The sequence below is a fragment of the Mustela putorius genome, unplaced genomic scaffold, assembly GCF_011764305.1.
Source record: "Mustela putorius furo isolate JIRA1106 unplaced genomic scaffold, ASM1176430v1.1 tig00003909_pilon_pilon_pilon, whole genome shotgun sequence".
Classification (NCBI taxonomy): Eukaryota; Metazoa; Chordata; class Mammalia; order Carnivora; family Mustelidae; genus Mustela; species Mustela putorius.
Window position 1 is genome coordinate 12,777,223 of NW_025422057.1, and position 72,089 is coordinate 12,849,311.

The window sequence follows — 72,089 nt, forward strand, 5'->3', positions numbered from 1 at the left end:
GTTTAGTACCTGTGCACCTGTAGTTACATATCAAGTACACTTGATGGTTTTGTCGATCAAGTTCTGCCACATCTTCCAGGATCTACCTACATGTAAAGTTGCCTTTGAAACTGCAAGGTAGTGCAGGCACGCCAACTCTTTATTAGGAAGTATGAAACCTTTCTTTGTACCTTTTAGCTGCAATCAGTTGTAGTTCAATACCGAATACCCCGAGATTGTCGTGGCCAACTTGGTAAAAATTAATTTGAATTAAGAAGTGATTACTTTCTGAATGTCCACCTATAATTGATGGTTCCTGCTTGGGAGGAGCGAGAAGGGAGGACCTTTGTTCTGAAATCTTTTGAGAAATACTCTATCATGTTATTTTCTTCCTGCTTTTGAATTCGCCCTGCATCCAGTTCCTTTCACTGGTGCTGGGTGAAAAGATGTTGAATACAACCAGCATATTCTGAGGGGCCACTCCCCCTGCACCTGTTCTTTTCTTCTGATAAAGACTGGCCACAATGGAGCCAAGTATGAGGAGGAGAATTCTCAGTTCTTTCCTCTCCTTACCATTTCTTCAGTCTCTGGAATTTTCTTACACTATTGGTTATGCCATATGATATCCTAGAACTCCTTCACCCACGAGAATTTTCCCTAGGCTTGGAACTCAGCGTCCACCTGCATGTCGCCTGATGATTCAAAAGCGGGGTTCATCTTTTGGTGAGCTGTTTATAGTTTTGAAAAATTCTGCCTGGGATATAGAAAGAGAGAGCAGTCCCATGAAATTGGCATCTTTTAGTAAATTCCGCATGAGAAGAAAGGGAAGAATTTTCCAAATACAACTGGGCATGCCACAAAGAGAAAAATAAACTGGAAAACAACTTAAGCCCTCCAGTGCAGGTGTGTTGGCAGAAATTTCCATACGACTTTCACATGAGTCCTGGTGCTGAAAGAAAAAGTTGGTGCTGAGGGCTCTTGAAGGGAGAGGAGGAATATTAAGGAATGTCCTCTAACTGTTGAAACCTAGTTTTTATTTCTGATCATAAAAGTAACCTAAAATTTGTTAAAAAGACTTGACAAATAAGGAAAATTTAAAAAAAAGAAAGATAATGCTTCCTCAAGTAATCACATCACTCAGAGATCATGCGTATTAACATCTTGTTACATATTTTCCTAGCACACCTTCTATGCATAAAAGCGTGTATTTTAAAATAAATTTTATTGTTCTGTTTCTGTGTTTAAGGTACTAGATTTACGGCTGTAGATTCAACTTTAATTTATTACTTAAATACTCTATTATTAGTTTTTGATGTGTTTTTTCAGACAAGGACCAAGAGTGGTATATCAAGTACTCACTTGGGCAGCTCCTGTACTAAAACTGGAACTATACAGGAAAGATTTATTTTTTTTTTAGGTTTCTATTCAACTCTTTAAACAGACGAAATACCATCTATGCCTTTTACTTCATCTAGCTTCTTCACCCCAAGTTTTCCTTTATCTGGGAAAAAAAAAGTGGCACATTAAAAATACCTAATTCAAGAATTAGTATGTTGACTTTTTTTATTTTTAATATGTTATGTTCTCTATATTTTAATTATTTAACATTTAAAGGTACACAACTGGTATAGCTTTACTGTGTGTTGTAGCTTTAAACAAATCATTAAGGTATTTTGCAAAATACAAAGACTTTAAATATTATTTTTCTTATTTACCTAAAAAAGGATGCCTATTTTGAGGGGGAAAGAAATGGAATTCAGAAGATGTATGAGGATTGTGACATGGAATAATCCTTGTTTAACTTCTTTTGTTTGAACTGTACTTTGATACTAAAATTTTTTCCCTGCCTTTTTACAGTTTATATTTGCTCACTACATTTTTGCTTCTATTTTTGTTTTTATTTATTTATTTATAAAAGATTTTATTTATTTATTTCACAGAGAGAGAGAGATCACAAGCAGGCAGAGAGAGGGGGAAGCAGGCCCCCCCGCTGAGCAGAGAGCCCGATGCGGGGCTCGATCCCAGGACCCTGAGATCATGTCCTGAGCCTAAGGCAGAGGCTTAACCTACTGAGCCACCCAGGCACCCCTCTATTTTTGTTTTTAAACAAACAGGTTTTCGGGGGGAGGAGAAATGATGGTATATGTGTCGTCAAAAGAGAGAGCTGTATTTTTTTAACCTGATCAGAGACTTTACCTTTCATATACTTTCATTTTTACCGATTTGAGTTGCATGATACAATTCCTACATCATTAAGTTTACCATGGTTTCTTTGTTTCCCCGTGAAGCTTCTTTTTTCTCTTTCCCGATGGGAACTATCTTGGCTGGTCTTTTTTCCTCCAGGACAGCGACTCTTCATCTCAGTCCTTAGACATCCCCGGATACCGAGGATTGGGAGGACTTCCGGAAATAGTGCAAAATTCTGCGTGTGCGCCTGCGTCTGTGCGCGTGTGCGCATGTGCACGCATGCGCAAAGCTACACGTCGGCTGAGCGCTTGAGAAGGTCCACACCTCTCATTACATTCTTCTCTCTTCAAATCTTTCCCACATCCCTCCTTTCTCACTTTCAGCTGCTGAGAACATAGAGGCAATCAGCAGAGAACTTACCCCACCCTCCCCACTCCTTCTACCAACCCACCTGCTCAAGGGCCACAGGTCTGAAGGCTGTGCAAGGAGCCCCTATTTGAGAAGACGTAGGAGGTTTCCGTCCTCGGGCTGAGAGGTGAGTCAGAGCAGGAACGTCACAGGTGTTGGAGACCATCAAGCATGCCGAGGGGTGCTGAGGACGGCCGACTGGGAGTCCCAAGGCATACACAGAAGAGGGGCCTGCTGAGGAGGGGCAGAAGGGATGACGTCACACAGGGCAAGTCCGGGACCCCCAGGATAAGGTTCTGGGAGATGAAGGGAAGCCTGGGAGTCTGGGCTCCTGTAACAAATGAGTAAGCAGGTGAAAAGGGCCCGGGGAGACTAGGCCTGAAGGTTCTAGGGCAAACTATGGTGGTCAGTCTGAGTTGTTGGTGAGGGGGGTGGGGCAGCACCTGCCAATGCAGCTGTGGAGGCTAAAGGAGGAAGGGGTGGTCTTTAAATAAGTGTTGGGGCTGTTGTTGTTTTTAATTAAAAATACAGTTTCCACAGGCCTACTAGCTCAAGAGAGCTAACTTTTCATTTTGGAAAAAAACCTTACGTAGATACACGTTTTGTATGTTATAAGATAGTGTACCGATTGTTCTAGTAAATTTAACATTGCTATCATTAAGGCACATTTTCTATACTTCTACACAGTTCTCAAAATTAAACAGCTGCTTAAGACCCCATGATATTGATGGACCACAGTGGACTGAGACGTTCCCAGACATAGGACACTCATTTCTATTTGTTTGGCATTAGGAGCCAGAGCTCTGAAGGCCCATGAGCATGAAGCTTCTCAGGCATCAGGAACCCACCTGCAGGGGGACCAGCGCCACTATGCCTGTGCCTCTCTAGCTTTGCCCCTGGACTTGATCCAGCACAGCTGCCATGCTCTCACCAGCGACAAGGATGTGTAGGCATCTGGCCTCAGTGCTCAGCTTCGGGCGCTGGGGGAGGCCAGACCCAGGCTCGACTATCTGCAGGAGGAATCAAAGTAAGATGGTGGTGAAGTGTCTGGTGTCTGCTTAGGAAACAGGTCCCTCAAGCTGAGAATTTCCCAAACGCACAAGAATGTACCCAGAGTGCCGAGCAGGCAGGAAGACGGTGGGTATGGGGTAGAGGCTCTGCTGGTATGAGACGCAGCTGATGATGAATGGGCGCGCAGGTCAGGTAGAGCTGGGAGCGTTAGGGTAATGCCATTTGGAAAGTTAAAAAAAAAAAAAAAAAACAACTATCTGAATAGTTAGAAAGTGGTATCTCAAGATAAACTTGCTAGGCTCTAATCACTAGAGAGAAACTACTTTCTTCTTTTCTGGATTTCCTTTGGGCTTCGGGGACCTCATTCCTTATTCATCTTGGAACCCCCATGCCTAGCAGACTGCCTGGCACATACTGGATGCCAGACAAATATTGGCTGAATGGGTGGAATGGAAGTCAAGGAGACCCTGGTGAAGCTGGCAGAGCCTGTTCCTGCTGAGTCCCAGAGCTGTGTGTCCCTGCTTGCTGGGCATGGCGTCCTGAGTCTCCTCAGGCTGGCGAACTTCATCTTGCCCCAGGTTCAAACCCAACATGTCTCCATCTCTACCCCAGTCTTTACCCACGTACTTCCCAAACACCTGGAGGACGGAGTAGGATCCCTCATTCCCAGCCTCTCCCTAATCAACCCTGCCATCATGACCTGAGCCCAAATCAAGAGTCAGATCTTTAACCAACTGAGCCACTTAGACGCCCCTGGAGTCATCTTTCTGTCCTGATCCTATTATATTTCTGTTCTGAAGTCTCTCCTGGTTCTCCCTCTCCATGCAGGAAAGAGCTGGAAATCCATAGATTTTCGTAAAGAGCCCTTCACAACCCATTACTTCCCCTCTCTGGTTCTTTTTTGTTTGTTTGTTTTTAAAGATTTTATTTATTTGACAGATTGAGATCACAATTAGGCAGAGAGGCAGGCAGAGAAAGAGGAGGAAGCAGGCTCCCCGCTGAGCAGAGAGCCCGATGCGAGGCTCCATCCCAGGACCCTGAGATCATGACCTGAGCCAAAGGCAGAGGCTTTAATCCACTGAGCCACCCAGGTACCCCTCCCCTCTCTGGTTCTTTATCAAGTCACCCTCCAGCCCCTCACCCAGTCTTATCCTACTCACCCCACATTCCAGACACGCAGCTCAGTGACACCTGAGAACACCACGCACTCCCATGCCTTTTTGCCTTGCTTGTGCGGTTCCCTCTGTGTGGAATATTTCCACTTTCATGACCCAAGAAACTGACTTCAAAAAACCTGAAGTTTGCCTTGTTTTCTCCCTCAGCTCTCTTCTGGCCTCAACCCCAAAGAATCAATGACTCTTCATGCAAATCCCCTCAGCCCTTAAAAGTACCGCATACTGGGGCACCTGGGTGGCTCAGTGCGTTAAAGACTCTGCCTCCGGCTCAGGTCATGATCCCAGGGTCCTGGGATCGAGCCCCACATCAGGCTCTCTGCTCAGCCAGGAGCCTGCTTCCCTCTCTCTCTGCCTGCCTCTCTGTCTGCTTGTGATCTCCGTCTGTCAAATAAAAAAATAATAATAATTAAAAAAAAATTTAAAAGTACCGCATACTGTGCACACATCCTGTGTGTGTGTGTTTGTCTATGTGTCTGTCTCAGAACTCCCTTTGGGCTAAACGGGTAAACAATTTATCTTTGCATCACTAGAGCCTAGTTCACTGCCTGGAGTATGGTCAGCACTGAGGTTTGTGTGAGTGATATTGTAGAATTAAGTTTAATCTCTGGGACACTTTTCACCTGTTGCAATACTTACCAGTTTTTTGTCATCGTTCACATACCCCACGTTGAGCTAAAAGGAAATGCAAAGTCAAATTTTTCTCACATATCAGGCCCTAAATTTCACTTTCACAAGGAAGAAAATTTCTCATGATTCTGTCTTTGAATGCAGATGACCTCTCAGGAAAAAAATGATGCCATTGTGTGACAAAAGTCAGGAAGGCTGAACGCTATGTGAATGCCAACCAGTCTATCCGTGTTCACAATCAGACCTACCATCCCCACGCACAGGACGATGTTGGTTTGACCTCAGCAGAAATCAGATCTGCTCTACATGGTGATGATGATAGCAAACATATGGAATTGATTAAATGAATAAATAACCCTACTTAGTTTTGCATAAGGATATGTGGTACCCAGGTCAAAGATAATCCCTAATTTTTCTATGCATAATAGATTCCAAAGTGTAAACATCACCAGTAGCCTGAACCAAACTAGATGCTTTAAGTCAACAGTCAAAGGTGTGATTGTAAACTCGGAAATATTGACAATGTTTGTGAATATCACTTCTCTAAATTAGGTGAGAGGTCCAAAGCTGATGTGGGTGCCTAATTTATCTGACATCTCCGTCTCAAGTCTTGGTCAGCCTCAGAAATTTGATCACAGCCCTCTTCCTACTTCTCACCTGTGGATAATTCTCTAGATTCGGCCTGTTCTTTTTTGACCTATAAATGTAATGTGGTGTCAAATAATCCATCAGAAACTAGTCATTCTCTGCTAAAATGTCTTGAGTTATTTCTCTCTGAAGCCACAGCATTTCACTTTGTTTAACAGCTCAAAGTGATTTCTGCCAATGGAAATTTTATTTCACTCACTCATTTGGCAAAGTTTTAAGAGGCATTCTTTCAGTGACTGCTGGTGTTGGGTCACTGGGGTCTCTCCCTTCTGTGTGAACCTGGCTAGATTGGGGCATCATGACCCAGAGCCAGGGTGACTGGTGTGTGTGAGGTGGAGAAAGTCCGAGCATCAGGCCAGGGAAGGAAGGAGGCCAGGAAAGACATCATGTCAGAAAACAGGCATAGGGCCATTGGACAAAGGATCGACATTGGGGGATGTGTGATAACTTTCAGCATGATTCCTTGAAAAGAATTGAATTTTGTCCCTCCAAAAGATATGTCCAAATCTTAACCCAGGTCTCTGCGAATGTGACCTTCTTTGAAAATAGGGTCTTTGCCAATGTAATTCAGTGAACGATCTTACAATGAAACCTTCCTGGATTGGGGGTGGGCCTTTAATCCAATGACCGGTGTCATGAAGGAAGGGGCTGGAGATCAGAGATGCAGAGATTCGGAAGGGAAGCCGTGTGAAGACAGGGGCCAAGATTAGAATGATATGCTGAGCAGCCAAGGACCATCAACGGCTGCTGGTGGCCAGAAGAGACTAGAAGAGATTGGGGGACAGATCCTGCTTCAGAGGTTCTCAAGGGAATAACCCTGCTGATGTCTTGATTTCAGACATCTGGCCTCCAGGATGGTGAAGAGATAAAGTCACAAAGTTTTTGGTCCTTGGTTACCACTGTCCTATGAAACTAACACTGCCCACCGCTATGTACTGACTCTTCTCATGCACAGGTGCTCCAAATTGTAAGCTTCTGACAATGGGGCCTTGGTCATGTTCCCTCTATCTCCAGTCCTAGAGCAGTGGCTGGCATTTACTAAGGACCTACACAAGTTTGGTGCAATGAACAGAATAAAATCTGTTCTTCCTGCCTCCCTCTAAAGTAGATTTTTTTAAAACCCTAGAGATAGAGAATTATAGGCCCTTTCCTACAGACTCCAATAATATAAATGTTTGGGACTGACCATCTTGAATATAAGAATCAGCACTTAGAGAAGGTTAAATAAGCTTTTATTATCTTGATGTCAATAATGAAAGAAAACCAATTCTGTGGACTTCCGCTCAGGTGTGTGTTGCGGCTAAGGATGATAGGTTCATGATTTAGCTAAAATAAGACATTCATTCATTCATTTTTCTTTCAATCAACAAATATTTCCAATATTTCTGAAGCACTGTAACAGAGGTAAGCAATTTGCTCCAAGGAAGCATACAAGACTGCACAAATAGGGACTTATGAACAGCCTAGCAGAAGAAGACATCCCAGTGAATCAAATAAAGTACTCGCGTATCACCGTGAACTTAGGAAGAGTGGGGAAAGGGAAGCACAGCATGCAGGTCACAGGTAACGTGATTGCTGTGTTTTCCTGCAATCCAAGGTCCAAAGGTCAGGGGCCACCTCTCTCTTTGTTCACCTCTATTTCCCTAACACCTATTTCTTTTCCTGGTCCAGATATATTTTATTAAAGAAGAAATAAATGGTATTGTTCTATCATTTAGAATCCCAGGTAAAGTACCTCCTCCACTGCACCCCGGCCCTTCCTAACCGGTTTTCATGACAGAAGGAGAAACACATCCTTCTCCCAAAATCGAGATCATGATCTCTGCCAGCATCACCGGCAATCAAAAGGCAATTGGAAGCTAGACAAAGTCCATTCTCAGAGACACAGAAAGTTCATGTAGTAAAATGAGACTTCATCCGGGGAACAGCCAGCATCCTGCCAGGCCATCTGCTTTGGCACCTGTTAAAACACGACTAAACAGAGCCCATGTCTACAGTCACAACCGCTGTGGGCTGGATGGCCTCTGGCAGCCCAAAGGAAAAGGTCATCAAGGCAAAGGTTTGAACAGCTATGGTTTAAGAAATGTTTATTATTTCTGACTCTGGTGATATTACTCAAAAAAGTGTATGTGAGTAGTTATCAATCACTTGGTGCACTCATGAGGCCCCTCTTAAATGTACCATATGGGGCTCAGCCCTGGGGAAGGCGCAGAGTAGGAGCTGAGATTTCTGTCCTCAAGGTAGCTTCTGACTAGAGAGACAAGCCTTTAGCATACATTTGGGTCTCTGCTAACAGTATCCATTCTCCCTTTTTCCATGAAGTCACTCCTCCCCTGCCCTTCAGTCCTAGTGCTCCTGGGAGTTCTGACTCCACCCCTACTCAAAGTCTGAACAGAAGTCATTCTGCTTCCCACACTGCCCTGTTCGTGGGCTATGAGATTTGACTAGAAGTGGGGTACCAAGGTCTTCCTATCTCCCACTGCACTGGAAGCTGGAAGGACAGAGTCCTGGGAGATGCTGGCAGTAGCCTTATGCCCAGTTGAGGCCACAGAATGAAATTGACACTGAAGATATGGAACAGAAATGGAGAGAAGAAAACTGGATCTTGGGTACGACATTTGAACCCCGGATCAAGACTCGTCTGAAATGCCCTCCTGGAATCTGTTCAGTTACCAGAACAAACAATTATTTATTTACTTATTTATTTATTTTTGGCCTAAGTCAGTTTGGTTTGCATTTCTGGTCACTTGCAAGCCAAAGAATCTTAACATAGAGACACTACCTACAAAATGGTGTGAACAATGAAAAAATATTTATCATCATTAGCCATCAGGGAAATTCAAATCAAAACCACATTGAGATACCACTTTACACCAGTTAGAATGGCAAAAATTGACAAGGCAAGAAACAACAAGTTTTGAAGAGGATGTGGAGAAAGGGGAAACCTCTTACACTGTTGGTGGGAATGCAAGTTGGTGCAACTACTTTGGAAACAGGGTGGAGGTTCCTCAAAAAATTAAAAATAAGGCTACCCTATGACCTGGTAATTGCACTACTAGGTATTTACCCTAAAGATACAGATGTAGTGAAAAGAAGGGCCATATGTACCCCCCCAGAATTCATAGCAGCAATGTCCACAATAGTCAAACTGTGGAAAGAGCGAGATGCCCTTTAACAGATGAATGGATAAGGAAAATGTGGTCCATATATACAATGGAGTATTTTGCCTCCATCAGAAAGGATGAATACCCAACTTCTGCATCCACATGGATGGAACTGGAGGAGGTTATGCTGAGTGAAATAAGCACAGAAAGACAATTACCACATGGTTTCACTTACTAGTGGAACATAAGGAATAACATGGAGGACATTAGGAGAAAGAAAGGAAAAGTGAAGGGGGCGGGGAATCTGAGGGGGAGATGAACCATGAGAGACGGTGGACTCTGAGAAACAAACTGAGGGTTTTAGAGGGGGAGGGGGTCAGGGGATGGGTGAACTTGGTGGTGGGTTATTGAGGAGGGCACGTATTGCAAGAAGCACTGGGTAATATATGTAAACAATGAATCTTGGAAAACTACATCAAAAACTAATGATGTACTACATGGTGACTAACATAACACAAAAAAGGTGTGAACAATAAATGCCAAAGGTAAAGAGAGCCGCCATTAGGGACTTTGCAGGGAGTATCAGCGGAGGCAGGAAGAGGATGTCTGGGCTCCTGCCCAGGACATTGTGTCTGAGGGGCATCCTGAAGGGCACAGGTGGGAACAGTATGAGGTAGGCTCATTGGATAGCTGAACAATGAGTTTGAAATTTAACGTGTGGCCCTTGAATCTTTGTGCCGAATAATGACCAGATGAGGAGGAAATTGGTCCTTAAGGATCATCCATTTGATCCTTAAGGATCAATCAGCTCTTCACACCATTAGCAGAGAGGGCCAGGTCAGCTTCAAAGGCAACTTAATCTTTGTTTAACCATTCTTTGCACAGGCTTTTAGCACATTGCAGGATACTTTCGTTGTACTGTTCTCTTTGGTTGACAGGACAGCAAACACAGCAAGGGGCCCTCACCTTGCCCGTGAGGACAAAGAGCCAGGAGAACGAACCATGAGCTCCCAAGAAAGATGGCAGTAGCCTGTCAATAACCATCTAGGTGGCTTTGGGGGATGTCAGGCCTGACGGTCAACCACTATGCTGACTTTGGATATATCTTGTTCTTGAATGTGCATCTAACACCAGGTGGTCTTTTTTTTTTCTGGGGGACTACTGAGGCCAGAATCTCAAGTCTAATAATTAAAGGATTCTTAAATAAGAGCTTCTCAGTTTCACTCATCCAGAAGAACACAGAGTGTTTTAGACATTTGACAGTGGCTCAAGCACATTCGATTGAAACCAGGCCTGCAACTGGTCTCTAGAATATTCCTAAGTGAGTCTCCTATCATTACAGATTCTTGCTTATAAATTGGGGACAGAAGTGGGAAAATCAAAAGGAATGTTTATATTCTTTCTCAGTAGATGTGCAGACTCTCTGACTCCAGCATTGGGGTAATTATCTTTCAACAGCAATTAATTCCAAAGTTATAAAACATATGAGCCAACAGTTCCTTTTCTATGTAGCTCTCATTTTAATACACCATTATGAAGAGTGAGAAAAAGGCCTCCTTGAAGATAAAATTCCAAAGAAGGAGGAAATTATTTCAGAGAGACCGACAGAAACTGTGTAGGGTTTTAAGGATCACATGAGACTCAAGGTGGTATTATGTGAAAAAATGCCAGAACATCTGTTACATTAAATTTAACAACGGCAAAACCCAAATCAATCTCTAGTGAAGAAAAAACAAAACAAAACAAAACAAAACAAAACCCCAAACTCTTAATAGCTAATCGTGAGGCTTCTGCCCTTTCTGAACAGAAACTGGCAGAGGCCCTGGGGTGGGAACACGATGGGGCACAAGTAATAATATATGAAGGAAGTGATGCCAACTTCCAGGTCATCTAGCTCAGCCCTCTCATGCCTGACATATTTGTGTATCCAGTTCTGAATCAGGACAACCAGCTCCCAAGGCAAGCAGCTGTCAGTCACATGCAACTTTGTTCTCTCTTGTTTTCCTCATTGTTTTCAATATAAGCATTTTCTATTAATAAGAAAAGTGTGATCTGATTAGTGACAAAAAAAAAAAAAGCCACACACACGTTGTCAAGTCAGTCTCCTTCCATTCATTTTAATGTGTAGCCATGCCATTACAGATGAAGAGACTTTAGTCTAATCGGGCTAGCTATTAAGAAATAAACAGATGAAATGCTAAAATCATAGCAAGTGTTCAAAATCCAGATTGGCTCAATCTGACTTACAAAGTTTTTGAATAATTTTCTAAATACAGCTAATACAGGCAGACTCCCATCTCCCCAGGAAATGAAAGGCTCCTGTCCTGATTGAATCCGAGAAATCTTAGCAGCCTGTAATACATATAGAATGTTTGTGGAAATTTACCAGATTGGAGGTTTAAATTGGGCTAAACAGTAACAACTTGATGGATTCTTTATATCTTACAGTTTCTTAAATAGTTCATTAAAGAGCATCAAACATCTCCAAGTCAAATGTAATGATGTGATGTTTTGCCACTTCTCAGGTAAAGAATCTTTCCCTTTTGGAACAGAGTAGTTGGAATCTCAGAAATTTAGTAAATCAAAACAAGAAGAGACTGCTAAAAGATCTCCAAAGAAATTTGTCACACAGTATGTAAAAGTAGAGTCATAATGGGTTCTGTGCCCTTGGCCTAGAATGTTCCAATGATCTAACCCCTGCTGACTTCTCTAAACTCATTTCAAGTCTCTGCTGCCCTGGATCACCACCCTTTAGATACAATGACCTTCTATTAGTTTTTTTCAAGTGTCAATTTTTCCTGCAGCTCCTATTGTCGAATGTTCCCACTCAACTCTTCATGTGGCTAGTTTGTTCTCATTAGGTTTCAGATTGTCATCTCCTGCAGTGGACCTCTGTTGTGTATGTTTTCTGGGCATTTCTCCCCACTTTTTTTGATAGCAAAATCCAAATTTTCCTTTGGAGGGATCAACCTGCCCTACTCCTAATCGTGAGGTTTTGGAGGAAGAGGCTTAACCCTTTTCAAGAAGTTCCAAGACATATAATCTAGCTCTGGCCACAGTGATTGGTTCAGTGACTCACATGTGACTTACCACTAACTAGTGTGGGTCAGCCTCTGTAGTCTTTCTGGAAACAGTGAGAAAGAGGTATTCTCTTTCCACTGGGTCAGCTAAATTGGTAGGATGTGAACTTGGAGTTGCAAGGACTATTTTTGGCATCACAGGAAGGGACTTGGTGGCCTTGGGGTTGGTGGTAGTAGAAAGGAAGGGGAAGCAAGAGACTGAGAATGAAACAGAGAAGCAGATTCCTACCAATGACATTGATTAAGATCTCAAGGTGCAACCATACCTTTTCTCTTCCCTTTGCCTACCCACCTGCCTGCCTTCCTTTTTTCCTTCTTTCCTTCCTTCCATCCTTTAACTGATTCGAGTTAGTTTTTGTCACTTGCAAGCCAAAAAACATGGACTGATGGGCTTCCTCAAAGAGGTCACCTCTGCCCACAGTATCTAGAGCAACTGCTTGCCTCTTCTCATTATTCCCATGGCACACTGGGGTTTTTTAATAGCTCAAATCACAATTTGCAATTGTTTTGTGGTTTATGTGTTTATTGTCTGTGTCATTCCATAAGGTATCCGCTGCATGAGATCTGAGATGCCAGACTAAGGAGGAGACTATTCTCTACGGTAATGATTCTCTAGCAGGGTAATGATCAAATCTGAGCTTTATGCTTAAAATAAAATAAAATAAAATAAAATAAAATAAAATAAAAAACAAGTATTAAAGCAATGAGGAATAAAAGTCAGACATGGTTGAATAATAAGAGAACCACTGGGTGTCTTACAAGTCTGTGCTCACTGCTTCTATAAAGGAAGACCCTTACTTGTGCGTAACTGATATGGTTATCACAGGGGGTCTCTTCATGGATGTGGAGCCTTGAATTCCAAACCTTGCACAGCACTGAGCCTAGGATGGATGGTGAATGGTTTCAGTGGTGGCAGCCAGACCCGGTAGTCCACCATGCGTGCCTTGGGGACTGGTGTGTAATTAGTGGTCCTCAGAACTACAAGCTTTATTTATGCTGGTATTTGGTGAGATCACTGAGTGAGTCAGGAAGCAGGGAGGAGTTCATGGAAAGGGCCACGAGTTTTCCATGTCACCAACTTGGGGATATTTAGGGGAGAGGTGAGATTTCCGAGACTGTGTAAGTGGGTGTGGAGTTCTTACAGGGCGCTGGGTGGGGCTGGGGACTTCAGGCCTACAGCACTATGTCTGAGAGGGTAGGGAATTGGCTCAACACTTCCCTCTCCCCTCCCTAACACCACGACTTGGGATGGATGGAAGAACTGAGCCATCGCCCCTCTGTCTTTCTGGCTGAGACTTTAGTTCAGGATTCTAACACTTCACTGCGCATCAAAATAACCTCTGGGAAGGAAACAGCTTCCTCTTTGAAGGACCTTCTGCTTGGTGTAATGATCTGCAGTTAAGGTCTTCAAATTCTTAATAATGTTTTAACATTATTTAACATTAGCAAGGGGATCCAAATTCTCGTCTTGCCCTGGGCCTCATAAATTATGGGGTTGGTCCTGCTTGGGGGAATTTGTAAACTCAGAGCACCAGGCCTTGGCCCAGGCATCTTGTTCCAAAGGTCTTTATGGGTCTCAGAAAGTCCTTTCTAGTCCCTAGACTGTGTGATTTCTTTACTGTCCATCTTTGGAGTGATATTTGTGTTAATGCTAGGTATAGGTTCACTTAGTACACACAGGCAGTTTAAAGGAGTTTTCCTAAGAATAGCTGAGGCCTGACAGCATAGAAAGGGCAGGCCCTACCATTTCCACTCAACGGAAGAGAGCTTTGTTCCCAGTTGCCCTGAATACAACTTCTTTCTCTTGGTTCTGCCATTTCTCTAATGATCACCGCAGTGCTTAACATCTTCAGATTCCTCACTTGTCAAGAGGTCCCGTCCAGAGAAATTCAAAAAGGACAGGATCATTGTCATCCAAAAAGAAGAAGGGCTCAAGGATGCCAAAATTTGTGGGCTAAAAGAATCTCATGGTCACAAGCAGCGATGGCTAATATAAAGGATCCCTCCTTCCAGCCCTTTCTTTAGTGACTTCACCCATCACGGCCCCAGGCATCACTGAGCAATCACAGCACTGTTTCCTCTGAGCCTCAGGTTGGCCCCAGATTCCCTCTCAATCCCGGCAGCCCCTATTCATGAACCAGACTTGACAATGCAGGTGAGAACTCTTCCCAGTCTGTCAGCTGGAATGGGGAATGGGAAGCTGAGGCTGAGGGGAAAGGAGTTACTTTTTTCCCAGGCGAAATAGAACCATTAAAAGGATCACTCCTTCCGAGGATAAATTTACTTACCAGCTGCTTGTGTTGAAAATAAACAGAAACCCAACACTTTCAGGGGAATGATATTATCACTGAACCTCCTTCCCTTGGGGATTTTGAAACTCTGGGGCCCTCAAAGGAACTTGACCACCTTTGATAGGAAAAGTACTGGGTAATTATTATACTTAGTTTAACCAATGGTGTAGGGTCCTCTTTGAGTTTGGACAGTTGGGGGGTAGGGATCTCCTCCATTTAACTACATTTACTAATGACTATGCTTCCAAAGGAAATGGAGGAATTCACCTCCCTAAGTGGAGTGATAGCTACTGAGTTACTTCTTAAATCAGGATCTCATCAAGACACGACAGCACATCTTGAGAACTGTCTCATCAAACTGACATTCCTCTGAACTTCGCGTTTAGTTAAAAAATGTCACACATACTAAAACTCACTTGAAAGTATATTAAATTCCAAGACCCTGCTGTTGGTTAGAGAGGCCAGCCGATTCTGGGTTTCAGAGCTCTGGTTCCAACCACGGCATTATTGAGCACCTCATCAGGGCACAAGCCATTTCCCTCGAACACGAGCTTATTTGGCCACTTCTCACAATATGTTGTGGGGGAGGCTGTGGCAAGGCCGCAGTCAATCTGGCCTTCACAGAGGTACTCTTGGAGCTTCATGGCTTGGGCCGTGATGGCATCTGCATTGGAGAAACCAACCCTCCAAACAACAAACCTCGCTTTGTCATTTTCTATAATGTTCTATGTATTTCTCCAATGTTCTGAACATCATAAGACCTCTGCCAGGATGTGTGTTGTATTAGCAGCAAAGCCAGAGGGAAGGTCACAGGGGACACAGACACGTGAGCAACAGTTTAGCAAATTTCAGGCAGGAAGTTGCTCAAGCCGTGAAATCCATCACCTCAACAGTGTTTAACTTGAGTAGAAAGAGGAAACACTTTTCCCCATCAGCTGCACCAAAAGTCTGTGTGTTAGATGTACATGTGCAAATGGCTGGAGGAAGGTGGGAAGGAAACTCAGCTCCCAACCGCACCACTCATACAGCTATGCAAGTGGTAACCTTGGCAGGGAGACCTGGATCAGGAATGATGATTAAAGAGACCTTTGGTCTTTCTTTTTATGTTTGCATCTTTCTCAAGGAAAATGGACTCAGATAGAAGTTGTGACATTAAACATTACTTTTATAAAACATTTTCTATGATCTTCAGATGGACATTTCATGTCCAAACCTGCCTCTTACCCAGCATCATGCTGGCTTTTATGGAAAATACAAAAAGCTATAGTTATAACCTACAAATTAGAACACATCATGACAAAGAGATGAGACGGCCAGCTGGATGTGAAGGTAGGTTGAAAACCAGACACTTAAGCTGGGTGGGTTCCTGGTGGAGGTGGTATGTGAAATTAGGGGACCTAAAAGCCACCGCAGGCAACAGCTGGGATCAGAGGACCCCCGCCCCCACTGCCGGGGATTGTTGGCAAGACGATGAGAGTCTGTGTTAGGGCAGCAAGATAGAGGTGAGGGAAAGAAGGAAGGTAGGAGACCTATGTCCAAGGAGCTGTCTGTGTATGACTCCAAGATGATACTCTGGTTTTAACTCTAGAAAACCAGGAAACCTGGTACCACCAGCTACACTACCATGTCGGAAAGAAAAGCATTTGGTAGTTGAAGGGAAAGGTAAGCCAGTGAGAAAACCAGAAGGGGCCCTTAGGAAGCCAGGAGAAGAGTTACGAGTTTCATAGACAGGAGGTATGGAAGGGGTGATTTTTCAAGGGCGTTCATCAATGAGTTCTTCTGAGAGACAGTAGAGAAGAGACAGAAGGATTTTTCGTTTTCAAATACTGGGGTTAAACTCATGGTGCCATAGCTCAGAATTAGGAACGCCGGTGTTGAATTCATTTGTCTATTTGTCAATTTCTCACAGTTTAATGGGGGCAATTCCCTAAAACTAAGATGGCACTAGCCTCCAAAGTTAAAAAAGTTGACTGTGTATATATATGGGACTATATTAATATAGTATATATGTATATACATATGTATACATATATGTATATATGTATACATATATACATATATGTATACTACATACATATACATACATATGCATATATATTTTTTAATACAGTGTAAGTTAATCATATATAGCCATAAAAATTCATCTGTTTTCCTCTCCATGAAGTAATATTATGGTACATATTTAGCTTAAGCTTCAGAACTTCTCAAATTTCTTCATTAGATATCATTTCTAGTTAGGAAGCAGAAGTAAGGGAAATAGGGCAAAAACCAGATACAGGAAATTTCTCCTCATTCCAGGAACAATTGAGATATCTGAGTGTTTATTCAAATATTTTGCTCTCATGAAATCGGTTGAGCCCATTGCTCAAACTGCCATCTCTGCAGGTTATGACTGTGCTTTACAGACTTAAGTATTTACCAGTGTTTTTATCGAGTCATTTGAAAAATAGGTTTCTGCAGTTGTATGCCATGTGGGGGAAAGTCCTGGGTAAAGCTGCCCCACCAATGGAACTGGAAATAACTAGGTGACAATATAGATTAGCACCTATCCCATTTAGCTACCACTGCATTTAATGCAAAGATCATAGTGAAGTGTTTGTAGATCAACATTTTTATGTGAGAGCATATAGGTGCACTTAAAGCTAAAATATTAATAAAGCAATAAGGATAATAGCAAATAATAGCAAAGTAACATGACATGATAAAAAAAAAAAAAAGCTGACATCTCTTCAGTGTCTACTATGTGCCAGGCGCTGGATGAGGTATTTTATACCCATTATCTCATTTTATCTCACAGCTATTTAAAGGTAGATCAACATCTCTCTCTCTCTCTCTCTCTCTCCACAGATGAGTCAATCAAGACTCAGAGCCCAAGGTCACCCAGATGGTGAGTGTCACAGTGGTGACTTAATTCTAAATCTGGGTTCCAAAGATGATGTACCTTCTAGTCCCTCTTCCTGGCCTCCTCCATTGTATAGAATTTCCTAAACACCAATGGACTTTTTTTTCTCTGCATTTGATTGTCTAACATTTCCAGATATCTCCAGTGGGACCATCCCAAGAACATACATTTCTCTTTATCAGTGGTTTTGGACCACACTCCCCAGAGTTTGTTAGGCGACTTTCCTATCAAAATGTTCTTAATTTGGGGCTGTTGGGAGAGCCTAAATCACCACCAGGTAAGGAAGGATTACAGAGACTGCGTTTTCACAGCTGTTCACAGTTGCCCTTTGCTCTCCAGCCACTTCCATAAGCCTGTAGCGATCTCCTTCATCAGTGGTGACCATTCCATTCTTTCTGCTTACTCCAGAAGAAATCAAACATATCCATTTCCAATTGGTGTTAATTTTTCCTAGGCTTGAGCATATTTATAAATGCATATAGAACCATACAAATGATCCCCAAATAAGAAAAATCTTTGTCCTCTCTTACATTTGCTTGGTGATCAGATTCCTAACTAGACCTTTCTTCCAGCATTGATTGTTTGCCTGAAATATGCAAATCTTCTCTCTTGCCAGGCCAGTCTTGAATATATTTACAAGAGTATTGATGTCCATTACTTCAGTTATATATAGATTATGAATAACGACAAATACTTTCATTCAAAGATTTTGATCACTTTCAGATTATACTTCATACTAGGACTTAACCTCAGTCGACTTCCAACAACTTTTGAATGTATGTTCTCACACACTCTAAGTTTCATAAAAATGTACTAAATAACCTTAAAGCCCTTTATGAATAATTATGAGTTTTTAAGTTTTTGTGAATCTGCATATTAATTCTGTCCCATAAATAAAACATGAAGTGAAAATCCAGAATGTTGAGTGTCTGGGGGATAGAAGAAGAGAAGGAAAGATAATTATCAGTTTAATGTGGGAACATACTTAACCTAAAAGATTACCTCCAAAATTAGTGACATCGTAAGTATATATAATATACAAGCATGTTTTCATTTCAATAAAAAGGGGAAAAGATTCATATTGAGTCTCTGCCATTTTCACAACTCTCTTGGCAGCCCATGGTTGAAAAAGCAATTGTCAGAATTTTTATTTGCTAGAGATCAGTCCTTACATATTTAGTTCCTTTTCCGTCAAGCACTATGTGCTTCAGGGCCATATAATTCACATTTCCATATTTGGTGTGTATTATTTGGTGATCCATTCACTTTGGAAGTTCTTGGGGTCACAGGAACAATGGCAACCCTGGTGGAGATCCATGAATATCTCTCTTCTAGAGTAAGTTGGTCCTCGTTAGTGCCTTTAACCAGTTTGCCATCAAAAGAGTCAGTGAATGACTGACACAAGTCTCTATGGGCATGGTGAGCTTCTCTGATCCTTAAAACTGCTCCATTCAGGGGCACCTGGGTGGCTCAGTGGGTTAAGCCACTGCCTTTGGCTCGGGTCATGATCTCAGGGTCCTGGGATCGAGCCCCACATCGGGCTCTCTGCTCAGCAGGGAGCCTGCTTCCCTCTCTCTCTCTTTCTCTGCCTGCCTCTCTGCCTACTTGTGATCTATCTCTGTCAAATAAATAAATAAAATCTTAAAACAAAACAAAACAAAAAAAAATAAAAACACACAAAAATACTGCTCCATTCAAATGGACTCAAATGTGGTTTCCCAGGGTGCCAGGGTGGATCATTTGGGTAAGCATCTGACTCTTGATTTTGGTTCAGGTCATGATGTCAGGGTCCTGAGATGGAGCCCTGTATTGGGAGTCTTTTAGAGATAGTCTGTCATTCCCTCTCTTTCTGCCCCTCCCTACCCAAGTAAATAAATATATATTTTTTAAATGTGGTTTCCCAAGCCTTCAAGGCCGCCATGTTTATGGATATCCCCTGCAAAGAGCTCAAAGTCTTCTACAGTTTTACTAACCACACCTGTCTCCATCATGCTTCATCCTGGCTTACCTGCCAGATTTGGACTGTCATCTGAGCTGGCTTCTTTCTCTGGATTCTAAGCTACCTTCCCTAGGATGTGAGATTGCTAGTTATGTGCAGTAGAAACGGGTTTTGCATGGGGAATTCTGCTACTTAGCTGCTTAAAAAGAGTGTCAAAGACCTTTCGAAAGTTTTCAAATAACCATAACCATAATGGTACTACAGATCCCCACTTAAAATGTTCTTTTCTAAATCATTTTCTACTCACCCCCCTCCCCACTTCTTGATTCCCGTGGAGCTGTGTGGGGTAGGCATCAGAAAGTCCTCATTATAGATGGGGACAATGAGGCAGACTTCCCCAAAGCCATAGAATTCAATCGAGTTTCAAAGACGTCCAAAGATCTCATGTAATTATTGACATTGTACAACTAGGTACAATGTCAATTGTACCTTTTCTCTTTTCTCTTTTATTTTTTCTATTCCTCTCCTATATTTTTTTTCTGTCCTACTAGCTCATTTATAATGAGTTGGGGTGCGTATAAGTTTGTGTAAATAATATTTGAAAATAATACTCACACCAATGACTTTATTTCACCAACTCTGCCCACTCATAGCAGTAAAACATGATCTCTGTTGCATTGCAGAACCAGTGCAGAATCAATACAGAAAATACCCTCAAGGAATTTCCCTCAAGCCAACAAAAGAGTGATTTAGTGTTAAAGCTCAACAAAACATACTTAGGTTTGACAAAAGGAATCTCCTGTTTGGCTTCATTTCAAAATGGATTTTAATCCCACCGTTGTTCCATATTCCCTGTCTCCTGTGGGTATGTTTCTTAATCTCCTGGAGCCTCAGTTTCCTTATCTGTAAAATGGGGATGCCTGGAAGAGTGTTGCAGGGATTAACGATGTATTATGCCATGACCTCTGAGTGGCTACATCTCCAAAAGTGTTCTCTGTTATGATTACCTAGACTAGAGTTTCCAGAGGAAAGATAAGGCCTTCTCCTAAAATAGAAGGATACTTTCATTGTTCAGTCCACTTCTTTTTGAAGACCTTCATAGTTCTAGTTCCTAGCACTGTGCTTGACGTGAGAGGTTCAACGTAGAATTAGTTTAGATTTCCAACCTTCACGAGCTCTCAGGGCAGCCAAAGACACAGAAAGACACAAGTCAGTGAACTAGAGGTCCCAACCCATGGAGGATGGAGATTTGAATTCTAACTTTTGGAGACTGCGGAAGGCTATGAAAAAGAGAGCACCTTATGCTGAGTCTTGAACCATTAGTAGGGCTTCCCTAAGGGAGGAAAAGGGGAGAGGACAACAGGGCAGAGAATACAGAGAAGCAGGGTCATAGAGGAAATTCTTGTGTTCTGGAGGACACATCTGATGTTCCTCTGTTCCCACTTTCATTCTGTGGACATGCACTTGAGCACCTACTATGATTGGCACCATTCCATCTTCTGGAAACACAGCAACAGGCAAGGTCCCTGCTCTCTAGGAGCTTAAAGTCCAGTGGGAGACCAGAACCAATGAATGAACCAATGAACCAATGCTGGCTGATGGTGCTGCGGGAGTGATGGGGCAGGGGGCGGCAGGAAGACACTTCTTCAGGTCACCATGCGACCTGTGAGGGTGACGTTTAAGCTGAGACCTGCTTGAGTGGGAATCAAGAGTCATAAGAAGATCCAGAAGAGAGGGTTCCAGGAGGAAGGAGCTGCTGCCGTAAAGGCCTTCAGGCATAACTAAAGAATGGGAGGAAGGATACAGACATTCACCCTTTCAAGACTGGGTTCAATAGAAACCACATATAAAAGGAGAATAAAGGATCTCTTTAACTGATTCTGAGACACAAAGGGGGTTAAAAGTTTTCAATTTTGGAGAAATCACCTTTCCAGAAACTCCTTACAAATGTCAAGCAACAGTTAATAATTTTGACTACCATGATTTCTTCTCTCCCTCTGGTTCTCCCTATTAGAAAGTGAATCCCTGCTTGCCATTAAACTTGAAAGTTCATAGAATATATAAATTCAACTACTCAAGTGCACCAATAGGTTCTAGTTCTGAGAAAAAAAAAAATGCGTGAGTGGGGTGGCCCTGGATAACAGTCCAAATTCGGAAAATCTGTTTACTAGAAAGAGAGTTCTTTTGAATATCACAATAACCATTCTGTACTTTGTGTTTGTAGGCTAGACTTGAGTGTGGACTGACACTAGCCTTGCGAGGTCTCTTCAGTGAGTGAGTTGCTAATTCAATTAAGTAGAAAAAGAAAGATTTTTAAAGATCTGAGTTGAGAAGAGACCTTGGAATTTTAACAGAGGAGAGCCCTCTCCGCCTAGCTTAAGCTGCATCTTAATAAAAACCTTCTTAGAATTTATGCTCTTGTTTATAAGTCTGTCACTTAATTATCACTAATAGATATATAATAGACAATAAAATTCCTCCTTTGAGCTACATTATTGACCTCACTACTGAAACCCCCTTAATTGAATCAATGTTTTATTGGCAGCACACAAATCATATTTGGGCTCGTTTTCTACTTGTATTCCAAGCTCAATCTTAGATGCTGAACATTTGGTTTCTACAGCCAACACTTTGAAACTATACTACACTGCAAAGGCCACGGTCAGGATCAAGCACAAAAAAAGGAATATTTTGATCATATGCTTTCCACTGTCACAGGAAAACAAAATCCAAAATGCGTCACGTAACTTAATGTAATCAACAAATACTGTGCTTCATTTGGAAGGGCCTGGAGCTATATTTTTCCCCTCTAAATTACAGTATTTTCAACTAACCCTTGTAGTTAACAGTTTAAGTTAATTCTGCCATGTGTAGGACTTACATAAATGCACGGACTTTATATTACAAACTCAGCTGCAGTTTAAATTATTAGGCAAGTTCTTTTCATGGTGCTCCAACACTTTAAAATCCACAGCTGCCCACACTACACGGAGAGACCCTCATTAGATGTCATTTGCATTCCATTAACCACCAAGCAGTGGGTCAGTCATTGCCTGTCAGGCGTTCAGCTCCCTCTTTTTGTGTTAATTAGCAGAGAAATAAGGAGTTAATGAAGATCTTATGATCTGTGATGACTCATCTGGTTGTTTCCGAGGTTCGCCACTCTGGACCACTTCAGTGCACCCTGCCCCATGCCCGGAGCGGAGCTGGAGGGGCGTTCTCAGGGGCCTGTGGCATGGTGGGCTTTGTTAGCTCAAGATTAGAAGGAGTTAATTGCTTCAAGATTGCTGGGAGATTAGGTTACTGGGTGGGATGTATCTATGTAAGCATATGTCAGCGCTAGTTAGAAGATAGGAGACGCTTATTTTAATAAACTTATGAAAAGAAGAATTAATTTGTCATTACATTGGAAATCTTATTTTATTAACTTAATTTGAAAATGTAAAGCTGTCTGAAACGCTGGTTTTTCACTCACTTTCCTTCTGAATATGTATGAATCACAGATTAGTCGATGTGCAACACTGTTCATTCAGGGCGCCTTTTCCTGGAGGTTTTTTTTTCCCCCTTAACTCATTTTGCTGATGGTGTCTGGCTCTAGGGGAGCGGGCTGCTCACGGTGACCTCACGTTCCTCTTATCCTGGATGGAACGTGGCTACTCAGGCACCCATCAGCAGTCCTGGCAAGAAAAGAGAATCCACTTCTGCCTGAGCGCCGGCTGTATACAAATGCTGCTTGTGTTTGGTACGTGGAGAATAGAATGAGAAAGAGTACAGGGCCAGTCTCTAAACGAAAGCCAGCAAAGATGGTTTCTAAATGTTTGCTTGACATTTTATGGCTGCTTGAGGACAAAGTCCAAGTTGTCCTTCTGTTCTGTCTGCCTCGATGCAGGCATGTTTATTGAGCATTTATTATGTGCCAGGATTTGCTCTAAGTGCTTTATTCTTACCACCTCTCTTTAATCTTACAAGAGTCTGATAGCAATGTGGGTGACGAGGACTAGATTAGCCTTGTTTTTAGATGAAGAAACTGAGAACACAGGGAGAGTCAGTAACTTGTCCAAGGGGACCCAGTGAGGAGAGTCAGCCCTCCACCCGGTGTCTTCCCTCCCCAACACTGCCCCACGCATTTCTGTGACATAATTGAGGTAACCTGGCTGGGCCGCAGTTGGGAGGGGTGAGGTCATGGTATCTCATTCCATGGCTGCCCCAGTGGCCGATGGGTGGGCTAAGTGTGGGCTCAATGTCATTAGAGCTTCTGAGGTCTTAGGTTCCCCCTGCCAAGAGGTTGGAAATCTTGAGTTTAAAATAAAATCTGATTTTTAAATATTTAAGTTGTGTATGTGTGTGTGTGTTTAAATACTTTGCAGTTCAAGCAAACAAACAAATCTGTGTACAGCAGTTGGTAACCCCCCACAAAATATTTCAAGGTCACTTTCCCCCCAACGTGCCTTGCCCACAGCAGGTACTCAGTGACTAGCTGAACGGATCAATGTGCAGTTGCATGAATCCAGAAGTGAGTCCCTGGTCTCATTGGGACAGTGAAACACTGACTTAGAAAGAGTGGTCATTCCAAGACTCCAGCCCCTGCACAAGGGTCCTTAGATCAGATCAGCCATCCCTTCTGTGACTTTTCTAAGAGAGGAAGCTTGTTGGAATCAGAGAGATTATAATTTCAGCAGAATCCACTGGAAGCATCTTCCTGGGAAATGTACTGGGTCCCCTTTCCTGTCAGGGTTGATATGAATTTGGACAAAAAAAACCTTCAAAATTTCGCAACCATCTAGCTATATAAGGGTAATGCACTGAGACCAGCCACAGGGACTGCAGGCTTTAGGGTCAGCCTGTGGCCTGTTACTTGGCTGGTGACTAGCTTAATGTCGCCTCTGTAAAAAAGTCTAAATGTAAAGGAAATAGCACACCTCCTCCTCCTCTCTTTCCTTCCTTCCTTCCTTCGTTCCTTTGTTTCTTCCTTCCTTCCTTTTGAACAGCTAACTCCTAGCTAGATGCCACCCACTTCTGCATCAAGTCTTAGTCAAGTCCAAGGCAGGTAGGCCTTGGGAATTAAGTCAAGAGCAAACCTGTGCTTGGACTAGAACTTGCATTGCCCTCTCCCGGGGTTAACGCAGCTCCAGGTAAGCTGCCAGGGTGTTCTAGAATCCCTGCCCAGTGTTTCATAACTCAGACAAAACCCAGGCATTTACTATCGTCAAATTGCCTTTTCTTATTACTTCACATTGGTAATATATTAAAAACTTCCAATTATCTCTTTAGCTTGCAGTTACAAGGTTAGCAGAAGAAGGATGCAAGCTCTCTGAATTAAAAAAAAAAAACAGCCTGTAGGGAAAGGGAAGGAGTGAGACAGCTGCCCATCACCTGAGCACAGCTCACTGCAGGCCGAGACAGGGAAACTTCAGGTTCCTCGTTCACAAATGAACTACTGTGAAGAACAAATGGAGAAATTCTGAATTCGCCCCCCCCCCTTTTTTTTTGATTTGGGGAATAGGTCTCCTTGGAATTAAAAATATTCTGGTCACATTTAATCACTTATGTATACAATAACAGGGCCTGGACCTGGATCGTGGCATTCGCTTATTTGTAAGGAGCCCTAAAATAATCATGGCGAGGGTAGCAGCCAGAGGCCGAAGGCAGAGGAGACCTTACTCACCACCCAAGCTTTAAAGACAGGTCCTAGGGAAGAGAATGGGCTTTCCAGAATGCCATTAGGTCCCTAATTTCTTGACCTTTGTTGAAGAGGAGGGCCCAAAGGAGGTTATAATAAGGCTGAAAGTAAATGCTGCATGAATTTATTGATGACCCACGTCACCGCTAGAGTGAGCGACCGGTCCTGGCAGAGTTGCTCTTCTCCCAAAGTCCACCTGCTCTGGTGTACTGTTCCGCTGAAGTCCAGGGTCCCAATTTTCTCAGGAAAAAAAAAAAATTGCTGTGTTTCCCACCTCCCTTCCTTAAAAATAAACCTTTTTATCCAAAATATACTGTAGATGAACATTCTCCGGGATTCCGGCTGCTTTCTTAAGAGAACCCACTCTGTTACTCAGAGACGTGTTTTCTGCCCCAAACACTTGCGGGGTTCTAGGCACACAGAGTTGGCAACGCCCATCTATGTTGTTGAGGAAAGCCCAGCCCAGTCCGAGTGTGGGGAGACGAAGAAACATGAATCCTTTATTCAGTAAGTGCTTGTTAGATGTCTCCGAAGTGCCAAGCATCAGACAGACAGTTATAAAACAGTGTGGCCAGGGCTGTGCCCGGAGAGTTCTGCTCACTGTCTGCTTCCTACAGGGAGCCCAGGGGAGGGACGGAGGAAGGGCAAAGAGGAAGAAGGGACAGAGCGAGCCAGGAAGAAGGGAGGGGAGGGGAGGAGGGGGTTGGGGAGGGAAGGAGGGAGGCGTGGTCTCCACAAGGGTAGCATTTGGCAGAGGTCAGTGATAAGTGCGAGCGAAGCCGGTAAGAGTGGAGAAGGGAATTCTAGGCAGCAGGAATGGTAGTAGAAGCAAAAGCACAAAAGGAAGGGAGGGCTGAGATTCAAGGCCCTTTTTCTCCGACGGAGAGTGCAAGTTCTCAAAGGCTCCGCACTGGGTTTGTAGACGGTAGCCCTCCTTATCTGCAGGGACACCTTCCAAGAGCCCCAGGGTTGCCTGAAATGGCAAGCACTACCCAGACTTCTATACGCTACGTTCATCCCCAAAACGCACATGCCGGTGATAAAGGTTTATTGATAAATCGGGCACAGTAAGAGACAACAACAACTAATAATAAAAGAGAACAATGGTAACAGTAGGCATAATAACATAATAAAAGTTAGGTGCGTGTGGTCTCTCTCCCTCTCTCAAAGTATGCATTGTCCTATCCTCAGTCTCCTTCTTCCTGCGATGCTGGGAGATGCTGAACCGCCCATGGAATGGGGGATGAGGGACTAGCCAGGCTGCCCTGACTGTCTCAAAAAGCAGGTCATCTGCTTCCTGAGAGCGGGGGGCTGGGGGTAAAGCTGTGGAAAGCGAAACCAGAGTTAGGGAGGACTGCTGTATGATCCTCAGGCCATGATGGTGTGATCCAGAACTTTCCTTTTATCACCATTAAGTGATGCATGTGCTGGACGCCTGCTTTCTGGCTTCTTGGTGGGAAGAACCGTCCCTCGCTGCAACCCTGACCCGCTGGCCTAGGAGCCACTGGTGATGAATGGGGCCATTTTGAGATTCTCTTAGGATCTGAGCTAACTGTAGGTGTTTTCTCCTTTGGGAAAAGTGTAAATTCTTTTGAATTTGTATTGTTTTTTGTATTTGTGTTGTTTTCTGTGAAGAACCAGGAAATGTGCCTTGAGCTGTCCACCGTCCACCGCAGAGCAGGAACTCCAGGGTGGGTGGGAAATTATTTGGTGAACAGCTGAAATGATGGTGAAGAGACACTTTTTTCAAAGTCTATTAAATGCTTGCTTTAAGAGAGATAAAAATCTAACTTGGGATTGTTTCTGTAACTTTACACAAAACCTACTGGACAGACTGTTTCCAAAGTTGGAGCCTCTGTCAGGAAAGGACTGACTAAAATACAGGCCACGTGGTCTACAAGAAGAAGTTTTCTGAGTCCCAGGGGCACCTCAAAATCAGAGTAATCTTCCAGAATCCCTGACACTAACATCTAAGCCCGGGCACGGGGGTGACCCACAGCCATGTATCGTACACATGAAGATTCCATGGACAGAGAACCAACGGGAGTCTCAAGTACGAGCTGCAAAAGGAAGGTCACAGACCACATGTCCAGAGGTCCTGTTGTGCTTCCCACATGGACAACACCATTTGGCAGGCTCCAGCACAGGTAGAAACAGGGATTTAGTTACCTGTTTGTGATGGCCAATGGCTCTTCTGAGCAACAGGGGTGGAATGTGGGAGAAGACAGCTGGTCACGATGATCCGTTCTCACTTTGCATGAAGACGACACTGTCAGCTTTCATTAGAAAAAGAGGGTTGGCTCTTCCGGGCTCCATGACTGGCGTGCCTACACAGCTGAATGTTCTAGGTCCTGAGGTGTGATCACCGGAAGACCACGTTAGGTCCTCCCCCGCAAGACCCATTTCTTTACCTTATGAGCATGGGCACAGACATCAATCCTTAAAACCCTTTACCACCTTATATGCTTTTTTAAAATATAGAACTTTTTCAAAGGATTTTACTTATTTGTTTAACAGAGAGAGAGAGAGCACAAGCAGGCAGAGCAGCAGGCAGAGGGAGAGGGAGAAGCAGGCTCTCTGCTGAGCGGAGAGCCCGATGTGGGACTCGATCCCGGGATCCCAGGATCATGACCAGAGCCAAAGGCAAACGCTCCAGTGACTGAGCCCCCCAGGTGTCCCACCACATTATATCCTTAAGGCCCACAGCGTGAAATGCATTTCTAGAGTCCCAGAACTGGATCTAAGGTTATAAACAAAGTTTCTTCCCTGGAATGAGATAGAAATCTCACCTCCCATTGAAGCAACATGCCAGAAACTCCAAACGGATGGTCCAGATTTAGGGAGAAGCTTATTATTCACGGCGACTGCCTGGCAGCATCATGAATCGGTAATGAGAACACCACTATCATGGTGGGATCAAGCCCAAAGCCCTGGGATAGCTATGAAATACAGTATTGTGTTTACACACTGTAACCTCATCCCTCAGAAGGCAACAAAAAAGCAGAGCCTCAAATGTGCCTGCTGCTGGGATTTCGTCCCTCCCGGCGGTACCCTGGCCCGAGCTGGCCATCCCCGAAGCAGGGAAGTGGGACAAGAGCGAAGGAAAGCCTGATGCAACCAAAACACTTCGAAGCAAGCTTTAGTAAAACCAGACTGTTGACATTTTATGAACTTCATGGCAAAAAGAACGTGCACTAAAAATAATTTGCATTCTCTGATTATATATGTCAGATCCCTAAATATCTTGATCATGCTATTTTGCTAAAGATATCCTGATGGTGAATCTGTGTATGATTTCCATAAATGAGGCATTTGCATAAATTAAATTAACAAATATAAATACGTACTTATAAAATGCTGATACCACTTACTACTCTCATAAAAATAAATTATGAGGGGTGACATATGATAGGCCATGTGGTTTCTGGGCAATCACTGAGCGCCCCTGATGCATACTTGGCATTTTGTTGCGGGAGAGGGGAAAAAACCTACATCTCTGGCATTTCTGAAGGCTCGGTTCTCCCAGGGAAGCCGTAGAACAGACTCATGGAAGATGATGTGTAAAGTGATCAAAAACCCAGATTAGCGCAGGGCTAAGCACGTGGGCACTAGAGTCTGATTGCTTGCGTTCCGCCCCAGCCACTGCGAAGTCTGTGTAGTTTAGACAAGTCACTTCATCTGTGCCTCGACTTCCTCATCTGTAAAGTGGGGATGGTAACGGTGCCACCTCAAAGTTGCTGTAAAGATGAAATGAGTTAATGCCCTTGGGAGGACTGAGAAGGGTGCCTGGCATCCAGGAAATGCACAAAAACCCTTGGCTCTATTACCGGGATTTATCATGCCATCCGAATGTTGGAAGAATATTTTCCCAAGGCTACATAGACCTTTGCTTCTGACCTATCCTTCTCTCTCTCTCTCAATCTCTCTTTCTCTGACTGGTGATGCTTACAGTTTTCTGGTTCTTGGAGCCCTGGAGTCCAAGAAGGAAAATGATCCCAAGGATCATCCCTTACCAGTATGCAAATCACAGCCTGAATTGGACGGCTGGGGTGACGCTCCCAGGGGGGTTCCCACAAGGCAATTGCAGATGTGTCCCAGACCTAAGACGTGGTCCCCAAATGACTGGCCACACATCCAGAGGCCTCCATGAACCAGCGGGGCTGACCAGTTATTCAGAAAAATCTGCTGCTAGTGGGCAGGGTGTCCCCCCCGCCCTAGTTCTGATCCGGCCAGCGAGAGAGCTGAATTCCTCACCCTCACCTCTTGTGCTCCATCCATCTCAGTGTTGGTCACCACAGCAATCACGACGTTTTCGGCCAGTGGCTGCCGCAATCTGGATCCTTGATCCCACAGGCTTCTTTCCAAAGGGCAGCAGATGCGCCCTGAGTTACCTCTTCTCCCCTTGCTCGTACCCACAGGAACTGTATAATGCTTACTTCTTGGGAGAGAGTTACTTTCTTTTTTCTTTTCTAAATAAAGCTATATTTTATTTAAAAATGTTTAAACTGATTCTCAGAGATCAATGACTCTGTTTCTTTTACTGCTTTTTTGGGTCCATAGAGAAAACTGTCTGTTTTCTAGTGAAATCCAGATCTTTCCTATGGAGCCTGGATCGATCCAATTACATACTTCCATTCATCAGCTGCTCTCCAAACCATATAACACCTTCAGAGGTTTCTAAACCACCCTCCAATGTCTCTCTCGAATTTTCCCTCCCATTTGAGAAGGCATCGTGCCCACAGCACCCTGGCTGGTCGTTAGAGCAGAGCTCCATGTGGCCTTGCTAGAACCCTAATCCCAGCTGTGGGGTCTGAGGGCACCAAAGGCCTTCTGTCCTAGAAGATCACACCTGCTTTGTAATTTTGTGCCTCACTGGGCCGGTGACCCCCAAAACCCATTTTTGGGGTCAGACAAGTAATTACTGTAAGAGCAGCTCTCAGTAAACCAGCCATATTTTTTACATATGGTGTCCCAACCACTGTGCTTTGTAAGTTTTGCCCTAGTGGAGATGGGACCTTAGTGCTGGGATGTGACACTGACGTCCTATCCCAGGTGAGTCCTCACTAGCGTAGATGGATTAAGTCCAACTTGGCAGCCCAGTGATGTCCACCCACACTGGGCCAAATGTCTGGGAAGAAAGCCCTAGTGTCTCTTTGTCCCCAGTGATACCCTGTAGTCCTACTTAATAGAACTGTAATAGTCATCAGACTCTCTCACAGCTCTCTTACCTAAGATCTCTGATTTAGCTTCTTACCCAGCTGCTCTGGGCCTCAGCTCTCACACCTGCTTGGACGGGAAACATGGAGTTCTGCACAGTCTCATCATAGGGTTATTGCAAAGATCAAATGAGATCCCATGGGGGAGAAGCACCAACACCTACATTGGTTACTGAGATTACCTTTTTGCTGAGAAAGATACCCTATCAGCCTTGTATGTGAGCAACTCTCTATTGGAAACTTCTACACTGGAAAAGATAGCAGCTAATTTTAGACTGTTGCTTGAATTCTAATTCTGGATTTCTTGCCCTCGTCTTGCTCTGAAGCTCCAGACCCAAGCATCCAACTACAGGCTGGAAGGGCCCTTGGAGGAAGCCAATGACACCGGCCGTGAAGACTCCTATTGGAGGAGCAGTGACTGAAGAGGCCACTGGGGGAGCAAGCGTGGGTCACCACAGCTCTGGCCTTCCCCTCCTCCGGATCCAGACGAGGACTGGACCGAGGTTACTTCTCTGAAGATGGTAACCTCTTGCTATTACCACTTGGAGGTCCCAGTCAAATGAGAGTTCTAGGTGATTCCAAAATGAGGGCTATGATCACATTATAGAACAGCGTTTCTTGGTAAATTGTCTGCCATCTACATCAGAATGTCTGGGGTCACTTGATCCTGGAACAGATTCCTAAGTCCACTGACCCACACTCTGAGCGTGGGCCTGGGGATTTGCATTTAATAAGCCTCTTAGATGATTTCTCCATTTTAAAGTTTGAGAGTCACAGCTTTAGTTACCTTTCTCTGCTCATCTGTACTGTTTTCATGATGAACACGGCGGGCATTTCTACTCAACATTTAAGACAGAATGTAAATGGTGTTTCCCTGGACTTTTGCAGGTTGCAGCATAAATTGTGGGGCTCTCTGAAGATCTTAAAATATCTAAGGGCTTTGGAAAGGAAGCCCATTATACAAAATGAAGTATTCCTATCTCATCATCCTTCCATTGCCTTTGCACCTAAGAGGACTTGTCCTTGAACGTGCCCATCACATGCACATTCATTCATTCACTTAGTGCTTGGCTGTATCACACAGTGATGAGTAGATGAACAAGACACAATCCTGGTCTCAAAAAAATAAAAAGTTCTATCTAGTAGAGAAGATAGATGGTTACATCAAGAAAGGCAACGCGTTATCCTGAGTACTACCTCAGATTTCCTCTAGGAACATCCCGCCACTGAGCCAACCCATTCTGGCTTCGACATGCAACGGTGGGAGTGGGACTGATTTTTGGCAATAAAGGCTCAAAATAGATTCCATCCATTTGTCTGATTCAACATAATGCTACGAACATGGTCTGTACCTTATCCAAATAGTTGAGTTGAATTATTCAATATTGTGCGTGCCAACCATCTTGGCACCGGGTGCTCCATTTTAAAGAAGGCCCTGTGTTTTGGAAACTTCGATTATGACAACAAAGCAGTGAGAAGACTATGTGAATGGGGTATTGGGCATGTGGCTGGATTAAGAATGGGAAATTAAGAATCTTCTAGGAATTCAGAGAGAACAGGGAAGAGGGAGAAGTAGTGGGTGGCAGAATGAAAGATAGTGGCAGATAAAAGGGAGGGGGGAGTGTAGAGATAGCTAGTGAGAGACATAGACGGTGGTCCCTAAAGGTGGGCCAAGTTGGTGACCCATGGGTGGGTCTCTCTTGCCACCCCTCCCCCATTCCTCATTAAGGTCCATCCCCAGGCTCCAGAAGTAGAGTGGGCCCACGACAATGACAGCATTCCCCACCGAGGAAGTCGGAGTGGGAATGTGCTCATTCTCCCTTCCCTCTCCCTGTGACATCCATCAGAAAGGGGTAGCTTGCGAGCTCTGAGAGAGGGGGGAAAATAAGCAGAAGTAATTTATTCGGGATCTTTGAGAGGATAATAGCCAATTATTTGTTTATAACACTGGTTAAATTTTCATTAGGCAGATTAATGGAATATCATGTACTGTCAACATTGGACTGAGGGGTGGTCTGTAAGAGATAAACGGGCAAACAGGCTCTGTGTCTCTCTGAGTAAATTAGTTTTTGCTTTCCTGTTTTTCATATGAAAATGGGCAAGGTGGTCAAGGTGGTGCATTTTAAAACAGGTCTCGAGATGGGCCAAATTGGTTAAATATGAAAGCAATCCTGGTAATAAATACATTATAATAACTTAGCATCATGGCCATAATTTGGATTTCATGAAAGTCTGGGATAATGTCGATTTTTAACCTGCTCTCTTAATACACATTTCCTCTCCCTGAACTCAAACGCTGGTTGCTGTGAGGTGAAAACACATTACTTTGGGGGCCTGATTTGTCTGTATAATGCGCTCAGTATTACAGCTGGTAAATGCAAGAGACAGCTCAGCTTTCTTGTGAGCTCTGGCATTGTCATCCTGGATGGCAGGAGTGGGTCCCGCGTGCTGCTATCAGGATCAGAATCCCCGGGGCTCATCGAGCAGGGAGAGTTGCTTATCGTTCTGGAAGTAGACTGAGAGGTGTACCTTCAACAATTTGTTTGATGCCATGTCTTCAGTTAGGGTTGAAGCCCTAAATGGGCGGGCTTCTGAATCTTGACACTATTTCATGTAAGAATCAGTGGATTAAACTCTAGAATAAAAAAAAATAAACTATTCTACTAGCAATTTGGAAATCTCTCTCTCTCTCTCTCTCTCTCTCACACATACACACACACACGCTGAAATGGGCCATTTTCTAACAACTGGCAGGTTGCAGCTTTTAAAAAAGTAACTGGCAAGTTAATTGTTTTAGTCTAATAACCCTTGTAAAGACATCCAAGTTCTCAAATACACAATGAAAATAAGACTTTTCATTTGCCCATCCACTCTGGATTTTTAAAAATGTTATTACTTGGAATAAATGTAATTTGTTGGAATGATAGAATGTAATTTTTTTCTTTAAAAAAAAAAGAGGGAGGGAAGGAGAATTATAGGGAAGAGTTGAAAAGAAGGCAGAGCAGAGGGAAAGAAGGCGGGAAGGAAAAAGGGAGGGGGAGAAAAGGCCATTTGCAGTGCTGTGGAAAATCAACTAAATGAGACCTGTTGTTCTTTTCATAAAATGCCAAAATATGTAGCAAGTATGTCTCCTAAAATCTCTTTCAAAAAGATAAGGCACTACCGTCAGTTTCTGCAAACCATTTTACTGGTCTGTATACTGACTTCTCTTCAAAACAATTCTAGGCCCCAAAGTAATTCCTAGCAAGAATTGGTTATACAGGTACATTTGTTTTCTAAAAAGAAAATAAACATAGCTTTCCCTACTAAAGACACGTCTGAGAGGCCCAGGTCCAGGGCCCCGTGCCTGGGATAGCCCTTACTGCGCATGACAGCGCGCCTGCGGTGTGGTGGGGGGTGAGGAAGATGGAGGACCCGTCTTCCTGCTCTACTTTCTCTTCGTGCTCGTCTCCTCCATGTCTTCACAACGGTGATGGAAGGGGGACTGGGTGAGCAGTAATCAGGCTGAACAGAGAGCTGAGCTAGTTGGGATGCTTGGGTAACCAGGGGCTTACAGGGAAAGTGGGGGTTCCCAGCCTCCCTTCTGAGTGGTCTAAATCCTTCCTCAGTCAAAGATTCCAAGTCCGGGAACAGCAAACGGGCAGGTGTTGTTGGCACCTGTTCTGAATGGGGAGATACGTGGCTCGAAGGCCACATCTGTCTGCAGACTGTGAAGTGAGGAGGGCCCTTTTATGGTCACTGGCTAGGATAATGAGCCTTCAAGAGCTTCTAGGGAGATTCATTTCTTCAATATCCCACATTTGTGTGTTGTATAGGAACCCCCTCGGACACAGAGGCCTCACAGTTGTACAGACTTTGGCAGAAATATTACAAACTTCACGAGGAGTTCAGTTGGAAGGGAAGGTGGGTAGGAATCCTTTCAAAGTCTCTTGAAATCAGCACAGGACCACTTCCTTTGAAACAGCATCCTGAACCACAGTTCCCAGGGTCTGGGCTGCAAGGTGTCCGTGTGGGAAGGTCATTTTGGTTATCCTCAAATGAAAGCTCTGCTGGCTGGAGGGTCCAGATAGGCCCACTGAATGCAGAGCTTTGTACCGCCTTGACCAGCAATAATGGCAGCCACAGGGAAGAAGGCAAGGTTGGGTTTTCCTAATTTGAAATATGAAAGATATTCTCTGGGCTATTACATCCCTTTAGTGAAGGCAATTCACATTCTTTTAGTGGTTTATCCTGCTTATAATGATCAAATCCTAGAGTCAGAACTTCTAATGCAAACCACTTTTACAGCTGTAATTGGATCTAAGGCAAATGAAACCACCAAGTGGCCTAAGACTCCCTGGCAATGTTCAATCAGGATATGATATCATTTATGAAAGTGATATCTTACTATTGATACTTCTCCCAAGAGCAGCACAAATTAGAGACATACTTGAGTGATTCTTGGGCCTCGCCAACAGACAGCATGAGAGGAGGCCACTGGTACAGTGGGGATTCACAAACGTAGCATGATGCACATTTCATTGTGGTCATTTAATGCAAACCCTATGAAAGTCTTCTGCTGGGTCTCAGGGTAAAAGAAGTTCTAACATTTTGGGAACCACATGAAATGTGGTTCTTAAGAAAATTCAAGAACTGATAATGCTAACAACATCTGAAAGCAGACTTTGGGGGACTATGAAATACATGGTCATAAAGTAAAAACACATGAAAATCCCCATTGCTTCTACCCGGACAAGACCCTGCTTTAAGCCCATGTGTGCATACACACACACACACACACACACACACACGCACTCTAAATCCAGGGGTTTGCAGATGCCCACCAATGATGCAGAGCTCTGAGTCCTATGAGGAGATGGCTTCAGTTCCTAAATGCCGATATAAGTAACAGGTATATATCTCAGTCCATAAATTCAAGTAAGCAATGACATATAATTGCTATACTGACTATATTTTATATATTTAGAAATGTATCTAATGGTTTCTATTTTCAGTGTAATTCTGACTATAGCATACCCTTAATTGACCTTCCCCCTCCCACCCTGGGGTTAAGGTACAATTTCAGGATCATATGCAGTTATATGGGGAGATGAAGAGCATCTGGTCTACCTGCCATCAGCCCACAAAGGTTACAACTCCTGAGGGAGGAGTCATCCTCCCTCGGTGACTCCTGAAGGCCTGAACTCTTTATTGCTTCTGTACCATACTTGAGATATGGGAAATTTTCCCAAATTGCCTTTGGCCCTCTGCCTAGACACACCCTATGGCTACTTCTCTCTGAGGTCTTGTGGTCAAGAGGTTTTGCTAGTAAGTTGGAGCTTGTCTCCCTTTGGCACAAAAAGAATCCTTGTCTGTTACTTAACCATTAAACCTCAGTTTTTCCATCTGTACAATGAGAATAATAATAGCTATAGTAAACAATAAATAATAGTGCTTTAATAAATATATTACAGATAGGTTTGAATGGCCATAGATGGAAACAAAAACACCCAGACTCACAAGGCTCCCTGACTCATTGATGCTATGGTGGTCCCATCCTTTTCTATTCAAAGTACATCATTGGTATTTCTAGAAACTATGATGCCTACTTGCTACAAATTCCTGGATGCTGCTTTGGTCTTCCTTCATGACTCTTTATATTTTAGCTTTCCACTGAATTATACTATATATTATAAAATACAAAAAAATACAAGTAAATAATGTAATCAGCATCAAGAACAAGAAACAAGATAACCAACCTCCCAGAAATTCCCCTCATGCTCTCATCCCATCACTACCCACCCTCCAAGGGTAGCCATGATTTTGACTACAAACAACATGGGTTAGTTTCATCTTCTTTATATAAGTGGAATCATATATTATTACCTTTGGGGATCTGGCATCTTTTACTCTATGTTTGTGAGATTTAACCAAATGTTGTGCATAGTTGTATATCACTCAGTGTTACTGGGGTATAGTTGTCCTTTATGTAAATGTACCCCCACTTACTTGTTTTCATTTCAGAGCATTTACAAGTGACAACCTTGAGCTTGGCATCCCCACTTAGATGCGTCTGTAGGATACTTGGGGGCTTGGCCGTCATGATACAGAGGTTTTTGCTAGCCTGGGTAGCTCAAGTTATGTGTTGTGGCCTGACAAGATGGACAAATTTCCTTGACACTTGAAGAATGACAGCATATTATTTCATCAACACGAGTTCTCCTGATGTGTCTCTAAGAATGACTATGCAGTGTCTTGAGTAATCTTGGCTTTTACACAGAACTTCTCTGCATCTTTGGTGAAGCCCTGGAGCAAGCATAATGATTCATAAAGGACACTGACTTCCATTGTGATGCCTAGGGATGTTTCCTCACACAAAAGGTGTGCCACCTTGTTCACCCTCACAAAACCCTGTGCTTCTTTTAATTCATTTAATGTCTGCTCTTGAGTGTCTACTATGTTAACCACTTAGCCCCTGCACTCAGAGCTCGCTGCTGGATGGTTGAGACACAGGGATAGATTAGCATCTCAATAAATGTGGGACAAGTGCTGCAAGAGGTATGAGCAAGGACAATCTAGGTATTTAGGGTCAGAAAAAGATTCTGGGTAGAAGGGACATTATTCTTCCCATTCCCCATTGTCATCTGTGGCTAAGATAAATTAAGTGGCATGTCCAAAGCCACAGATCTAAGAAGTCTGGAGCAGGAAATAAAACCCAGGTCACCCTACTCCCAAGTGGTCACTGCTTTCCCTTTCTATGTGTGCCACCGAATTCATGGTGAGTCATCTTCTTCCAGCTCATCCCAGTCTATTGACTGAGTCCAGGAATGTGACACAAGGGAGGAAAAGAAGGGAAGGAACAAAACTCCCCTCCCCACTGTGAGGAGGGGAGGGAGCCAATGGAGAGGCTGAAGAAGAGATGGAGCCCTAGGCTTTATAAACTCCTTCCCTTCTCATTAGAAAATCAGAAAGAGGCTGAGAATCTTAAAAGCCTATTATTGGAGCTGATGTTCCACATGGCATTTCAGATGAAACTGCATGAGCAATGATGGTAAATTCCTCTCTGATGTTTAGAATTGGAACTAGTAGAAGGGAAGGACTAGGCTTTGAATTAGATCAGGCTACATGTGTGTACTCTTCATTGTTTTTATTTTCTGGCTGCAGGATTAGCAGTGCTCATCAGAAAAATTTCAAGCAATAATTTGGTGTAGAGTTACCCGGATCTTCTCTCCCTCTCATATATATATATATATATATATATATATATATATATATATATTCATGATACTCATAGATGTGTGTATATAATATAATGGTCAATAAAGCAGAAAGCCTGCCCTACATATATCTCAAACCATAGCTTCTGAATCACAGAAAGCATGGAGCTGCTAGTGGTCTCAACCTCCACAGGTGATGTCATGGAGATGATAATCTCCAAATTACCTCTAATCCTGTAATGGCTTCCAAACCACATATTATGCCACATGTGACAACCCAATTACTAATACCACCATGTTCATGTATGCAAAGGACAGCTTGCTTTTCAGTCCTGTGATTACATGAATGCACAGCGACAAATTAGCTACCAATTTTGGTGCAGTATGAGGAAACTGCCATTCATAATACTTTCCAAGGAAAACCGTAACCAAACAGCCATAGTGAAAGTCAAGTGTCATCCAAGCGAATTTGTCAAATGGTGAAGCAAATGTGTCTCCAAGGCCCTGGCTGTTCTCTGAACTAGGAAAAGTCATCATGGTTCTTCATTTAGTACAGAGACAAATAAGAACCCATAGGCGTTGAAATCCCACAGCACAAAACTAGAGAAGTATAGACTATCTGTGCCAAGTGTCCCCAACTCTAATAATTGGAACAAAAAACAATGGGGAAAAATCTCCAATTTATGTCACTTTCAGAACACGGACTCTGTAGTTATTCTTTGATGGTCCTTACAGATCAGCTAGTTTAGCCAAAACCCAGAGAAGAGAGGTCTTACATGTAACCAAGCAGAGCTCAGCCTCAGCCCATGTCTCTGAAATTATAGCATCACCCAGGAGGCTGCCAAAACAGACTGAGAACCTGTGACCAGGTTTTGAAAAGGAAGGAAAGGAACACGTCCTCTCCTCCAAATCCTCTACCCCATGAGCATCAGAATGGTTCTCAATTTCCCCTGTTCAAATTAATACTCAATGAATGCTCCAACATACTCCTCCTTTAGGCTTCATAATTTTTCAACCACTTCAGTTCTGACCTTTATTATTTCTCACTTTTTGGGGCTTCTCCATGAATTTTCTCCTTTGTCACCCCAGGTAGGGCTGACCACTCCTTCTCCTGTGCCCCAGCTCCACACCAAATATAGCACCTCCCACATATTGCACGCTAAGGATATGCCTGTCTTCGCTGAAGATGGTCAGTTCTCCAAGACCAGAAACAGTCTTTCACTTGCCTTTATAATCACATAATCCCTGGCATATGTCAATAAACTCAATAAATTCTTGTTGAATGAAATAGATAGGCAGATAGATAAACAAAGGATCTAACCTCACATTCCATTTATATGTCCTGACCTGATTCAAATTCAAGTGGGAACAATTGCCTTTTCATCACCATCTAGCCTAAAACCTTCTTCTTCTGAAAAGAATGTTGTGAGCTTGCTCTAGGATACAGGACCATAACCACTCTAGATTTCCATGTGCTCTTCTCCCTTAGAAAAAATATGGCGGCCCTCTTGCTGCATTGAGGCCCTGTGTTCTTTGCATAGTGGATGTGTAAAAATAGATTTAAACTAGAAATGGATGGCCCCAGATGGATGTGGTTGGGATGTGGAAGAACATCTTGAACTATTTTTCAAACATTTCAGTTTCGGCAAAAACCAAAACATGTTTTGCCAATCACTTTCCCTTAATTTTAAAACCCATGGATTTCAAAGGAAATTTAATCTGAATGTTTCTCCTTCATTTACCTCATCTCTTCAAAATGTTCTCCTGAAAAAGTGAACTGATGTCCTAGAAGTTTAAAGGACCTTTTAAAGTTTGTTGGTTTCTTTAAAACGTCGAGCCACTTCACAATTTGAAAGGGAATCAAAAAGCCCCGAATCTTAGAATAAAAGAAAAAGAAATAGTGCAACTTGGTTTAAGTTTAGATCTAGGAAGTGGACTCTATGTTTCCCATGCTGAAACAAAGGAAAAAAGGTTAAAATAAAAAATTAAAGGAAATACAATTGTTTAAAAGGTGGATAAAATCTATATAATCAATGGACAAAAATAAAGTTAGAGATTATTACAGATATTGATTCATCTGTAATGGAGATTATCACAGATTCTTGGTTCATTGATTCACTCTGGTTTATTTGTCATAGAGTCCAAGTATACATCGTCAGTATCTCCTTAATCATACTTACAAAGAGCATGCACATGACCATTGCAGAGAAATCATGATGAAGCTTTAAAGGGAAGGAAGTGGCAGAATTGTAGGCACACAACTCCCTCTAAGCTCCTTAAAATATGCCAGTTACAGCCCTCCCCCACCCATTACTCCATAACCAGGTCACTGGTGGCACTTGGATGGGATTTTTGTCAACAATCTGCTTCTGGTGTTTTCACACAGGGGTGGACGCACCCTACAGACATTACCTGATCTCCTTTTATTCCACAAGATCCTTCCCCTTTGTAAGTTACAAGCCAGGAACAGGTTGGGCCCCTGGGTCATGTGTCTAATTCATCGGAGTCACTAGGGGAAATTTAGTGCACAGCAGAAATCCAGTCAACACCCTTGTTCTCAATGGTTAATATACTGTTTGACACCACTGTGGCCAGCAGAAGAATTAGTCCATCTATCCCAGACCACCCACACTACTAATAGCTAATAACTAACACATGGGGAGACCATGGCTAATGATATCCCTGGGTTCAGTGGTTCATTGTGTTTTTCTTTCTTTCTTTTTTTGTTTTGCTCTCTTTATCAGCATTCACTCATTCAATTAATAATCATTGAGTGCCCATTGAATGCCAGGTGCTTTGGTGGGTGTTTTGGAGGAGACACAAAGATGAGGGTACTGCTATCAAGAACACACAGGCTCATAGGATCAACTGTCACATTGATGCTTTCATTCATGTACCGCTGTGGTCAATAAAATACATACTAAGGAGGGTACATTTTAAGTCAGAGAAACCCAAATGGGGAGGCCCACTGTGTCTCCCAAAGGAGTGACTGACTTACTTAGCTTCCCAGAACCAATCAACATTGATATATTCATGCACAGGGAAGTCCTTAGCAGCAGAGATGTATTTAAGGACAAATGAAGAACTGGAGGAAATTCTTGAATACTTTCTGAAAGACCATGTGAGTGATGGGAATATTAAAAAGGCTAATAAGGAAAAACATGAATCATAGACTCCTAAAAAAGTTGACAGAGAATACCTCCAAATGAGAACTGATAATAGCATTCCCCCATCAATCAAAGCGTCTTGTCTTTTTAGACCAGGAATCTTTGACTTCTAAGAGCTTGCCAGTCCTAGTCCTGCCACATTAACTTGCCTCCCAAACAAAGATTCCAAGAACCACACGTTTTTAATTATACAAAGTAAAGGTTGATGAATGATTCATACAACTAATCTAAACTTGGGCCAGGTTAAAATAATACTGTGTAATAACTTATATTTATATAGCTCATAAGAGCACTTTTCTTCAGAGCTAAAAGTAGTTTTCAGATACTATCTCGTCTCTTCTCATAACATCCTTGTGAAACAGACATGGTGAGAGTATCCTCACTTTCCTTCCATGGACAGGGCAACGAAGGGCCAGAAAATCTCACACCCAAGTCCAAGATCACACAAGATGGTAGACGAAAACCCGGGACCATACCTGTACTTAGGAGCAAAGTCATTTTAAAACTCTGGGGAAAAGGGACAGCAGCACTGACAAAGCAGGCTTCTTTCATGATGGCAAGTGATCACATTAATGTGGAGGCTGAGATATTGTTAGCTCTAGGCAACAAGGTTCTCTTTGTCTTGGTCGTTGGGGGGGCATCAGAAGTACTTAGGGATTTGGGGTGCTAAAGACAAGAAATTCTGAGTCAAACCCGTGGCTCCAGGATTCTTCCTGTCAACTAGGAAGCAAAGACGGTGGGAATCAGCATGGCCATGGCAGTGGAAAGCAGTGCCCAACTTTGCATCCTTGTAGTCTGCCACCCTCTTCTCTGTACCTCTGTTCTGGGGCTTTCTCTGAAGTCGTGAAGGAAAGGCATCTTGCTCTCTTCAGGCAGTCTGGAAGTGCCTGCGTAGCTGCCCCCTGAATGGAGTTGCGTGTGGATGTCTGAGCTCCTCATCCCTCAGTCGGGTAACTGAGGAAGGTCCCTAGTGCTTCCCAGAATCTCCTGATGAGATTAAGCTCTAGGCACCTCCCATGGTCACCACACAGATAACACACACTTGAGAGCTACCTTCCCAGCCCGGTCTCATTTCCCAATAGACAATTTGCCCAGAAACTTTGCAGCAGGGTCCGCTTCTGGGGCAACTCAATCTGTGACAATGATTCTAACAAGTTCAGTGCCCTGGTAACTCACCTTTGAGCCACATCCGTGGACCAAGCCTCCATTAAAAGCCATGTGAGTCCCTCTTTCAGGCTCTAGGTTTCCCCAGGCTCCCTAAACATCATGGAAGAAGAGGATGTTGTTCAGTCTGGCACTGAACTTGAGCACAGAGGAATAAAAGTAGAGATGTGCTTTGGAAACCCCAAAATCATCCCAGACTGGTTTTTTTTGTTTGTTTAGTTTTGTGTACGTGTGTGTGTGTGTGTGTGTGTGGACTGAATCAGGAAGTTAGAAATGGGTATACTTTTGGAATTCATATTTTCATTCTTTAATGTAGTTTAGGTGAGTTTCTTCTTCCACCTAGTATATGGGCAATGGTCCATGTGAGATACCATAATATCTGAAATTCCTGACTGAGGAATGTTGGCCACGTGTGGTACACTTGCATGCAGAAGTCAGTGTGATGAGTATAGTTGCCCTCTAGTGGCATAGTAGTTATTTGCAGAATGTAAATTCATTCATTCATTTGTTTGTTCATTCATTCATTCACTCCATCAGTCAGTCAAGTAATAATCGTGCCCTTGTTTTGTTCCAGACATAGTGCTAAGGGCTGAGGAAATGAACAGCCACTGTCCTTGGCCTCATAGAGCCTGCAGTTTTGTGAAGGAAATAGATAGGAAAGCAAATTAATACTAATAATCAAATAATTGAAAGTAGTAATCAGACCGACCAGGGAAAGCGATGAGATGCCGTGAGAGAAAAGCAGATCATATCTCGTTTTTGAAGTGCAGTGAGAACCAGAGAAAGTCTCTCTGCGGAGTGATATTTCAGCTGAAATCTGAAGGGGGAATAGTCAGGCAAAGTGTGGGGAAGGGCAATTTTGGCAGAGGGACTAGCATATGCCAAGGTCCTGAGGAGGCAAAGAACTTGAAACGTATTTTCACAGGAAGTATATAGCCTAGTGATTAAAATCATGTAGTATAGATTCTGGCAGGCTGGGTCCCCAAAGTCCTGCCTCTGTTATTAACTCTGTGACCCTGGGCAAGAAACCTAACTTCTCTGTGCCTCTTCTGTAATGAGGGGGAGGAAGGTTTCCAGTCATAGTAAGTGTCTTCCTGTGCCAGGCATTCTGTGAGAAAGTGGGCTGATTAGGCATAGAACTGACCAAGTCTTAGGAGATCACTTCCAACATGCTGCATCATTTAAGACTCCATGTTCTTTGGATCCTCACCCCTCAGTGTGGTCTGAAGATCAGCGGGCATCTACATCACCCGGAAGCTTATTAGAAATGCCAAACCTCCAGGTCCCACCATAGTCCTTCTGAATCAGAACCTGCAATCAACAAGGTGTGAGTCCTGCACATTCAAGTTTGAGAAGTGCTGTTTTAGAGGTCTTGAATGCCAAGGACCCTCAAGGTCAAAATAACAACAGGTCCTTGTGGAAAGTGCTACCAGGTGACAGCTCTATCTTATTTTGACTTCAACACTGTCACTTTGGAACCTAAGATCTAAAGAAGAAAAGATTCCCCTCCTCTCGCACAGGGATTGGAAGGCGGGGACAGGAACTTCCCAATGTTCAAATTGGATTGTCCAGTTCTCAAGGGCAAAGTAGGAATGCAGGGAAAGAGAGAAGGGAAAAGGAATATAACTTTTCTTCTTTTATAACCCCCAGTGTTAACTCCATCTCTCTCTAAAAGTGTCTTTCTAAAGAGTGACTGACGGACCTCCCTTCCCTCATGTTTGGTCACCACTAAAATAAAAGTTCTCCTACTCTCATCCATCTGAAATTCGTGATTGACATCACCATATTGAAATGTAATCATATGCTTGATTATGTTGCCATGAAACATAAATGATATTTGTCAGAAGATGAACAAAGCTAAAAAGTATAACTATTTTTTTTAAGTAATCAGATTTTTTTTACCTGTGTTTTATAAATAATCCATGACTATGGGATACTTCTAATATTATTTACAACACAGAGAACAAAACACAAAGACTTATAGGCTGCTAGTATTATCTGAACATCAAGCAAGTATTTTTAGCACCATTTCCCTCCTAAATGTACAATTTAGATTTCGTCACATTTGTAATTACTTTGAACATTTCACACACACAGCACAAAAGATTCCAATGTGACATTTCCTTTGATAAACTATTATGTTCATTGTGAATTCTAAATCAAATCTTGTTACCAAATAATACTACACATTAGAGGTTTCCATAGTTTATTTGCAAAATAAATAAATAAGCACACAATAATCTCAAATGAAAACAAATCAAGGATGCATTCCTAATACATTTGCATTATGTTTGATCATTTTTGTGATAAGATTTAGGTACCATTACCAGTGAGAATTGGTTGAAAAATAATTCATCAGTTGGACAGGCCAGTCTCTCCTTTAGTCTTTTAAAACACGTGTTTTAAATAACACCCACTCGATGATGGGTCTCTACCTGTGTTTAAAGGGCACTCACTGGGAGTGATTGACGGATTGCTGTGAGGAACTCTTGGGAAAAGATCCCTCCAACTCATCAGGAAATAAATCCATGTCACCAGAGCAGAAGTAACGGGGGGTTCCAAATTGTTTAAATGTTGAACATACTTGACACATTTCTCCCCTGACCTCAGGCTAGAGTCTTCTGGGGCAGTCCAAAAGATGTGTGCCCAGGGAGGGGGGCCCCAAAGAGTGAGAATTCATCTTTTCATTTGAAAATGTGCATCGTTATTATTCAGTGCAGGGGATTGAAGGAAAAGGTGGAAACTTGATTAAAACCTAAGACTTAATCTACACCATATTTTAAGAAGCCTTAAAAAAAGAAAGACACATAGAGACGTTAAGAAACTCTCCCCAAAGTCACACCATTCCCATTCACAGGATTACTTTTCTGTTTCTTCCTGTAGAGTAGTAGCTGTTTTACTGGTCTGCGGTTTCATGTGCCTGTATCTCCTTAAGGAACGATGCATGTCTCGTTCATCTTTGTTCTTTTCACATCTGGCTCTGAGCACTCAGTGGATGTTTGCTGAACGAATGGATAAATGGGCAGATGGAAAGGATGGATGAACAGGAGGAGGAAGGATGGCTAGACTCTGTGCTATCTCTCCAGTTAGATTTGATGGTGATAGAGCAGAGGTGAGAGGAAATGAAGTCAGATATTATTACAGATTGCTCCTTTTTAACTTCATGTAACAGAAAGCCAAATCAAACTAGCCAGAGCAAAACAAATATATATAAGTGTATAAATATATATTTATACATCCATTATTATTTATATTAATTATTAATCTATAGGAAAATCTATATATATATTTATATGAAAATCTATATACATTCATTATTATTTATATTATTAATCTATATGAAAAAATATATAAATATATATTTATATGAAAATCTATATATAAAAATATATATTAATATATGTTTATATTTTCATATATATATGAGTTACACCAGGTAATTATGAAGACCAAGGAACAAGGAGTATTTCAGGTAGTGCTGGATCAAGGTGTTAGAATAACATCCGTGGGGGTTTGTTTGTTCATTCTTGCTTTCTTGCCTCTGTTTCCTTCCACATTGGCTTCAGGTTTACATAGGCAGCTTCAGGTTTACATAGTCTTTGCAGCACTTACTCTCAAAATGAGAAAGACCATCTTGTTTTTGGTTCCTCTCTTTGGTTCCGCTCTTTGGTTCCTTCCATAACCTATCTCCACTCCTTGCTTCCATCCCGGGCACACACACAGATATACCCAGATCCTTTAGAGGTATGTTATGATCTTTGGAGAAGAATGTGTTATCTCCAGTTTACAGAAATAACAGTTTCGTGGCAATTGAAGTACAGAAAGCCTAAGTAACCTGCCTAAGGTCACACAGCTATTTCCTGGCAAAGCTGGAAGGCAAACCTGGAAGGATCTATAAACAAAGCCAGAGAGAGATCTTTACCTTTCTGCTTGGCTGCTGAACTCATTTCCTAAAAGAAAAAAAAAAGAAGAAGAAGAAGAGGAAGAAGAAGAAGGAGGAGGAGGAGGAGAAGAGGATGATGATCGTACCTACTTCTAGAGTTACTGGGGGATTTTATGAATGAATACAATCGTGCCTAGCACACAGTAAGCACTCAGTAAGTGCCAGGAGTTCTTATGCTCTCAAGTTTCCTGGGCCCGGAAATGGGGAGGGCTGGAGGAGAAGACAGGAAACCAAGACTTAATTAATCAAGTGTTCTAGTTAGTAGGGTTCTGGCTCATTGATATTAGACTACATTGAGTTGACGAATGTCAAACATTCCTCCATAAGGCTTAATTCGGCACGTGTTTCAGGGAGCTCTTGGCGTTTATGATTTTTTACCCAGAGACCGAGCCTCTGCGAGCAGGCTCCTATAATTGGAGCTGCCTTTTCTAGCCAATCACAACGGAGATTGACCCTGCAGCTGACTGTAATTTTAATCTGTTTTGGAAATTGTATGAGTTCCATGCAATAGAATTCCAAATCTTTCATTTTGTAGTTAAAAAAACATATACCAGAAAATAAACATGTAGGCTTCTTAGGGGAAACTTCAGACACCAAAGAATGTAAGCATTTGAACTTGGGGCAAATGTTTGGATCTCAAACCAAGATTCCTCCTACAGGCACCACACGTTCTTTCTTCAACCCCGAGGAACTAGCCTGTAGGATCTACACTTGGCCTTTCTGTCTGGCGAGAAACTTACTCTCCAGCCGACCATACATTACCCGGGCAAACAGCACGGTCACAACGAAAGCAAACACCCCCCCCCACCCCAACCCCCACCTCTGTTTCTCCTTCTAAGAGAATATATTCCTAATGTCACTTCTATAAATGATAGATTAATTCCTGAGATGGAGACATAGGGGTCCCTAGCAAGGCAAGGATTACTAAAAACTTTGGGGCATCTTTTTAAAGAGGGACACAAGCTGTTAACTGACATTAACATGTATTAGCAAAAAGGCCAAAGTAGGTGTCTTGCTTTGCCAATGCAGCACAAAAGAGAGGATTCAAGCATTATGATAACAGGGCCATTCATGTTGCTATAGGCTATAGTTGTGCGTTCACACTTCCATAATAAACCTATTTTCAGGGGCTTATAATTCAACCGTAAAAATCTGCTCCATGCTCAAACTTGGCAGAACAAAATCTCAGACTCTGAGCATAGAATCCCTCCCTTCCTTAAAATATTTTTAAAGATGTGTTTTGGATGGGTTTAAATTTACAAAGTGCCAAAAATATCAGGGATTTGAATAGCTATTTTTCTTCAGTTGATACCGAGAGACAACTAATCCGTCCCTGTGTAAAGGAGGCTCCAGCTTTTTTGATCAGTTTTGCCTGAAAGGTTGTCAAGTTGGAAAGAAGTTAAACACCAATCTGAAATGAATTAGAGAGCATTAGACAATAATTAAACTGAAATTAGGGCATCATTTATTCATCAAGTCACCACTAAGAAAAGAATCCAATCCTCCTAGATACCTTTAAAATATTTAGATATCTTAAACACCTTTGCAAGGAGGGAGAGAATGATGGGAATGTTTCTGCTCAGAGGGGTTTGCTGATGACAGTGACTGAATTTTAAATGCCTCTGAGCCCTGGGGGCGGGGGGGAGTGGAGGATGAAGCTGCACTCCAAAAGCTGTCTTCCCTTGGTGTTGACAAGTGGAAGTGATGACTGATCTCAGGCAAACTCCTGTCTCCATAAGACGCCCTTGGTCCCAGAATCCCCAGGGTTTTGTGGGGCGAAATCAGCAGGTGGGCTGACATATTCCTCTAGCATCCCTTTGTGAAGCTCATTGCCATGGACATCTAGGGCTCGTCCCACTGGGGTGATCTGAGGAGTCATGCAGAATGTATCTGAGACTTGTCTCCCCAGAGGAGGGAAGGCTGGGCCATCCAGCCATTCAGAGCACTAACTTCCACACACTATCGGACTTCTGGGGCTTTCTAGAAAACCTCGAGGCAGAAAAGATGCACAATGGCCCCGGAAGTGGCACACTGCTCAGGAACCATCCCCCACAGCTATAGCTCAAGTAAGAGGTGGTCCAAGGACATGTGAGAAGAGTGACCAATGTGGTCTGCTAGAGACCCAAGGCCATGCTCCAGGACCACAGACTCTTCTGAAAGTACTTTCTAGACAAAGGAGTCCACTTATTTGTGAGTTGGGGCCACCACTGAATTTCTGGGACATAAGTTGGTACCAGTGGATATGGTTGGGGAGGAGGGTCCTCATCTCTATCCCTACCCCCGCCATAACATGCAACTTCTAATCTAAATGAATGACTAGAAGATACTAATGACTCTTAATGGGGGAGAAAATCGCATTTCCTCTGGCTGATATGCTTCCCTCAGACCTGCCCCAATCTCTCCATGGGGCTCAACTGCTTCACTCCTGGTTCTCCCGGGCCTCAAGCCGCCACCACTCCTCACACTGACCCCTGCCAAGGTTGCTCTGTCCCCTGATCTGCACACTCATTTCTCAGCTCAGTCACCTCCTCCTTGAAGTCTTCCTGACATTCCCCTTTTGGAAGACCTGACCTCCCCGACTAGACTCTAGTTAGCACCATTGAGCCCTTCCTTGCACACCCCTGCCCTTGCAACTGCTGCTGTACCAGACCAGAAGCACCTTGAAGGCACGAACTGGGTATTTTTTGGTCTTTCTACCAGTTACCACCTTTCTGGATACTCCATGCAAGTGTGTGAATCAGCAAATACATGAATGTGTCTTTTTCAAACCATCTCTGGTCAGTGTATATCAGCCAGTCTTCTCTGGGGCCATCTAGAAGCTGTGGACTCTCGATCCCTAGAGGCTTTGCTTATTTTCTCAGAGCATCAGTGAGACCTGAGGAAACCCTGCAGTGTTTACCAGCCCCTTCTGTATTCAGATGGAGAAACCGAGGCTCGGGGATGAGACATGACTTGCTTTCAGCCTGCGGCCCGTGAAGGAGCAGGGCTGTTCCCTGTTAATCACTGTCCCCTCTTCCCTTCCCCCAAATGATGATGCTTCATCCCCTAGGAACTCAGGAGCAGAGAAGACTAAGTCAGCTGGAACCCGCTACTCCGAGTGTGGTTCCTGGACCAGCAAACAGGGGCCTCAGCCTGGGGCTGGTTAGAAGTGCAGAGTCTCCGGCCATACCCCAAGGTGTGGACAAGGAGTCGGAATCTGCATTTTACAAGCAGGCCAGGGGCTGTGTGTGCACATAAAGTCTGAGAAGCCCAGAGCAAATCTGTGGGGGCTCCCAAGCATTGACCTTGCCCCCGGGTGATTCCCATCACCTGGGGAGCTTTAAAAAATATGGATGTGTGAGTCTCATCCCAGCCGTTAAAAATGGTTTTCAAGCTCCCCCAGGGGACTTGAGTGTGCAGCAAAGTTAGGGATCCCCTGGTCTGACCATCACATCCGCCAGCCTCTGCCTGAATCGTGCCAATGGCAGAAACCTCACCACCGCTGTGAACAGCCTTGTCCATCTTTGGACCCTAGTAGCTGGAAGAATAGAAAAGTCTTCCTTGGAGGTAATCTAACCACCCAGGATTCCCTGCCTGACTTCGTGGTCACTCCCCTTGGTCTGCGGTCACAGAGAGACACTTGGTCACAAAGGGCACACCAGGGTGTGCACATCTGGTTGGTTCTCTACTCACACGATCTGCTTTGCAAGTGTCCTCTTAGACGTGCCTGTTCTCTCTGGTTGGAATTACTATTGTTTTCTAGAAACAGTTTTTTCTAACTTCTCTGTATCCGGAGGAGCACTGTTCTGTAGGAATGAACTAGAATAATGGTGGTGGAGGCGTTTTGTCTTTGCCCTTAAATTTAGTGCCGTTGATGGTTTCTTTGCTTTCAAAAAACTATTTAAAGTAGATGGATTTCCTAAGAGAATCTTTAAATACTTTTGTGTAGAACCTTAAATCTTTTCATTATGTCACTTTGCTTCCCTGGTGCCATTAATCATTAATATGATTATAGCTTTATGACTTATCTTGAAAGTAACTCAAAGAAAAGCTTATATCCTGGAAAATACATACAGTGAGATTCAGTTGGAAGTGGAGGTGGGTAAAAATAGTTTGCTCGCTCGCTCTCTCTCTCTCTGGTCCTTTCTTTGTTGCTTTCTTCATTGGGTGGTTTGCTGGCTGTCTTTCCAGCCTATTTGTCACTCCAACCGCTGAATTGTGTGCACTTCCAGCCGTGTGAACTTAGGAGGAGGAGCCGGGCCCTTCTGGTGAGCTGAGAAGTTCCCTCAGATGATTAACAGATGAGCACTAGAAAGTGTAGCATTTCAAAGCTGCCCAAACGTTGTGGAATATTTTACATTTCGGTGGATTCATCTGTTCAACAGCCATTGTTCGCCTGGTGTGCGCCCCTGCGGGACATGTGCTTTTGGTTTGGTCTTTATTGGGTTTGTTCTTTATTTCCACCCTTGCCTTTACACAGGCACATAGGAAATCAGGACTGAAATCGGATTCAGAAATTGGTGTCTGGTGGGAGTCAAAACAAATATTCCTTTTCTTCTGAGGAAGACAGACACCAGTCTACAAACAGGCTGGGGCGATGGACCATCTCTCTGGCTCTCAAGAGGCATGAGGGAGGTGGGAGGGGTCCCTAGTTAAAGACCTTCTTCCATGCTGCTCCACGAGGGTCCAGAAGGCTCCCGGAACTTTAAACTTCGGTAATATTCACGGGATTGTGAGAAGAACTAAGCTGGTAGGTTTTTTTTAACTCAGTCCTACATTCAGGGAAAACGTTCCCTGTTTCATCTCCCCAACTCAAAATGTTTGAGGCCATGAGGAAACCTGAGTCTCTAAACACATTCACCTGTGCTGAGGTAGGCATTTGTTTGAATGGCTTCCGTAGAAAAGTCCCCGCTGCTTGTGTATGTGCGTGTGCTCTCGACAAAGACAGCCCTCCGAGGGAGACTGAAGAAGGTCTACCGGGAACAAGCAGGTTATGAAAGACAGGGTGAGAAGAATCCCTGATTATAGTTACAGCAGGAGGAATTAACTAAAATGAATAGCCTAAATATCAGTGTGTGTATGAGAGAGAGAGAGAGATGGGGGGGGGTGCGATAGAGAGGCTATAGATCAATAAGAAATATCAACCTTTTTTTTTTTTTTAAATTTTCATGAGTACTGATGACAGTCCCTCAATTCAATTAACGTCCTGTATTGACGGACTCCCTTGCTGAAGATGAGAAGTTCAGAAAGCTAAAACCCACGCTGACCTTCAAGACCCACTTAGACACACTCCACACACATACAGAATCAGTAGTTGGCTGCTCGTCAGCTTGCCTGTCAACATTCCCCTTTTCCCATTTTTCATGAGCCCGCCTGCATGTCATGCTGGGTTGGGGTGAAGGTGCTGTGGATTCCAAAGGCAGAGAGAAGGTGTGGGGGGGAGAGGCATTTGACACGAAACTATGAGGGTTTTCATCAAATACAATGTAGTGCTTGGCATTCCCTCTGTTTATGATGCCAGTGCCCATCTTAGGACTGTCCTCAAACAGGCAAAGACCTTACTGAGTCATAAAATACACCCAGAAAACCCACTGAGCCTTAGTGTACAATGATGATGTTTTACACAGCTGTACGCCCATGTGGCCATCACTCAGGTTAAGACACAAAACATTTTCAGCTCCGAACCATTCCTTCAGGCCTCTTCTTGGTCACTATTCCTCCCAGAGGCAAAACAAAAACAAAACAAAACAAAACGATGTCACTACTGTGACATTGACCACAACTATCTACCACTATCAGCTGGCTTTGAAATGACAGGAAGTTAAATATCCTAGAAAGAGGCAACCAAAAATAAATAAATTAATAAATAATAAGAGTAATAGAAACTGTTTATTGATCATTTACTATGTGTAAGTACTGCACCAAGTACTTGGCTATCATGGCTGATCTTCATAGCAATCCTATAACGAAGGTATTTTCCCCGTTTTATAGATGAGGACATTCCAGCTTAGAGAAATTATGTGATTTACTCAAGGCCACCCAACGCGTAGGAGGTAGAGTCAAGATTTGAACATGGGTTTATATTTCCAAAGCTTTAGCCCCAAACCACTGTGCTGTGTTATCAAGAAATATCATTCTAGGAGCTCCTGGATAGCTCAGTTGGTTAAGCATCTGACTCCTGATTTCGGCTCAGGTTATGATCTCTGGGTCATGAGATCGAGCCCCGTATCGGGCTCTACTTCTGCTTGAGATTCTCTCTGTTCCTCTCTGCTTCTTCACTTCTAAAAAAGTGTCTAAAAAAAAAAAAAGAAGAAGAAGTATCATCCTGGCTGTAGTTCAGAAGGGTACAGGATAATATTCTATGAAGCCACAGGCCTGAAACCGTAAATGCTACTCTAAAATTCTAGGTCAGATATGGATTAGGCTGACCCCTATGAAACTATTAGTATATTATTGATTATCATTATATGACTGGTTTTGATCTATAAAAATGATCATTTCATATGGTTTAGTCTCATTCCTTCGTGGACACCAAATTTTACCAAAATACATAACTCACCTCCTCTAAAACCATAATTAACTTGAATTATTACTATTCGTTCCTTTATTTATTTGTTTAACAAATATCTATGTGACCCTCCTCCTCTGGATCAAGCAGTGTGAGAGGCACTGGGACCGCAGAAGCGAACTATTTAAAACGGTTTATAATCTAGCATATCCACTTTTTATAGACAGGTCAAGTGGGGACAAAACCTACCTCCATGAAATCAGAATTTTTTTTCTGAAACAAGATCCTTCTCAATCCCAAGGCTCTCTTGATTTTGATAATGGTCAGGAGCCTCTGTTGACAGAGATTGGGCCTGGGATGTTTACTGTTTTGTACTTGTAAGGTTAGAAAAGTGATTAATACATTCTCTAAAGATTTGTCACCAAACTTTTTCAACAAAAATACCCCATATGGTGAACCTTCTGTTTCTCTAGGGTTTTGTTAAATAGTATAAATAGTAACTCAATATTTTTTCAAAAGGTGTCTGAGTTCTTGATTCGAAGCAATTGGATGTTGTTTTGCATATCATTTGCATATGGTTAATATAATACCCAAATTAATGAAACTCCGTTTTTCCCACCCACCATACATCTTGTTCTCATTGCTCTTCCTGTTTCTAGTGTTCTCACTCAGCTTGAGAAGAGCAAATGAATGAATTAGGATTCTTTCAGGAGCATCCAGCTAAGGCTATAGTAGTTCTGCTAGCTGATGGAATGATTTTTTTTTTTTTTATCAAGTTTTGTTTTTTAGGACAATTTTAGGTTCACAGCAAAATCAGTGGAAAGTGTAGAGAGGTCCTGTAGGCACCACCACCCAGTCATGCATATTATCCCTGAGGGAGTTTTTTATTTGTAAAGATGTTGGGTCAGGAAAAAGAAAATATGAAAGGATGTATTGAAAATGGAGTTATTTGGATCAAGATCCCAATAAATCCAGACCATAGGAAAAATGTAAGAACATTCTGATTTATTTTATGGAACCAGAAAAAAAACCCCAAATGTTATAAAATAGTACTAAAAGAGAAAACTATAGGCCCAATTCCCTGTGGTTACATATACAAATTGAATCCAGCAATACATTTTAAAATGAATGCATCATGACTAAGTAGGGTTCATTCCAGGAATGGAAAGATGATCTAATATTAGGAAAGCTAACAAAGTATATAGGAGAGAAATAAAGGAAAAATTATGATTACATTAGCTTTTGATAAAATTAACAGCCATTCTGAACAATAAATAATTTTAGTAAAATAGAAATAATTTATTCCAGACTTATAGAAACCATTAGAAGGGGCAAAATACTGAAATCACTCACACAAATAAACAAACCAGGATGTTCATTATTCTCATTATCATTTGAAATGACTTCAGAAGTTTAGCTATTGTAATAAGACAGGAAAATAAAACAGTTCCTATAAATAATGACAATGAAGAGATAAAGCTATCTTTATGTATACTTGATATGAGTGTATATATAGAAGCCACAAGAGATACTATTAAGAAATGTTTCAAATTAATAAGATAATTTGGGGACCCTGGGTGGCTCAGTTGGTTAAGCATATGACTCTTGATTTCAATTCAGGCCATGATCTCAGGGTAGTAGGATCAAGCCCCCAGGTTGGGCTCCAGGCTCAGCAGGAAGTGGGGGGGGGGTCTGCTTGAGATTCTCTCTCTCCTCTCCCTCTACCTCTCCTCACCATGTCTCCTCTCTCTCAAGTGAATAAAATAAATCTTTAAAAAAATTATAAGATTATTTGCTGTTACCGGATGTAAGACACATCTACAAATATGAATAACTTTAAATTTAGTAAGCGGGGCACCTGGGTGGCTCAGTAAGTTAAGTGTCTGGCGTTTTATCTCAGCTCAGGCCTTGCTCTCAGGGTCATGAGTTCAAGCCCTGCCTTGGGCTCCACACTGGACGTGGAGACTACTTTAAAAAAGAAAAATACTGAGCAATAACTTTAAGAAAAATAAATTTTTCTTAGTCTTAAAGTATTTTTCCTGAGACATTTATTAATTACACAGGCAAAGAAGTAACTTTATAGTAGAGAAACCAAGCAGAAATCAGTTTAATGTTGTGATCAGGGTAAACATCACCAGAGATAAGACATTTGAAATCCCCCTCCTTTTTTTTTAAAAAGAATCGTTTTGATGCCTTGAGCTTTTTCTTTTTTTCTTTTAAGTAGGCTCTGCACTGAATCTGAGACTTGAACTAATAACCATGAGATCAAGAATCACGTGCTGTGCTGTCTTGGAGCCAGCCAGGTGCCTCATCATAGAGAAAGGCTCTCAGGTACCGAGAAGGAAACATAGCCTCATTTTCCTTGTAATCCCACCAAAATGTAAAACCTCAGTCCAACCATGAGAAAATACCAAACAAACCCAAACTTGAGTAACATTTGACAAGATAATTATTAATCATTTTCGCCAATGTCAGAGTCATGAGAGAGGAGGACGGAACGAAGCTAGAGAAAGCGGGAGATTAAGAAGAAACAGCCGTGAACGGTGGCACCTCTTCCTGGATAGGATTGGAAGGGAGATAGGGCCCTAAAGAAAAACAAACAAACAAACAGAAAACTGGTCAGATTCAACCAACATCTTTAGTGAATGGTATCAAACCCATATTAAATTCCTGGTTCTACTAATCCTTCCACAGCTATGTAAGATGTTGGCATTGGGGGAAGCTGGGGGACAGATATACAGAAACTATTTTTGCAATTTTTCTCAAAGTCTAAAATTAGTTCAAAATTTGAAAGTTGACAGGATCAAAACTGAGTTTCCTCTCTACTGGCTTTCTTAGTTTGGTTCCCCAATGCATATCTAGAGTTGAGAATTTGAGGGCAAGGATTTTATTGGAGAGGTGTCTTAGCCAGTATGGCTGCCATAATGAAGCCCACCAGACAGGAGGCTTGAACACCAGAGATGTGTTTCTCATGGTTGTGGAGGCTGGAAAGTCGAAGTTCAAGATACTGACTGACATTTTTCCTGGTGAGAACTCTCTTTTGGCTTGTAGATGGTCACCTTCTGGCCATGTCCTGACATGATGGGCAGGCAGAAAGGGAGAGGGCTGGCTCTTTGGTGCCTTCCTGGAAGGGCATAAAACTATCAGATCAGAGTCTCACCCGGATGACCTCATTTAACCTTCCTTACCTCCAAAAAGGCGCTATCTCTGAACACAACCCCATTGGGGGATTAGGCTTTCAACATAGAAATTCCAGGCGAGGGGAGTGGCATGAGTACAGAAGCTCTGTGAGCTCTTGAATGGGGATTCTAGCAAAGATGGCGCGGGCAGGAAAGGCAAACCCATACCCAGAATACGTTTCATTCCCAGTAATGACAAACTGCCACCTCCTCCAAGGGGAAAGGGACCCAATAGAATTAACTTATCACCAAATGGCAAGTTTTTCTTCCCCAAGGGGTCCAATAGCATTAATTCATCACCAGATGGCATGTTGTCTTCCCCACCATCCTGAGGGCTCAGCGTCGGTTTCTGACGCTGACCGATCAAGCATTTAGCAGCAGGACTGGCTGCGTCAGCCACGGCAAGAGAGAGTCCGCCGGGAGGTCTCCGTTCATGTTCTGCCAACACGAGCGCGGCCAGGGCAGGGTCCCTGCTGTCCTCCTGGCTGTTTAGGGCTCCTCTGCTGTGGGTCCTTTCTGCTGGGCACTGGGGTAGTCACTGTGTGCTTACTCTGCTTGCTCCTTTGGGTCGTTCCACATGCTGCCCTCCCAGATCTCTTCGCTTCTGATCTTCTCATCTGCGCAGGTACATCCCCAACCAGCCAGGCCATTCACCACTTCCCAGGAGTCTGTGTTTATCCTTATGACAGGTCACTTCTCCCTCCCCAGCAAATGGGCGGCAGGTGAACCCTTAACAGCTATGCCCACTGGGAAGACTTCCCCTGCTGCTATCTTCAGGGTCTCCTGAAACCTCTACCTGAGAAGGGCAGGGCAGATGCACTCCTTGCTAGCTTGCTGCGACCCATCCAGCTGACCCATCTGTGAGCCCTGGACCTGGGTGTTTCCTTTTCCACCAGTCGTCCACAGGGAATGTCCCATGTGGCCCTAGAAGAGAACTAGGGACGAGGTGAGGTAGCTGGGGAGTTCACGTTTCATTGTCTCCTAGAGAATGTTAACTCCTGGCACTTCTAGAAGGATGTCAACCTGGGAGAACTTAAGCAGGAAGGCTGTAAGGAAGGCTGTGGGTCAACACTACAGTGACTGCCACACTAGCAGAAACCATTTATAAAATAGAAATGAAAAAAAAAAAAGAAATGAAAAAAAAATCCTATTCACCATATTAACCAGGAGTAAATTTAATAAGAAAGACATAGAGCCTATATAAAGAAAAATCTAACATCTTATTAAGGATTTAAAATAAGTCACCCCCCCAAATGGAGAAACACAAAATGTTCCTGATATAAGGAAGCTTAAGAGCACAAAGACATCACTCCTCAAATTAACTCAAAAATGAAAATGCCATTCAGTCATGCAGCCCAGTGCTTTTCTTTGCAGGGGAGTGGGCACTGAGAATGCCTAAAACTATTTTAAAGGTTATACATAGTAATAATAATCTGAGAATGACCAAGAGAAGTTTGAAACAGAAAACTATTTTGAGGAGTTCCCTTAAGAAATAATGAAACTCATTATACTATGCTATATAACATATATAAAGAGAGAGAGAGAGAGAGCATCATGATCTAAACAATACGCCAGAGGAATAAATGATCAAGAGCAAAACAGAGAACCAGAAATAGATGAGAACATAGCACATGTAAAAGGTGACCCTTAGACTCAGTGTGAAGAGGATAGTTCATAGACTGAACAATCCGGGGATAACTGACTGGCTGTGGGAGTGGAGGAGAATACTAGAATTCAGGCTTCACATCGTAAACAAAAATAAATTCCAGGGCACCTGGGTGGCTCATTGGGTTAAGCCGCTGCCTTCGGCTCAGGTCATGATCTCGGGGTCCCGGGATCGAGTCCCGCATCGGGCTCTCTGCTCGGCAGGGAGCCTGCTTCCTCCTCTCTCTCTCTCTCTGCCTGCCTCTCTGCCTACTTGTGATTTCTCTGTCAAATAAATAAATAAAATCTGGGACGCCTGGGTGGCTCAGTTGGTTAAGCAGCTGCCTTCGGCTCAGGTCATGATCCCAGTGTCCTGGGATCAAGTCCCACATCAGGCTCCTTGTTCGGCAGGGAGCCTGCTTCTCCCTCTGTCTCTGCCTGCCACTCTGTCTGCCTGTGCTCGCTCTCGCTCCCTCTCTCTCTCTGACAAATAAATAAAAAAAATCTAAAAAAAAAAAATAATAAATAAATAAATAAATAAATAAAATCTTTTTAAATAAATAAATAAATAAATAAATTCCAAATGAAATGCTCAAAGACGATAAGTTTGGAGAATGTTTAATACTTTCCACCTGAGAAGCAGTGCCCTGAGTTCCATGCTCGGAGGGGAGAGTAAAAGAGCCTCATTGCTATGCGCTTGGATAGGCCACCATCCCTTTCTTGGCAAACTCCAGTGATTGGAATGGTGACGCGAACAGGTACTGGGTCCCAAAGCCCTTTTCCAGGACGAGCCTGTTTCTTTCCTGCGCAATGCACCATTTCATGCCAGTTTCACCACAGCGAGGCTTTCTATGCCTCCGAAAGTCACCTAGCATTTCCATATCTCAATTTCCTTACTCGTAAAAGACTGCGAAGATTCAATGAGACAATGTAACACACTTAAAAGGGTTCCTGGCACACAGCGAGCCCCCAACAAATGTTAGCTGTTATGATTTTTATTATTATTATTATTATCATTAATAGGGTCCTTGTTTTTCCTCTGTCAAGGTATCAAGTAAAACCAACCAGCCATTAGCAGAAAACATCCTCTCCGAACATTCTAGACGTCAACTGCTTCTCATCTAATCATTAATGCACAGGCGCGGGGCCCGATAGAAACAGCTGAAGCAGTGGGTCATGACCGCATCCGTTTCCAGTAGCACCTGCTTTCCTGTACTTATTATAGTTATTATTCTGCTTAGCTCCGTGACTTTAACACGTGGCTATTTATTTTCCTTTTTAATTTTTTTCAAAGGCTGTTATCTCGCTCTTTGTGAAAATCCAACCTAACCAGGTCTACTTGTAGCCTATCATTTGCTAATGTATTTTTTTTTCTGTTCAAGAATTTTTCTCTGCTAACTTTGAGAGCTAAGGAAGCTCCCCTAGCTTGACCCTATCAAGCTAGACTCATTCCTGTATCATTCTGTTCTCTTTTAATTAGACTCTCCACCAGTTTTCCCAGTTCCAGGACGAGAGTCCTCAGGGATCTATGAGATCTGAAAAAAGATTTTCCATAAAGTAATCTTAGAAAAGCAGAAGTCCTGAAACACATCTGCGTTTGCCCTATGACTCCAGAGCTTGCCCTAACCGGAGACCAGTGCTGCTGCATCCCAGACTTCCTCTGACCAAATCTGACTTTTCCCTTCCTCAGTTGTTGACGGGGACTCCCATTCTTACACTCGAGATGGTATCTCTTTGGTCTTTTAAACAGATAATGGGCTTTCGGCAGAGGAAGCGAACGTTTATTAAACACCTACTTGTGTGACCAGGCACGATGCTCAGCTCCTTACGTGGGTACAGAGCATTAGCTAAGTGTTTGAACTGCTTCAATGGTTTTCAAATAACTTCATATTTTAAGAGAGTTTTGGATTTGCAAGAAGTTGCAAGAAAGAATTCAGAGTTCCCACGCACTTTTCCTCCCAGCTTCCCCCGCTGATAAAATCATACATTACCATAGCGCATGGTCATGGCCAGGAAAGTGACATTGGTATAATACATGAACCCAGGCACCACCCTCGTCACATCTCACTGCATTTCTTGTCACCAATTTGCTTGCATTTTGATCTGGTTCCTCATTAGTCATGAGCAACTCTGGGAGGAACCCGAACCATCTCTCTGCTTTGGCTCACTTACCCATAAAATGGAGACAACAATCAGACCTCCATCACAGGGTTACGGGGAGAATTTGATAACATTAGCTGTCATTATTCATGAATCCTTACAACAACGCTCTGAGATAGACAGTGTGGGAGAGACTGTGCAAACCGGGCTGCCATACCTCTCCTTCCTTTGAGACTTGGATTTCTTCCCATAAAGGGCCTCAGGCCATTCCCCCACCCGTTGGGGGTTTGGCTTTGTGAATGAGCATCACTTCGGCCAACCGAACACAGCAGACGTGGCTAAGTGACAGTTTTGAGCCCGTGTCTCAAAAGCTCTGTGTTCTGTCTCTTTCTCTGAGTACAGCTTCCTCCAAATGGACAAGCCCAGGAAGATCACCTCTGTCACCCCAGTGGCCAAGCCCCAGAGGCAGAGCTGCCTCGCCAACTGTAGACATACAAGGGGCCCACCAGAAACCAGCAGGGCCCTGCCTAAATGCTCATCTCCCAGTGAGCCAAAGAAGTACGTGTTGCAGACCACCGAATCTTCAGGGCCTGTTATGCAGCCACAGATCACTGACACAGCAGGTTCCAGGCAGATACTGATGACGGTCATTATACGTGGTGAGAATTAACGAGATAATGCATGTAACGCATTAGTATGTGGCACATGAGAAATCCTCAATAAATGTTAGCTGTTACTCTCCGCCCCCTTACCGTCCTATTTCACAGATGAGAAAACTGACGTTCGAAACCATTTAGGAAGTTTGCCGATGAACACGTGAGCCTGTTTTCCAACACGGGTCTGGTTCCCAAGCTGTGCACTTTTCCCTCTAAGAAAATGTTTCTGTTTCCTCTGTCCTCATGTTGTCGGGATACGTAATGCTGCACTAATTTACCAGAACTGAAATAGTGATGCATGGCAAATGGTTCTCACTCTTCCCCTTTTCCCCATGAATCTGTGACAGACTTTAAAATTAAAAGCTGATAACATGAAAAACAAGCTGACAGTATGAATGTTGACATAGACGCACATATATACACACACAAAGAAAAATGTTTGACATTTTCGATTATCTATTTAAAATGAAAACACTCAATTTAGCATTGTGAAGGAAATCCCAAGTTTACTTCAAATCTTCATCTATTAAAATACTCTAATAGCAACCGATTTACATCCCCAGGGTAGGAACAAGTGTCCCAGGAATTCTCTACTACCCTCACCTTTGGAACATTCTGGAATGCTGGGCAGAAGTCAGTTTAACATTGCTGAGGAAAAACAAAAAGCCAAAGGAAATAAAATCTCAGTAACTGCTAGTCCTACAACAGCATCATATATGTTTTTTCAGGTGAGGGCCATGGGCTGAGCCCAGGCACCGATGTGTACAAGTACAACATACCGATGTAAACAGAGAGACAGAACTACATCAAAGTCCGTGAGAGAGAAAAAGATGAGAACACTCTACACTGGTGTGTCCCTTCACCAAGAAGCCAGACATAGTATGAGTGGAATGTTTAGTAAAAGGACACAGGTGACCTGATGGTTTTTATATTGTCACAGACCAAGTGGAAGGAATCATGGCTAGAATGAGCATGCACAACGTTGTGTTCATCTTCTTTTGATAAACCAATAGCGTAACCATGTTTATGGCCACTCTATAAGTTATCACTGTCACTTCCAGAGGAGTGACAGATGTGCCACTGAGCACTCCACATATCCTTGTATCCCAGAGAAGAAACTGGAAAGCAAAAAGTCAGTTTGCCACATGGCCGTGGCAGGGGGGGGTCCTTCAGCCTCAGTGCGAATTAATGGAATTCTTCCCCAGAATGAAAGAGGACGTCATGCCTCAGGGCAGAGACAGCTGGTAGGTCGCCCAGTGTTTACCTTTCCCCTTTCATACTAATAAAACCTCGATTTGGTTGGGGTGAGCCATATGCCAAAATGAAAAACAAAACAAAAACAAAATGTACTTCCCAACCTTCCCTTCACGTGAGTGGCCATGTGACAAAGTTTGTGAGAGTGGTATGTAGGCTGCTAAAGTTCTTAGGTGAGGCTTTTGTCACTTTGCTTTCCCCTTCTTCCTTCCTGGAATGCAGCTGTGATAGTTGGAGCTACAGCAGCCAGTTTGCAATTATTTTGTATCTCAGTGTCTTGAATCTTAGTCCAAGCTCACTCACCCTATAGCTGAGTAATGAATGGAACTTTCTTGTGGCTCGACTTCTCATATGTGAACTCAGGATAACAAGCAGTAGCTAGTCATAAATGGGATTGTCCACATAAATGACCTTGCAGAATGATTGGATATAGTGAACATTTTGTCAAAGATAGGTGCATTTTTGTAATACTGCATTTTTGTAATAGCAGTAGTAGGTACAATATTTTTTGGAACAATTATGATAATAAAGAGATTTGAGGGCCAGACTAGGAAATAATGTTGGCGTGAGGAATTTGGCTTTGATCCTACAAAAAGGACATATTGAATAATTTTCAGCAGGAGAGCAACATGATAGCATCTGAGTTATAGAAAAACTCTGGATAAATTCAAGAACTATGCTAGAGATGGAATCAACTCCCTTTGATACCAACTATTATATTTAGAGGCAAAGTATATTAAATGGGGGAAGTATTACTATTTGTTCAGAAATTAACTTGTCTTCAGTATTACAAAAGAAAGGGGTTGAGGGAACCTTGAGTAGGGCTCAAGGATGTTTCCTTGAGTGGATGTTTCCTTGCAGTCTGCTCTGCAACTCCCCAGAGCAGAATTTTCTTGCACTGTCAGTGTAAGCTCAGGCACAAATGAAATTTTTAAAAAAATGATTGGATTCTAAGTTACCTCAAGATTCAAAACCATCTTCAAATTCCAGGTGTAGACACCGCCATTGCTTTCGAAACACCACTAGTTGAGTTCTTACAATTACTGAAAGAAAGTATTATTTTTTAAAAGATTTTATTTATTTATTTGACAGAGAGAGAGATCACAAGTAGGCAGAGAGGCAGAGGGGGAAAGCAGGCTCCCCACTGAGCAGAGAGCCGGATGTGGGGCTCGATCCCAGGATCCTAAGATCATGACCTCATCGGAAGGCAGAGGCTTAACCCACTGAGCCACCCAGATGCCCCGAAAGAAAGTATTATTTTGAAGTCATCTTATGAAGTGTGTCGTGTGTGCTTTGCTATAGAAATGTTTTACATAAAGATTATAAGATATCAATAGTCAAACAGATTTAAACTACCTAAACACCTAATTTAAGCTACACGAAAACTACTATCCAGCAGGCATCTTTTTTTTTTTAACTTATTTTGATATTCCTCATTTAATATTGTCTGTAAAATTGAGTACTGTGAACCAGACCTCCTCTAAGGTCTCTTCCAACCCTGATCCATATGCTTTTCAAAATGTCCTTAAGCAGGTAGATATCATTGGTGTGATAAAATAACTCCCAGAGTGCGCTTGCTAAATATCTCCTCATCTAATCCTTAAAACAATCCTCTGAATTAGAAGGCTAGTATGACCCCATGTAAAGGTAAGGACACTGAGGTGTGTCCAGAAAGTCAATTGCCTAAGATCACAGATATAGTAAGGGAAAGATAAAATAAAAAAGGGAAGTGCATTGTAAAGCCTAAGGTACAACTAAATGGATGAGAGAAAATCCCGTGAGTCAGAGGGAGGTGAGAAGAACCCAAGTCCATGCCCCTGAGGCTGGTCGTGGGCATTCAGCCCGGCTGGTTGTCCTGTCCTGAGGGTGGCAACGCCTCGTCAGGAAGTGCTCAAGCCCAGTCTCTGTGGTCCAGTGAAAAAAATCTGAAGTCCTAATGGTAGTACCAGGATTTGGCTACATAATTTTCCTTTCCTCCTCACTCTGCCTCTCTGGCTTCCAACACTGTATGAGTCAAATTCAGGCCTCCTCATTTACCTCAGAATAGCCAACAGAACCACAAAACATCTATGGAAGCCAGGAGAGGGACTGAGGTTTCACCAGGGGGGTGCCTGTGGCTGCTTCAGGAGTAAGGATCCCAGGCAGCCCTGGAGATCGATCCTTGCCATGTCCTTGACACTGCTCCCAGCTTGACCTTGAGAAGGTGGTATCTCCTCCCCAGGAAATCAGGGCTGGTGACCCTCCGCTGGTGCTAGGAGAGGCAGGGGCTCTCTGCTAGGTGCTTGCATCCTTAACAATTAAGGGCTGCAGGCCTTATTACTCAAAGTGTGGTCCGCGGACCAGCAGCGACCACATCACCAAGGAGGTGGTTAGACTTGAAGAACCTTGGGCCCCAATCCAGACCTACTGAACAGCCTCTGCATTCATTTTAACGAGATCCCCAGGGGCGATGTGCACACAGGAAACTTTGAGGAACTCTGCAGTACAAGACAATTTACAAACATGAAAGCAGTTCACACTTTTTAAACAATTCTGATGTCAAAGTAGACCAATTAAATGAGAATTCCAAAGCTCCCCAGGGTACTTTTCAGAGGCAGCCTGGGTTAAGAGCCACTGCTCAGTGTGCCCCGCCCTTCTTTTCTAAGTCGAATCTACACTGATGACTTCTAGATATAGATTGGCAAACAGATAACCATTTCATGGCAGAGAACACACAAATCTTTCATTAAAAGATGAAAATAGGGGGCACCTGGGTGGCTCAGTCTGTTAAATGCCTGCCTTTGGTTCAGGTCACGATCCCAGGGTCCTGGGATCGAGTCCTGCATTGGGCTCCCTACTCAGCAGGGCGTCTGCTCCTCTCTCTCTCTCTCTCTCCCTCTGTGCTCTCTCTCTCTCATTGTCTCTCAAATAAATAGATAATTTTTTAAAATATTTTATTTATTATTTGACAGAGAGAGAGATCACAAGTAGGCAGAGAGGCAGACAGGGGTGGGGGTGAAGCAGGCTCCCCGCTGAGCAGAAAGCCCAATGCAGGGCTCAATCCCAGGACCCTGAGATCATGACCTGAGCTGAAGGCTATGGCTTAATCTTCTGAGCCACACAGGCGCCCCAATAAATAAAATCTTTAAGTAAATAAACAAATAAAAGAGGAAAATAAGGCAACGGAAGGAGCTTTTCATAGGCAAAACCTCATTTCATTGAAAAGATTGGCTTTTATTCTAACATTTTGTCTTTACTATTATCGTTCTGTCTTTTTAAAAAATATCCTTTCTTTTATAAAATATTAAAAAAAAATAAACATTGTCCATTACACACTAGAAAGCAACTAACCGTCTGGTATCTTGAAGTTTTTTTTTTTTTAATCCGAAAGTCTAAGAATCAGAACTCTAGAAAACTGATTTAAATATTTCCGTGGACACTCACCACCTCTCACTCCCTACTTCCTTAAATTAAAGCCCAAATTACCTCACTCAGTAGAGTACTACATCATGAGTCAGAACTCAGGAAATGATTGCAGCCATGGAAATACACCTCTTGGTAAAAGGCACCCAGGCGTCAAGTCAGGCTAAGGAATGGAGGGTGTCTGTTATGTAACATGTTGACATTTTTTGAACAAATGGCGATGTTAAGATTAATGACTCAAACTGGTCATCTATAAAGGAGTTTCTTGGAAATGCGCCGGACCAGTGGCTCTCAAATTGTAGCATGACTCAGAATCATCTGGAAGGTGTGTTAAAATCTGGGTTACTAGTTTCACCCCTGGAGTATTTGATTCAGTAGGTCTGGAGTGGACCCTGAGAAATTTGCACTTCTAAGGCGTTTTCAGGTCAAGTTGCTTGCCCAGGGAACCACACTTTGAGAACCACCGTCTAGCTTGAGAAAAATTGCTAGAGAAAACCTGAGTCACAACGATAAAAAAAAAATGAATAATATGTTAGTTATATACTAATATATATTAACTATTACATAGAGTTACTATCTGGTTTTGTATAAACTAATATATATAAAAACTAAACGTACATATATGTTTATGTAGTCTATACAGCGAGAATGTCATCTGAAGGTGACGATTTGCAGTGATCTTAGAAAATGACTTTTTAAAAGCAGCATCATATGAGCCGAGAATTCCTCGGGGTGGGGGTGGGGGGCGGGAGGGCAGGGCAGGGGGGATGGGGGGAAATCTCTGATGTCCGAGCCGGGTGAATTATTCCAGAGGCAAGGGTCTCGTTCGGGGCCTGAACTTCAGGTCCCACCGTATCTCCCCGCACGTCCCTCCCATTCTCCATTTGGACGTCTGATTTATGGAACAAGTCTAATAAGATGCAATCTTCCCGTCCCTCTGTCCAGCGCTGACAACAGACCCACTAAATGTAGCACAAGTGGAACAAAACCGCACACGGTCCCACTCCGGCGCACACCTGCAACCCACCGGACAGCCCGCCAGCCTCCAAACGGTTCTCAGAAAAATTGGGCTATCTTTCATTAGCTATCTATCATGCGGCCTCCACCGGGCTGCAGGAGATGAGGGCCATTTAATTAGGCCCTGCACCACTCTCTGGTGTGAAAAGGCTCTCCGAAGCTTTGATTCCCCACTGCTACGCAGCAGGAAGTTGTTGGCGATAATTGACATAGGATTTCCTTGTTAACCAGCAGCAGACATGCCGGATTAAAGCGACAGAGATCTCGAGAAGAAAGTGAAAGAGATAAGAAGCTCGGGAAGACTTCTGCTTATTTGGCACTTGAGGACCGGGAGGAAACAGCAATCAGCCACTCGAGTGGCGACTCCCAGAGTGGAAGGGCGTCCCCTTATCAGACCCATTTCAGCTTGGCTGATCAAAGATTGACTCCCCGTAAAATCACATAGGCCTGGGGTTTGTTAGTTTATTAAGCGGCAGGTTTTAGGAATTATCACAGGTTTAAAGATGGATTGCAGTTTATGTGCAGGGGGAGAGGATTATCGGGTTTTCATCTTAACAATTATAAAATATCACAGCTGAAAGCTTGCTTGCAAATGACATAATTTTCCACTCCCGACTAAACAGGTCATTGTGAGGCTGTATGTAAGCGTTCTCCACGAGGGAGGAAATGCAGGCAAATTAACTCCGGGGAGGAACGGGGATGAGGCGCCTCCAGACGCCTTGTTCCACTTGGGAAGCTGGTGCGATCCCACTTTGCCCTGTGCGGTTCCATAGGTAATTATATTTAATTTCTTACTGGGGCCGTTTAGGTCGGCTTGCATTCAAAGAGAGGGACAAGGGATGCAGCCCACTGAGATGGATCTTAAAAAGCCGTCGTGATAAATGACACCGAAATAGATCCACATGAGCTGAGTGAAATGAAATGTCTACTTTGGAGTAGAGACAATTATTGTATATCACTTAATAACTTAACCTTACAAGAGCACATGTGGCATTAATAAAGGGCCAGGAGCTGCAGAAAGCATGTTAGGGGACTTCCTTTTGACAACTCTATACAAGTCGGGGAATAGCACAGTGAGGCAGGTCTGCCCGCCTGCCGGCCTGTGTACTGGACCAAGGATCTGTGCTTCCGATAAAATAACTGATTGCAAGGGCTTGCATCCTGGCTGGTTTTGAAAAACAACATTTATGGTGTTTTGGGGTGGGGGGTTGTTTTCATCACCAAACAAATCTGTGTGGAAGGCAGAAAATTTAGGAAATGCGACAAAATATCAAGAATGAATGAGAATGATCTGCTCCCTTTCCTCCCCCACACACCGATTGGTAAGCGCTGGTAAAGCACTACAGGCTTTGTGGTTACCTATACACAAATGTGTAATATCTCATACAACCTGGATCGCTGCTGTATTTTTTTTAATGCGTAATTTACTTAACTATAAGCCATGAATATTTTCCTATATTTAGTGTTATTTGAAGGTATGGTTTTGGATGGGGCACAATGTGTAATAATATCGTTGATTCAGATAATCTGCAAAAGTTGGACATTTACATTGCCATCGGCTTTTTGCTATTACTAACAAAGCTGAGATGACCAGCCTTGAACATAAATCTTTGCATGTTTTACTGCTTCCTTCGAAGACTTACAAGTAGAATCTCAGGCTTAAAGAGCAAGGACATTTTTAAGGACGCTGCTACCTACTCGGGTTTGCAGATAGATGTTCAACCCAGTTCGAAAATAATTTGCCCGGTGTTGACGTTAGAAATATTTTGTGTCCCCCATCCTGGACTGAGGGCAGATGACAGCAGCTATGTTATGGAAAGAAGACCCATCATTCTGCCTCATTTGGGTTCTTGCATTCTGATCTGACCTTGTGCCGTGAAGCTCTGTGACAGACTATGACAATAAACAGAGACTCAAGAATGAAGTTAGTGGGGCCACACTCTGAAGATAATCATGTCAGTGTTAACGACTTAAATACGGAACACATCTTTTATCCAAGAAGTTCAAGTTCCTCTAAGAGCCCCAATTCATTATCATTCACAAGCGCAAACGGAATTGGTTGGAAAAAAACAACAACAACAACAACAACAAAAACAAAAACCTTGAAAGAAAACTGAAAGGGAGGCAGGCAGCTGGTTCTGGACCGAGCTTTTTTTTTTTTTTTTTTTAACAAAATACCCCTCAGCGCCTGATCTAGTAGAGAGAAGAGGCTTTTTTTCTTTTCTTTTTCATTTTTATTTATTTACTTATTTATTTATTTATTTTTAATGTGCTGCAACAAGGCTGGAGCCAGTCAGCCAGCCAGTGTTTGAGGCTATTTTGAAAAACAAGAAAACAACCATCATCTTTGCTTTCTGTGTCCTTAACACGAGTCTCTTTCAAGTGGGGTTTCGACTGTGAGAGCCTGGTCGTTTCTCAGCCGGAGGATGTTTTAATGCGCAGATAGTCGAGATGGTCTGGGACGTTCTATTATTCCTGAATGAAAGTGGTCTGCATAGACACAAGTTTAAGCTACCATTGGGTTGTTCTCCGTAATTTATTCATGAAGAAGTTGCAAAAAACATGCTCTTTGCTGACCTGTAGCTTTGGAAAACAGATGCGTCTGTAAAAAACGATACTCTTCTCTCTATATATATCTATCCATGAAAGATAATCTTTTCTATGTATTGTCTCTCAAAAGGATACTCTCAATTGACCTACAGTTTTTAACCTATATATTTATCTGTGAAATTATTTTTGGAAAACTCAGTGAAGATATTGTCTATCTGATAGGATGACATTAAGAGCAGTATTTCACTGTGGATTATTTTGAAGCCACCAACATTTTTCTCTCTGGAAGCAAAGACAGGGAACGCTTGCTCACCTCCCAGCCCCACAAACTAAAGCTCACTGCACGGGAATCAGGTCGAGTCCAAGCATGAGGTGCTATGTACCAGAAATTAGCCTGGTTATTTTTGCCTGGGGAAAAATAAACTAGAAGAAATCCATTTTTCCCAAATTTAACTTTCTTCTTTTTATTTTAGGTAACCTTGAATTGTTTTATAAGGCAAAATACAATGAAGCCATTATCCCCATTGTAACTTGCAAGACTGAGGTGTTTGTAAGTTTTGCTGTTACAGCCGTAACCCTAACTTTCAACACTTTGACCCATCTGAGGGGCAGAAGAGTAACAAGCCTCCTTGTCCCTCCATCCTGCTGATGGAACAGACTTAGAAATCATTTCAGCAGCTAGGGCTACTTTGCCCAGAGAAACATCTGTCCGGGGAGGCAGGGAACATCACTAACTGAGATAAAAAGCAGCGAGAACATCACCTTCTCAGTCTGGTCCTGGAGCGTGCTTTGAGAATGATGGTCCCGGGGACCCCTTGTAATTTAGGGTGCCGAAATCGGAGACCAGTGGACCTTGGGGTTATAGTTTTCTCATTACCATCTTGGGAAATTTCCAGCAAAGGTTGGGGAAATAATGCAATGTCCCTGATGCTAGTAATAGAATCTCACTTATAATTCCAGCTTTCACAGCACCGTGGACTTAACTGAAAAACAAATTTCTAAACTCAAGCTTAGAAAGGCTATCTATAAAGGAGAGCCACAGAGAAGGTCGGAGAGCTCTTGCTGAATGGCAGTGGCCAATTCTACTTTTCAAATGAAGCGTTTGTACGTCTATCTTATACACAGGAGAACCCTAATTTTCAACCTCTTCTAATTTTCCTTGGGGGCCCAGCAAAGCAATATTTGTTTTAAAAAGCCTTTCATCAGGGAGGGACTAAGGGTTGTTTTTATTTTATTAAGTTGCACATCCTTCATCCATGAGAAAAGGGGCGTTCTGTTATGCATTGATACATATATATGATATATATGCATATAATATACACTATAGTGCTATAATCATGTGTTATAATGATAATATATATAGCAAAAGAAGAACAAAGAACTGATGCACATGGGCATTTTACAAAGTGCAATTTCTAAAGAAGATCTCTTGTGTGAAGATCCCTCTGTAAGGTATGTCCCCTGCAGACCAAGCCAAGATCGCTTTCTCCAAGGGGAGCTGATTTCTTAACCACCATGATCAAAGTCACTCACATGTAGCAAGGGCTTCTTGTGTTGTGTCAGGCATGGTTTTAAGCATTTTACGTGCGTGATCTTCGTTTTGGTTTTTTTGTTTTGTTTTGTTTTATTTTCTTTTGTTTTTTTATCTCATTTTGTCCTCTACCACCCTAGGTTTGAAAACAAATTTCCCAAACTGGAAGTCTTCGTTATTCATTTGTTCAGACATAAGCTTTAAATGTCCACCATTTGTCAGGCACTGTGTTGAGTGTCGAGGGGAACCCTGGACCACAGACCCCCAGACAAATGCATCCTGAAGTGCATCATGAGAAGGAGGCAGGGTGCCGAATGGTTAGTGCACGGGGCTTCGGGCTCAGAGGGACCGGATGTGGAATCTTAGCTCCATCACTTAAGGCCGAATATCCAAGAACCAGTGGTGTGACTTCTTGAGCCATGGCTGTCTGATTCAGAAGGGACCAGAATAATCCTGATTTCGTAGCTTGTGGCAAGAATTAAAACATATCCACATAGTAAGTACATGGTAAAGCTGGTATCTCGTATTTACTAAATAAATGGTACTACTTACCACCATTATTATTAGTAGTAGTATTTCTGTTCACCCTGTAACAATTTAGTAAAGTATTAAGGAATTACAAAAAAATGTCCTCTAACATCAACATGGCGTCCTCACAGATTTTGCCAGATCCTCCAGGGGCTCCCAAGGGTCATCTGCTGGTAAGTGATAATAGCTTCTTTAGTCTGTAGAGAAAGCACCTCTGGGCTCTTTCTCCCGAAAGGAATACTTCCCTTCTGAGATTGTGTTCTTGTAAAACATTTATGTTATTTTAAATTGTGGTCATATGCGCATGTGTGCGAAAATGTCCTTTCTTTATAGGATGATGGAGGCCATCTATAACATTTGTAGAGGGATATTTAAGAGTTTATTTGGCCAAATTAATATAACTTGGCAGTTCTATGTAGATCTTCCCCTGCCAATTTTTAAAAATAGTTTTGTTGCTTCATGAAATCTGGAAACCCCTAGATTACACAAACTATATTTTAAGCAAAAGCAAAAGTCAATTTTCTGCCTAGAAAAATTGCAGGGTTTTAAAAAATATTTGTTTTCTTTTCTTTTTTTTTTTTTTGTAGCAAATGAGGATTTTTTGGTGCCTTTTTTGGTGGCAATGGGCTTTTGAATCAAAGACTCATTTTTCTAAGTGATGCATCTGCTTTTAATGTCTTAAATGTTAGGCTAGAACAGACATATCTTTCTGATCTGGGTTTTCTTAAATAGCCAGAAGTCTTCATGGTAAAGACAGCAAATATCTAATAGAGAAATTACTCTCAGAAAGCCCAGGCTGCACGATGTGGTCTCCTTGACAGCCTATAAATGGACCATATTGATGAAGTGAACAGGACCCTCTCTGGTCATTTTCAACTAGAAACTAATAACCCCCGTCATGATATCAGGCATACAACCTCGGTTAAAACTAGGTTCATCAAATAAATCACTCAGGAATTTTTCTATTTCTTTCTCTGGACACATCGCACATCTGCTCAATGAAAGGAGGAAAGAAGCAATATTTCTTTGATCAGGATTTTTTTTTTTTTTAATATCCTTGTATCTGTCCCTTGGGATGCTATCTTTTCAAGTGGGTGAAGATAGTACATCGCTTTCTAATGAATGTAGAGAATTTATGAATTGAAGCTATAAAACCAAATATGAGGGATTTTAGTTTATCTCAATCTATATTTTACATTGTCACGAGAAAATAGACCGGACCACAAAGCTGTATTGTGCCCAGTTCACTAAATCTCCTGATCTCTCGTGACCTTTTCAATGTGTTCCATTTGTGGCCACATGTGGGCGGGGGGCATACAAACAGATGATCACTTTGTATGTTTCCCCAATATGTCTAAATACAACTAACACTTTTCATACCCTCTGGCCATGGACGGTAAAGAGCTTGGCTAAAGCGTCAGACATCAGCCACAGCTCATCTTGTCATGTTAACATCTTACTGACTCTGTTAATACTTTCTAGGTATTTGGATGAATTTTGAAATTTGTAAAATGGACATGGTTGGCATCCTATGTCCCAAGGATCTTAAAAGCCCTGAGTCAGCTCCTTGTGTCTTAAGGAATTATGGATATTATTATTATCATTATTATGTCTTTTTCTTCTTGTAGGATAGAAAGTAGTAGAAGTTGTTGGAAAGGAAATCTACATTTTCCTGAATGTGGGAGAGAAAGTGGGTGAAAAGGCAGACCCTCTAGTTTGCTGGCCCCTTTGGCTGGTATTGAAAGGAAACTGATTGGGTAGAGAGAATGCAGGACTGGGTTCCAGTGACCCTACACTCAGATCTCTGCTTTGCCACCTGCCACCTGGGTGATAGGAAGAGTATGGAAACCCTGAGTCCTCCTGGATGAATCTGGGATAATGTATCTTGTAGAATCATGTGAAGAATAAAATGAGTTAAGGTTTAAGAGACACTTGGCATCTGCCCTGCTACAGGGTAGGTGCTCAATTAACTCAAATTCCCTGTCTTTTCCAGAGTTCAAAGGAACTCAGTTTTGCAAGCTGTA

At 42.8% G+C, this 72,089-nt stretch overlaps 1 long non-coding RNA gene across 1 annotated transcript; it reads left to right on the forward strand.

Annotated features, from left to right (window-relative positions):
- Positions 1-33,647: 33,647 nt before the first annotated feature.
- On the forward strand, positions 33,648-59,775 carry LOC101670517. Its single transcript, XR_199356.2, has 3 exons — positions 33,648-33,735; positions 34,063-34,150; positions 59,530-59,775. It is a non-coding gene; the product is annotated as an uncharacterized LOC101670517 (long non-coding RNA).
- The last annotated feature ends 12,314 nt before the right edge of the window (positions 59,776-72,089 follow it).